This window comes from Falco peregrinus, chromosome 12 (genome assembly GCF_023634155.1).
Source record: "Falco peregrinus isolate bFalPer1 chromosome 12, bFalPer1.pri, whole genome shotgun sequence".
Taxonomy (NCBI): domain Eukaryota; kingdom Metazoa; phylum Chordata; class Aves; order Falconiformes; family Falconidae; genus Falco; species Falco peregrinus.
In genome coordinates this window covers 15,324,160-15,375,108 of record NC_073732.1, presented here as the reverse complement: position 1 = coordinate 15,375,108, position 50,949 = coordinate 15,324,160, and the positions used below count along the sequence as shown (strand labels likewise).

Genomic DNA, 50,949 nt, shown 5'->3' with positions numbered 1-50,949 from the left:
CTGGAAGCAGAGCCACCCTCCAAGACTCTGACACGATAGGAAGGGTTTGTTGTGCTTTGCACAATGGCTGCTCAGATCCTGTCCAACAGCCGTGCAGAGCACAGTGCAGGGCACTTCAAAGGCACTCAGCTTTGCGCTGCCTTGGCACGGGACACAGTGGCCACCCTACCCCTGGGACTCAGGGTGACCCCAGGGACAGCTCGGTCTGAAACACCATCTGCAACAGGAGATGCATTGTTCCCGGTCCCAGGGCAAAAAGGATCATTGCCTGAAAAGCTTATGGCATCTCATCAAGAGCAGCCCATGAGCCCATCTCCACCTGCGGAGCACCTCTGCTAGGAGGGGAGCAGGTCACTCCTGCCATCTCTCCGCTCCCCGCTGCTGCAAGGCCACCCAGGGACCCTCCCCGGCAGGGCTGGGGGGTCTGAAAGGTGCAGATACCCTGCAAGCCATGGCCTCTGGCAGAGCAGGTCCTTGGCTCATCTCTACTCCAAGCCACAGGGCAGGAAAAGACCCAAAAGGCAACTGCAGTGGCCACCAGGACAGCCAGCACCAGCCCGCAATGACACCCTGGATGGCTGCCTGGCCGCCTCAGTGCAGCTGCCGGGGAGGGTGACAGCAGGGGGGCCATGCCAAGTGCATGCAGCCACCCTCCTTGTGCAACTGCCTGTGCAACGCATGGCTGCAGCAGGGCCGGCCTGGCAGCAGTGCTGGGCAAGCTCCAGTGCACTCTGCACTGGGAAGAGCCCCTCATCGCCCCCGGCATGGCCGTGGTTGCTGGTGGGGTGATCTCTGAAAGAGGTGCTAGTGCCAGCGGTAGCTTCCCGAATACCCCAGCAGAAGCAGGCACCGAGGGCTATAGGGAATGGGCAGAGAGGTTACAGCAAGCAGCGCTGCATGGATGTGCAACACCTGCCAAATGCTGTGGTGCTTTGTGCCCTTTTTTGCACTGCCACTGGGTCTTGCTTCCCAAGGGCAGGACAACAGGACAGACTTCCAGGTGCTGCAAGTGTCACAACCGTCTGACTGAAGCTGCTGTCCTGGTTCCTGCCTGTTTCCCTATGCCTACAGCTCAGCCCTTCATTTGCCAGAGCTGAGCCATCAGCGTAAAACCAAAGCAGAAACCCCCCCAAGTGGACCAAATACAAGACCTGAAAGGGCTGAGATTGCTGATCTACCCTAGCTGTGCCCCAGGGCAGAAGCGCAGCCGCTGGGGAGCTGCAAGCCATAGTAATGTGTGATTTGCCCCAGCCCCAGCCCCCTCCCGCGCAGCTCCTCCTTTCACCTGGGTCCTTGCAGCCTGTAGCATCCCTTCCCACAGCCCAGAGAAATGCCATCATGCGCCTTCACAGATCCCACCCCAGGACCCCCCAAGAGAAAGGAGCAGGCGCTGCCCTGCCAGGCACAGCACCCAACCCGCTGGTTCTGACGCTGAACTGTTCACGACGGAGCACCAAGGCAGCCCTTCGAGCGCACCAGAGGCTCACCTCTGGGGCCAGAGCAGAGCAGGGCAGCGCAGGGTGACCTCCTGCAGCCCACCCTGCCACTCCCAGTGGCCGCAGCCCCGGGGGCTTCCTGAGCCAGAGGGGCAGCCCCAGCCTGCCTCCCTGAACTCCTCTCATCATTCATCCCAGTCTCACTGCCCAAAATAGCCCACAATGATTTCCGCAGTTAATTTGGGCCTGCTCTGAGCCTGCAGGCTGTAATCTGAACTTGTCTCTGGCCAGCTTCATTTCAGACCTCCCTGTCCCTGTGCTCCAAGACACAGCAGAGGCACTCATCCTTTCCTTTCCTCTGCTTCCCCAATGGAACCCAGCCTATCACATGCCCTCTTTTTGGAGGCAACACCTCTTCAGAGGCTCACCTCCATCCTTACGCAAATGCCATCCATGCCCTTTGCTCCTCCTCTCATGGCCTGCGTAGCTCCAGGTGCTCTGGGGGATGCCCAGCACTGTACACGCTGCCACGGCACAGGTTCACTGCAGCCCTTGCTTCAGCAGCTCCCACGCAGCACTGCACTCCCAGGACCTGCCTCCCCTACGGCAGCAGCTAATCCTGCTCCCAACCCTGTCCTTGTGGACACACTGTCTGTCCCTGTCCCCACCACTCTGACATGTAATATAACCTGTCGCTCTGTCCCCCAGCCGCTCAGCAGTGCTAGACCCTTTCACGACATTCTGCCACCTGTTTTGCAATGTTCATACACCCAGTAATTATGAATCACTAACAAATGCGTCCTCACTTTTCTCAGCTCTTCCACAGCATTTAAAGTAAGATTTCTCTTGTCAGCACATAAATGAAGGACATGGATGTTCCCGTAGGATGGAGCAGGAGCAGGCCAGGTTACCTGTTGCTTCAGGAGTCATTGCAAAGCACTGCAAACAGCGCCGGCCGCTGTGCGCCAGTGTAACAGCCATGCACACCAGCTGCACCGTGCTGGCTCAGGAGATCCTGGCCCATGCAGATATACATCCTCCTGCACTTTAGAAAGCAGCTGAGGTGCCCACCCCACCGTCTGCAGCGGAGACTTTTGTTTCACTTTGGGTTATCTTATCGCCATAGGAAAGGCAATACAGCAGAAGAATTTCCTTTCCTTTATATTTCCAGCCTTTCCATTGTCTGGCGTCTGGATTTCTGAGCCTCGCCACTCAGCAATTCGCCTTTGGAAACATGAATGCAGGCACTTCTTATCAGCAGGAGCTCTGCAAAGGCTCCTTTTGCTGGGGCAGGCAAACCAGGCGGGGTCTGGCCACCCCAGGGCCCCATCCCCATGCTGCTAATAAGCCATTTATGAGCCATAATGAGTGCGTTTTCCACTGCCTGACGCAGGTGCCAGCTCAGCCATTCACCTGGAGGGATGGCAGTACCAGGCAGCATGGCTTGAGATTTGACCATGAGTTTGAAAACCCATAGTCTTGCATTTCATTCTTCCTTCCGCTTTACTGAGTGGAGCAAAGCCCAGAGGCCAGGGCAGAATGTGTGCCATTGGGAAGAAGGGACAGCCAAAAGTCACCATCACCTTAGAAAATACCATGGGAGACACGGTCAGCCCAGTGGTATAGCAAAGGCTCTTTCCCTGATGTGCTCCCTGTAGGAGCCACCACCCATCCCGGGGCAAAAAGCTAAGCTCCAGCCACAGGGAGCAAACTGCTCTCCCATGCGGGAAGCTCTTCTCTTCCCATGCCCTGTAACAGAGAGGAGAATGAGAGCAGCCAGGCAGTCCCCAAGTCCCCACCCTGGGTCCTCTTGCTCTAGATGAGTGTCCAGGACACCCTAGGCTCCCCCTCACCAGCACCCTGGTGCTGAGGCAGCAGGGCACGGCCCACAGACTTGGAAGACACAGGCAAGGTTTGAGACAAAGCAACACTTCATGTACAACGAGTCCATCAGTGTGAGCTGCGGGGTGCTGGGGATCCCCACGCTGCAGCTGCAGCCTCACCAGCGCACACATGGCCCCAGGCACGTGAACGCACCCAGCGCTGTGGACGCCAGCTGGCTGATCCCTCCTGACCTTCGCGGGGGCTTCTGCATTGCTACAGCTTCCTCTGGTCTGCACCACACACATTTGAGGCACAAAATCATCCCAGGGCAAAAAATTCACCTCGCAGCACAGGAGCTGGCAGCGTTCTCCTTTACGTCAGCTGACACCTATCAGTCAGGCCACGAGCAATAGGTCAGTCCCCCACATACAGCACTTAAGACACGTATATAACTTTCCAGGTGGGTTTTTGTCTTGCTGGTCCGTGGCTCATGGTGTTAGTGTTCAGCAGTCCGGGGTGACTGGGAAGCAGGAAGCAGCAGTGGGGACCGTCCCTATCCCTTGCTTTGCTGGGGGATCAGCAGGCTTCAATTCCAGGACCTGCAGAGCATGACTTGGCCAGAATTGTCTCCCCTACTGCTGGGGAAAACACCAGCCCAACCAGGAGAGGAGACTGCTGGGTTTAAACCCAGCCAGGAGGCTGCACCTCTCCTGCAGCCCCAGTCAAGGGAGCGCAGCTAACTGGCCAGGAAGGGGGACCCCCACACCTCTTTGCAGCAGGACAAGGGTCAAAGGAGATGCTGGAAGCTGTCACTGCTCCACCCAGACAGTGCTCCGGGCACAGCATGGCATGGCAGTCTGTGATAGCACCCCAGAGTTTATCACTTCTCCCAGGGGAGCCCCGAGGAAGCACCTTCTACTGTTTACTGCTTGCTCAGCCAGCGAGATGGGTGCTCAGGGCATCTCAAAGGGCCTGCAGGTTGTTCAAATGTGTCTGGGCACAGCATGGAGCCAGGCTGAGGAACAGGGCTGGGCCAGCTCCACCACACCATCATGTCTTTAAAGTCCCACTGTGAAGAGAAAGGAGCAGGTGGTGCCACAGCTGGGTGCAAGGGAGCACCAGGCAGCACTGGTTCCTCACCACCTCTTTCCAGAAAGGGGAATTGGCTATGATTGAAACTAGAAAGTATTTGGTTCTTCTTTCTCCATGACAACAGAAGCAAAACACAAAGCAGAAGAATGCTAGTTTCCATTTTTCTCACGCGCTTCCCTCCCTGCCCAGGGAACAGCAGAAGCAGACAGGGTGGTGGCAGAGTGAGATGTGGAGTGTGTCAGGAGAGGGAGAATCCCTTTTCCCTGGGACCCCCACAGCAAAGGTTCTTGAGTGTGCTCCTGCACTGTCACAAGCATAGCCAGTTCTGAGAGCCAAGCAAAGATAACTCTTGCCGAGAAGCCTATGAAGCCCCAGATGAAGCTTGGGGTGGTTCACCAACACAAAAGGGCTCTGCAGAGGCTTCCACCTTCCCTCTGCTCTACACAGGCAGCAGCAGGCTGGCTGGACTGCAAGAACTCCCTGCCAGGGACACGACGATGGTTCTGTTTCTTTGCCTCAACTGCTATGACTCCCAGGTGACAAGGGGCTGGGAATCAGAATGGGACATTTCCAGGAGGGTAAACCCAAGTCTGCTCCACCCAGTGAGTGCAGCCCTCCCACCCCGACACCACCCATGGGACAGGCCCCTTTCCCATAGCCGCAGCAAGAAAAAAAGCCACTGGGGCAGAGTTCCTCTGACTCAGGAGCAGTTTCTTTTCCTCTTGTCCTCACCATGACCTCTCTTTATGTCCCAAGATGTCTTGGGCACCCCAGGCATTTAGCCCTGAGAGCTGCTCCCTGCCTCTCTCCGAGCAGCCCAGTTATATTTTTTCCCTAATAACTTTGCTGCAAAAAGGAAAAAAAAAAAAAAAGAAAAAAAGAAAAAAATCAAACCTCGGGAACTAGAGCCACCGTGCAGGGGGAGTGACAGAGCACAATGCTGCTCCTTGCAGACATGTGGGGTCCCCATGACTACGGCCAGGCAAAGGCATAAAGTTTATGGGAGCAGGGAAGGAGCTGCGACCAGAGGAGGGGAAAAAAAGAAGAAAAAAAAAAAAAAAAAGGCTGCTTCTTACTTTAAAGCAACACTGTTTCAGGACAACCAGGAAAGAGCTGCTGAGCTTTTGTAGAAACAGGCCAAGAGGCCCTGCACCCGGCTCTTCCCTTGCTAGGGCAAGCGCTGCTTTTCCCACCACCCTTGACCACCTTCTTGCGCAGATGGCTGGGAACAGCTGGTTCGTGTGCCACTCCGCAGGGGTGCGTGGGGGGGAGGCGCTGGGGACCCGAGCCTCTGCCGGGATCCCTGACTGGCACAGGACCCAGCACCGCTGGGCTGGGGATGCCGCCTGCACAGCCAGCGCTGCTCTCCCTCTGCCTGGGAAAGGCTGGCCCCTAATGGCAGGGAAGCGGGATTTCAGCATCCTCCAGAGAAGTCACCAAGTATTTCTGGACCAGGCAGTGACTGCAGAAAGCTGGCGAGATGCACACGTGGCAGCCCCTTGCTACAGGACTCCCTGCGGCAAAAGTCATCATCCCACCCATCCTTGAGCTGCGACATCAGGAAGACAGAGACGCCTGGCCCTGACAGCCACACACCATGCGTGGTCTGCAGCAGGGTGACAGGCAAAGAGCTATTTTGTGTAGTGCTGGCTCTGCCAGGCTGAGGGGAGCGAGGCTTGCACATCAGCTGCCGTGGACTGCAGCGTTAGCAGAGCCACAGCATCCCACAGCCGAGCTGCTCAGGAATTTGCAGTCAGTGAACACATCCTGGCATCCCCCCCGCCCCACTTGCTCACCTACAGTGCTTCTATTTTCAGGGACAGAATAAAAAAAAATATTGCACTCCCTCAAAACAGTCTGCAAAGCAGTTTTGTAGTAGATGGATGGCCCTGGCAGAAGCTCTGATGTGTATCAGCAAGTCCTGTGGGTGAAGGACAGCCCCAGCTTTCTGGAGCTCCAGGACAGAACCGGGGCACCAGGGTGACCTGCACTGAAACCCTCTTAGAGCCAAGAGCAGCAGCCTGAGGAGAAAAAGCCCTTAGGAGAAACTAAGCAAGACTAGTAGAAGGTAGCAGGGAAGCTCTGAAAAGGTACAAGTCTTGCCTCACTCCTGATAATAAAATCACTAACTAGTAGACAGACAAAAAAAGAGAAGGGCCAATGTAACCCCAGCAAGAGGAGCCCTATGAAATTCCCTCATTTCACAGCAGCTTCTCTGCAGGACCATGTCAGCTACAGATCAGAGTAAAAAGGCCTTTGAGTGAGCCTGGGACAGCCTGGAGCTCACCCTGGCTCCAGCCTTTCCAGGAGCAGCCACCGACAGGTACTCCCCAGGCAGGCAGGCGAGGCTGCAAGCGGGGCTGACACGCTTGCGCACAGGGATGCAGGGATGCTGTGGTGGTTCACCCACACCTTGACAGAACAAACCAGTCTCCACACTCCTTTTCTGAGCTCTGCTCTGCAGAGCATCCTGGGCACCTCAGCAGCATCCTGGGCACCGCTCTGGGAAGCACTTGTCTGAACAGGGCTGTAGTCCTGCCCCCAGCACCAGCGCTTTCACCATATGGGCGTCACTGCCTTAACGTACATGCTGCAGCAGGGCAGAGCCCCAGGGGAGAATAAACAGCATCTGAAGAGCCAGGAGCAGGCACTGACCTCAAGTTCAAGGTTGATGGAGGCAATGTTGGAGGAGCTGGATAAGGAGAGCCCAGCACACAGGGCCAGGAGCGGGAGACAGGCAGGGGGTGCTGAAAGCGCTGCAGATCCCAAAGAACAGACTGGACGTGGCTGCAGCCTGCATGCTCCCTCTTACATGCACAAAGCACTTCAGGAAAACAGAACTCAAAAATGGAAACTTGGCATCTGCAGAAAGCCACAGGAGCAGCAGAGAGGCTCGCTCAGCAGGTGGCCAGAGCTAAGAACAACGTCTCCTTTGTGCAGGCTCCTGACAACACAGCAGTCCCCACATTGCCTCACGCCTGCCAGCTGCTTGTATGCGCTGTATTGAGCTGTCAACACGGCCCTGCCGGCACTACCCAGCAAGGGTAGGGTAGGGCAGATGCACTTCAGCAACAGACCAAACCACCACAGGAAAGCATTAATTTAACTGCGGTCCTCGCCTACTACCTAGTTTGCCCACTGCTCAATAGCAACATAAAATATTAACAAGCCTTTAGGTCCAAAACTGCTGTTTATGGTCTTTCTTCTATCGGCAAGAGTCCTTCAGCACAGCAAGGAGCAGTCTGCATTTAACAAACCTGAGCATAATGTTTGCTCAGTTGTATTTACATTATCCTCCATTCACTCATGGAAACACTGCAAGTGATCTGGCAGGTCTTGTGGCCAAAGGTTTCTGTGAGTAACAGGCAAGTCACTCCAGGTCTCAGGCCCTGGGGATTTCTGTTACTCACTGGATTTGGAAGTGTACCCCAGGACACAGCCTGTCCAGCACACAGCTGGCAGGAAAGGAGAGAGAACGCAAAAGAAGAAAAACCAGGTATGTTCAACGTGAGCTAAGAATTCAAAATGCTTTGAAAGGAGAAAAACAGAATAGAAAAGTATTTTAAAACTTCAATAAACGATACCCCAACTTGAGTTTGACAGGTAATGTGACAGATTCCCACAAAACACCACAAAAATAAATAGGCGTTTCTGAGCAATCAGGTCCCTAAAGTATTATAAGGGACAAAAGCAGAAACCATCCCTTCAAGGAAGGTGGGGAAGCCTGATCAGAGACCGATTTGGCTAGGGCATGACGTCTTCAGGCAACAAAGGCAAAAATTACCTCCAAGGGAAACAGATTAAATAGTCTCTCCTAAGAATCTACTTTCTGCTACGGTACGCTGACTTAAAATACCACTGACTATATTAATTCAGTATAATTATGCTTTAGTTTTACAGGTGGCAGGGAAATGCCCTCCCTCCAGTGATGCAATTAAGAACTTGTGACCAGGGACTCCAGGGGAAGCAGGAGCCGAGGCGAGAGCTCTGCTGTCAGGGGACCCTCCACATACACAGTGCAAACTGGCTGTACAGGACAAGCACACAAAGGGTCACAAAGCCAAAACCAGCTCGGTTGCATGCCTTGCATCTGCTGTGGCTTTGCTCAGCAGTTGCTTTCATCTCTCCATCCACACTTAAGCCCTGGAAAGTACAAATTAGAAGACAGTAATCCCTTTTTTAGTATCGGAGACCAGCGTCATCTGTAACTCTGCTTTGCCACCTAAAGACAAAGCACAACTTGTCTTTGCAAGCCTTTCCAGTCCTATCATTACTCCCTGTGTTGGACTAGGAATGAAGAGCACTGGCCAAGTGCACAAACGTTTTCTCAGCAGGGCAACCAAGGAGTAAATCTCACTTACGTCTGACCCGAAGTAAGGAAACTCTTTTCAGCATCAAATACTAATATACCCAATTAAAATCTGCTATTATGCTACTTCTGTGGCTAGGTCAATGCCTGACAGGTCAACGAGGCAAAACATGACACTACACAGGAAGTAAAAATCTCAAATATATTTAAGGACAAATTATGATCAGTATGACTTTTGGCCAGTCATACAGAGCTAATGTTTTAAAAATCCAATGGGAAGTCACACAGAAAAACAACTGATACCAGCTCAGTGTGAAGGATGTAAAAGCAGCATTTTCCTTGCACAGTTTGCCGTGCTCTGCTCTGCCTTAAGCTGGGAAATAGGGAGGGAGTGGTTTCAGTACCAGATTCTACAGAATAGGGCTGGTATAGCAGAGAAGGAAGAGGGCAATAAAGATCCTTTCACCTCATTTTTCAATACACTGAAGTGTTCTGTCAAATCAACAAACAAGCTTAAGAAAAAAAAACAAAACACAAAAAAACCCCAGATAAGCAATAGTGTCTCAAAATGTAACAAATGTCACTCATTGAAACTCAACTGTTTATAAAGATTTTAAGTCAGTTTTACAGGGCTTGCTTTGATCCTAACAGCAATAAAAAACATCCTTTATGGAAGGAAAAAAAAACCAACCCAAAACATTCCCATACAGCTCCATCTGCTCCCACTGAAAGGATGTTTCAGCAGCAGTCAAACGTCTGGGCTGGCTTCCAGATATAACACAAATGGCCAGGCCTCTTTTGTTCTCAGAAAGGATGAGCTCCAACTATCAGACCCCACTCTTACGCGCTGCCCAGGCCAATCCATAGCATGTTGCTCCCAGGTGAGCTAGCAATGCTCACTTATCCTTTCCCCCCCACACTCAGTTCAGGCCTGCGTGACAGCGCAGTCCCTGCCCTGGAAAGGCCAGATACCAGTGCCACAGCTAAGCTTCCAGGTGCTTAGTGATCCTGCGAATTTTCTCCTTCCTGTTCCTGTTTCCATGTTTTTTCCATGGCTTTCCTACCACATTCCCAGGATTGGGTGTAGTCACAGGCACGAGGCCACTGCCAGGCCGGTATCCCATTGCAGCCCGGACCCCTTTCATCAGCGCACGAACGTTCTCCTGGAAAAACGAGACATAATCACTGATGAGAAGATATTTAACAAGGTACTGCGATACTTCAATAAAACCAGACACAGGCAAGCTCAAACCCATCAAGACCTGCTCAGCCCCCAGCTCCAGAGCTGCAGGAAAGGTCATGCCACACAGGCGAGTCAAAGCCTGCCAGCACGCTCCAGTTCTGTCTACAGCCATGCCTTGCTGTGCCAGGTCCTCAGCGTCTACCACTGCAAGCATAGGCAGAGCGTTGACGAGACACTGAGCTCCGACAGACATGAGCTATGGCACTAGGATTGATTCTCACAGTCTCTGCTTTGCATACAACAAATTGTCTTTGGAAATAAATCTGACATCTGTGAAAGCCAGAGACTAAAATAACTTGCTTAAGTCTGGAGCGTGGGTAGTACTGCTGGGGCTCACAGCCCGTGCCAGCACTTTGGGCAGCCAGAGAGAGAGTCTGGTAATCCCAAAAATTCTTTTCAGGTCATAGTTTTCTGAAACAGCTCACTGTTTTTTTTGAAAAGAGCCTGAGTTTTTGGTTTCAAAATGTGTGACTACCTTTAGCTGTGCTGAAATAAATACTGTTCATACCCAGCTAACCAAAAGAATGGATCATGCTATCTATGACCCATTCTCTTCGCTGCTAAACACCCTGTTCTGATCTTTGTCAGGTATGCAGACTTAATCAGTTATGGATTTGACATTTCATTACAAGTCTATTAAATTTCTTCAGTAGCGTAGGGGCAAAACAGATACCTGTGGGACCTACCAAGAAGCATACAAGTTTAAGAAAGAGTCCCACTTTCCACTTCATTTTGAGATTTCTCCATTAGATTTTAAATCGGTTTGTGTTCTTTTCATCTGACTTCAGGTTCTGAGTTAAAACAACCATGTAACTAAATCAGCTGTCTTAAAAATAAGCTTATCACATCCCCTAGATATGATGTCTCAAGACAGGAAAGTTAGTTTGAAAGACCTGTTAATCCAAAACCATGTTCCTGGACAGCTGCTACGTCACGTCACCCTCCTCCTTGTCTTTCTTCCCAGTCACTCTCCTGTTTACTCAAGATTGATGTTAGGCCCATAATGACAAGAGTCACCCCACTGACCTTTTACAGAGTCAGCTATGTGCAACTTATTAACTATCTTTCAGTCACCTAGCACATTCCCAGTGATTTAGGAGATAATAAAAAGAACAGAGAACTGTTGGGTAGGAATTACATGCGGATCCTGTAGCATCTAACACCATTAACTCAACCCAGTACTCCTCCATCCTCAAAGCTATTTTTTCCAGTAACTATGACACAACAGCATTGCAGTAAAAACTCCTAGAATAAATCTCTTCCAGAACTTACCTGGTGGAAAAATGTTTTGTCCACCACATTTTCAATTTGTTTGGCTTTGGTATGCTTCTCAGGCTTCGCCTGTTCACCAGCCTGCACTGTTCTGCTCTCTGGGCATCTCTGACGCTGGTGCTGAAAATCATCTGGGTTGATGCCAGGGGGTGGATGGCAATATAAAAGCTTCCCCTGTGAAAGTAATGGGATACAGTTATTACCAAAAACCTCAGAGACAGACTCAAGAGAGGAAAGAAAACAACTCCAAACCTAAGAAGGGCCCTGAAAGTCCAGGGGCTTACACTGGCAGACTATCAGTACACTTTATTTCTCCTCCCATGCAACAACTGGCTTGACTTCTAAGCTAAAGTACTGTTCCACCTCTACTTCAAAGCCATTTCCAGCTGCAATGCGCAGCTGCATGCAAGACAGCAAAAAACTCTCCGGAATACTGGAGGATCCTATTAATACTCAACAATAAGTTGCCGAGAGGTGTTGTAGAAGCATGCAGTATTACAACACTCAGAACTATAGTCCTTAGTGCCAAATACTGGTCCAACCATACAACATGAGTTCATTTCCTGAATATCTGCTGCCTGTTTTAGGGATATAATTTATTTAGCTAGCACCATATTTAAGCAATCATCTTTTTAAGATTAAGCAGCTTGAGAAATCCCATTAATTCTTTTAAAACACAAAAAGAGCCCAATATAAAAAGCATTTTGATATACAGTGATTGTATCCAGAGAAAGAATTCACTTTCTTGTGCTACTTCATGCTCCCATGAAACCTTCAATTCACCTCCTAGCAGGAAATAAAACCCAGATGTAGGAAGCACTTACACTGACATAGTCTTTTAACACATATCGAGCTGATCTCGGCTGGTCTGGCTGTCCATGAGCTGTCATAAAGCCTCTCATATCTGAAAGACAAATCCAAAGCACATTCTGTATCAGTACAACAAGAGAGTTCATACATTCTTCTGTGCTGCCCAACTGCACATTTGTATCCTTTCTCAAAACAACTCCCTTAGAAAGAGGCTTCTGTTGGGGAGAGCAGGGGAAAAAGGGAACACTGCTGACTGCAGAGGTACTGCAGAAACATCCTAACCCAAAAATAATGATGAGAGCTGACATCTCCCTGCCACCGGAAAACCTGCTGTTTTGGTTTTTTTTGTTGTTTTAAGGCCAGAGAAGATTAACTGCATCACAGAATCAGACAAGGGAAATCAACTATGTCTTGAATTAAACTTTCACTGCGCTCTTCAAAGTCTATGGGAAGTATCTAAAAGGACAACAGCACAACACTACACAGACTGGCAGGTCATTTCATCAACATCCTCAACACAATCACTACATCTGTCAGACAAAACTGGAAAAGTACCACTGTAACAGACATGCGAGATTAGCTGTTAACAAAGGCCCTTCCTGAGAGGAGGGCAAGTCCTAATGGGGAACTTCAACGCATGACAAACCTAACTAGGGTCCAACTTTACAAAACTTTTCCTAAGGCTGTGTTCAGGACCACGCACACAGCAGAGGCAATAGGTCTTAAAGGAATCATCACTCACATCCATACGCTGTCAGCAGCTCTTCAGCTGTGGGCTTTCGATCTGGATCCTCATCTTCCCTTGGCCTTATGATACTTATTCCATAAGTTGCTTCCAAAATGTTTCGTGGGATATGTTGGCAAACGTAAGCTAGTGAAGGAAACCACCTGGTGATTTTCAGCTACACAAGTAATCTTGCCCTAAAAACTCCAAGAGCACACATTCAGAATGACTTTTGGATTTTGTCGCAAATCAGAAAAATAATCAAAGTCTGACAATACGCCAAGCTGGAAACGAGGTGGGTTAAGACCAACACAGGAGGGCCGTCTTATCCAACATGCGCCCCCACTGCCCTCAGCACATGAGCACGTGTGCCCCTAGCAGGGCTGGAACATGCTACATTGCATATTCCAGATCCAACGTTTGCAATCACTCTCATAAACCCCGTGCAAAGGATATTAGAGAAATAGGTGGGACATGGTCCCTCATCTGGTCTATGGGCAGAATTCCAGAACAAATCATTTCTGCCTTGGTAGAGACGAAAGATGGCATCACCAAACCAGGGCAATCACAAAGGCACAGGCCAGGCTCCACATACAGGGTCTACGCAATAAATTAGTTCACCAAGGCAAGTCAGTGTCCATGGAGGAAAAAGGAACAGGAAAAAAAAAAAAAGTCAAATGCACAGATGAAACATAGATGCAAATGTGAATAAGCAGAAATTCTACTAAGAGACATCTGCCCTGCTGGTCCCAGCCAATGAATTAAGGAAATCTGTTGTGGAAGACAGCAGCACTTCCAAAGCTCATAAATAAGGTATCCAGATGGGGGCAACAAGATCTTCAGCTCTCCAATCTGATGGGAGAGAAGCACACACTCCAGAAACCTGTGTTGGACCTTTTGAAACAGATAGCAGATTGTACAAGTCCCACAATGCTCATGATAGCACTGGAGTTGCTACTTCAAAATTAAAAGCTTGATCAATACGAAAATGGCAGCGTAACTGGACTTATTCACAGCAATGACTGTGGACAAGAAGGACAGTTTGACAGCTTGACATGAATTATGCAGAGGAGCACTCACTTTTCAGAGGCTCTCTCCTCATGACTGGTGTTGAAAAAAGAAGGGCCAAGCTATGTAAATAAAATCAGGAGGTGAAAAATATCTCCCATTGCAAAGCAGCTCTCATGAGTGACTCTCAAACTGGAGCAAGCATTTGGAAGCAAGAACTGAAGTTCTAAAATTATAACTATCAAGCCCACCCCTCTCCATCCTACTCTGCCAGGCAGAGTTCAGGTTGGTAAAAAAGTTCTCAGTAAGTCCACATGGCTGCAACTAGTTCGTAATGAAGGTCTTGTCCACTGGGAAAAAAAAAAAATAGTAAAGAGATCAATACTCTGTTAGTAATACCTGAAAGTGTTTTGTGTGGCCTGGTGTAGCAGACACTGACACCTTCTTATTTCCAAGGATTGTGTTGATGGTTGAACTTTTGCCAACATTAGGGTAACCCACCTAGATGACAAAATGGAATGGTGACAGTGGTATCAGACAGGGCAGCAGAACTCTGACAAAAGTTTAGTTTGTATACTAAAAGTATATAAGCGTATACTAAAAAAAAAATAAGGCAAGCAGCAGGGAACACTGAGCTCCAGGAACTTTAGAATTAATCTTTGCACAAAATCCTCAGTCATTTGTGCTTGCTAGTTTTTTTACCCTTATAGGAAGCCAGTCTACAGGAGAAAATTTTTCCCATGGAAGGCATATGGAATTAAAATTCAGATTAAACAAGTTCCTTTAAGCACAAAGTCCAACTCACCAGCCCAACATTTACTTCCCCATCCTTCACCCTTGGTCCATTGTGCATGGTTTTGAATATCTCCAGCAGCTCATTTCTCTGCACCAGATGGCTGAAGTTCCTGATGTTCCTGTTCTGCTCCTGCGCTACATGCTGCACTGCAGCACCATCAGCCCTGCTTTCCATCCTCTCTGGAGCAATAACATTTACTTTGTCCCCACCTTCATCTTCAGAACAGGTTTGCCAGGCCTCCTCTTCATCATCTTCACAGTCTTCATATTCATCACTACTTTCACCACCACTAACCAGAACTTGGTTTACAGTTCGCAAAGCACTGCCTGTGGATGTGCTTTCTGCACTGTCTTGTGCCGTGTCATCTTCTTGACTGGAGATTTCATCTTCAGAATCACTCAGATCCTCTGCTACTTCTTCAGTGTCTAGGACCTGTGTGAACAGTATTTCAGGGTGAAATGCAAAGACAACACTAAGTCTTGCTGTTGACTGCAGTTGCTGCAGCACAGTCAACTGTTTCCATCAGCCAGATGCCAAGGACTGATAATTCACTGCTTACATCACACAGACTTTTTAAGAGGTCTTAAGTAGGATGTAGAAATAACTAGCCTGCTTTAGGAGAATGAAAAAAGCATTCCAAGCAGGATTATTAACTTCATTGTAAAGTCGTTACAGGTTTCTCCCCAGAAGCACAACCCTGAATGCACACGCACCCCCAGCATCCTTACACAAGCAGTAGCAGAGCTCATTATTTTTAATTATCAAGTATTCCTAGTAATAGGAGTGAAAGTAAATTTTTCAAAGTGTTCAAAACAAAGCCATTTTGCTTCATGTTTAAATATTTCATTAAAATAACGTCAAGATGTCTTGTCTTCCGTCCAAGTCTCTACATTTCTTCCCTGCAAACAGTTCACATTCAAAGAGAAAGATCTTTTCATAACAATAGTATTTTGACCTTTCTTTCCAAAAAAGAAAACAGAACGCTCTCAGCCTCACTTCCAAATTAACCTGTAAAAACACTTTATCCAAGGACTGCAAACCAGCTGGACAGACCAGGTATTCTTGGAAGGAGATACGGGATATTCCATAGCTAAATAGCTGTAACAGGTGAACCCAGTAAAATTTGCAAGCGGCATCTATTGTTAACATGTAACTTGGGGCAGCAGCACAGTTTGTTCCACTGGACAAAGAAAGGCTCTCTGATATTTTAGGTTCTTTAAGAAACACCTCCCCTGCCTGGGAGAGAAAAATACTCAGTATGGATAACCACGTCCCTCACAGCATCCCTGTTGGAAAGGATTGCAGTTCTTTCAGCGAGTTAAGTTTACAACCAGATCTACAAGGGCTGTTTCTACAGCTATTCAGCAGCAGCCTCAAGGAACAAAGTTACATTCTAGCTCAGTATTATTTATCAAGTCATTAGCCTTGAAAGAGAAATTACAAGCACTACAGTGACTGAAGGGTGTACCACTTTGTTCACCATTTTATTCTCCTCACTATTGTCTCTGAATTGGTCATTAAAATGTTTTATAGCCGCACAGGTCCTTAGAATAATCCTTCCCTGAAACAAGGATTGTGCCTTTCCTAGAAATCACAAGCACAACTGCAAAGCAAGCTCTCAAAGGCAGCCAGCACATACCCAGTTTGAACGGTTCATCTACAGTACCTTTCCTTCTCCAGACAGCCGCTTGCACTCTGCCAGAGCTGACCAGAATACCACCTTAATGCCCGCTTTCTCAAAGAACTGTGCCCAGGCAGCCCGCTGCTCCTCACTCAGCAAGTCTGCTTTGTTTATCAGGATCATGTTCTCCTTGTCATTGCTGACTTCCTTAACATAACTTTCCTGAAGAAAAAACAAGAGAAGGATCAGTTCCTACTCCAGCTTGGACGACTCCTCCCTCCAAGGTGATATAAGAGCGGCAAGACAAGTTACGCCATCCAGCTCCACATGAGTGTAAAGCTTACTGTCCCCTGGGCTAGATGGAACTGGTGTTTAGCAGACAGCTACAAGAACAGATTGGAGCATACAACTACTGCAATACAGGTTGTTTCTGGCCACATGCACTAACACCTTGCCTGCTCAGAGCTACGAAGTATTAATCAGCACCTCAAGGAAGGAACTCAAGATCTATTTGAGCAATTTCATCTCTCTTGCACACAATGCTCTATAGTTTACCATTACAAAGCTATCGTCAATAATTTTTGATCCTTTGCTTTCAGTGCTGTAATTCTCACCCATTTTTATCCCACTGTGCTTCTAAATAGAACAATTCCTTTAAGTATGGACACTTCTAGTGAGTAATGAGTATTAATATAGTATCTGCAATACAGCGTCTGCAGAACTGCCTCTAAATCCATGACACTGTGTGAAGTATCAAAAAAAATCGAAGAAAAATAATTTGATGGCAGAATACTTGCATAAATAAATAAGATATTCAGTTAGACACAACAGTAGCACAGCTTCAAGGTGGCTGAATGTGTTAAAAAATAAATCATATAAACTAAGAAATAAAATTAAAACAAGATTCAAAAAAGTGGTTTACTTACCAGATCTGGGCATCTAAACAGAAGGGGGTTTCTAGCATCTACTATCTGGACTACGATATCACTGCAAAAATAAAAGAAAGCCCGTAAAGTACTGTTTCTTACCTTGCCTCAAAGAAAGCACCAAGGCACAGCACATTACTCATCTTTAGGTTTTGCTTGGATTTGTAATGGTTTTAACTGTATTATCCTACTAAGTACCTTTACTGAATAAACAAAGCGTCTCTGTGTCTCACGTGCCCCAACAGAGCCACGCGTATGCTACAAGCCAGTATTGCTGGACAGTTATTTCTGTCCCACTTGGCCAATTCTCCTGTACAGCCAGCACCCCTTTTAGGGGAAAGGAAGCAGGTGAGTTTTACCAATTCATCTACCCTCCAGAAATGCTCAACAGGCAAGAACCAAAGTAGTGGTATTCTATCCTTTACAATGTTACTAAAAAACCTGTGATAACACAACTTTGTCTATTCTCATCCCCAGACTGCAGTGAGGAAGAAGAGGTGGTTTTGCTTCTGGAAACTGTTGTCCTCTTCGCACAGAGCAAGATGTACAAAGCCTCCCACAAATGGAGGAGGCTTCAGATGCTTCAGGTTCAAAGCATTTGCTATCAGGCGTTTTCAGAATTTCCTTTGTGCCCTTCTTGTCACACAAATCATAAATCAGTGAAAGAATAGTCTTACATTCTAGTAAAACACGTTGCTCCACGATGCAAGCAAGGCCTTGCAAGCGTGCTCTTAGAAAACGCTTCCAAATCCAGATACCAGGTCGCCACCACGTATATGAGCAAGTCTCATCAGTTCTACATGCAAATTAAAAGCACTGGCTTCGGATACCAGAGGCATCCATGCTTCTTTTTCAAGAGGGGGCGGGCAGCAGGAAATTTAACTACAGCCTCTTTCACTAGAATTTCTCCAGGGAGGTAATTTAAAATACTGGTTGCCATGTACTGACTGTGTTTGACGAGAATTTCTGTTAACTCAGGACAGCTTCAGAACACCACAGGTTGAATGGAAGAATTTCAAGCCTCGCCAGGCAGTTGGTTACATGTTTTAAAAAAAAAATATAATAAAAATCAATAAACTCCCCAAGGGAGTCATTTAATAAGCCACATGGGTAGAAAGAGGTACTGAACGATTACAGAAACTCAAATATCAGTATGAAAGCTGACACCATGGTACTGGGAGGGGATACAGAGAAGTTACTGAATCACACTGCTGGGAGCTAGTCTGAAGCAAACGCAAGAAAAAGCTGACAACAGATCATATTATCTGGTAAGGTAAGGGACTGGATGACTTTTCCGTTTGATTCTGAGACAGCATCCTCACCCTACATGAAATAAAAAGCTCCAAGAGCAGAAAGGCATTAATAACACATTCCAGCCACATCAAAACACACAATACACTCACGCTACACATCCTGATACCCTATAGTGGATGCTCCTGACCTAGCTCTCTCCCGGCCAAAGGCCCAGCAGCACCCAGTACAAAGCCACTTCTGTGAAAGGACCAGCTCCCCATGACCTCACTGGTGAAGTATTTTTCAATTTTAGGACAATCAGACGAGATGATCTCAAACTTAATTACTAGTGAAATTAAATGCCCCAGTTAGATTAACATAGCAGACAGTACTCCTATTGTATTACAGCTCGGCAGAGCAAACAAAGCTATTTCTGTGATGACATGCTGTTGTCTTTTATGCACTGCTGCAATCTCTCTGCATGGCAAGCGGCCAAGGACCAAGAGGCTCTTTCTTTCCCAAGATTATTTAGTTGATGTCCCTTGCCTCCTGCTCCTGAACGTCAGGCTGTAGGCGGGGTTGAGAAAGAGGGGAAAGGGTTAATTTTGGCAAAAGACTTCAAAGATACATTCTCAAAAGAGGCCAAGAGCAACAGCATCTGAAGAACCATCAGAGACTCAAGTGAACCTGCAGAATCATACTGAGAGCTAGAGTGTACCACTAAGCAGCTGCCCTTCTTCTCATCACATTCTGATCACTTGAAAACAAGATCACTTTGGTGCTGATAACAGAGCATTACTAACTGTTTTTCCCATGCTCAAACACTTGAAGCTTGACTCAAAAGCTTCAATTTGGGAAAACACATTAAACGTTACTTTCTAAAAGTGGATGGTGATAAACTTTACCTTCTTTCAATGACTCTCCAAAGCTGACGCCAAAATTCCAAGTTTCGTTCAAATGGGGTTAGAATTAACTTTTTTTCTTCCTCAAGGCTAAGGCAAAACAGAAAAAAGACGTCATACTTGGCCCACGTCAGGCAATAAGCACACCACCAGTTCTTCCTTACATCCAGGAGGCTTCAGTTTCAGAGAAAACGATCAAGTCCGACTCATACGTAGGTACTATTTCTGCTGCTTTGGCAAACAGATCAAGCACGTGGGTAAACTGGTATTAGTGGTACTGGTTCAGCACTGACTTAATGGCTCCTGATCATGCCAATGAAGAAATGGTAAATGACGGGAAGAGCAAAAACTCATCAAAAGTATGCCCGTTACATTTCAGAGCCACAATAATAGATCACAGAAGTTATCTCAAATGCCAGAAGTTATTACTCAATCAAGTACCACCTGGAAAAAATAACTAATTTGGGGATGGTACTTGAAATGACTATACAACCCTTGACCTGCTGTTACCACTGCTTGAACAACTTTACTCAGGGCAAGCGTGAGTTTGCAGGGTATGAACAAATACCACCTACTCTCCAGGCGAGCAGATGCAGTGCCAGACCTGCACAAGCTGCTGTATGCAGGCCAGCAGCACCACATTCTATTCAGAGCAGCACTGTTGCTCTTAGAGAACACATTCACCACTCCTCCACTTGACAGGCAAAAGCAGAACATCACACTCCATCCTGAAGAATGTTAACTGTAACCACTACAAGAGCACACACGCACAAGACAGCTTTGCTGAGCTCACCACAAGGATATGACTTGGACGTCCAGCCTTCCGGAATGCATACAGGGAGCTACTGATGTTAATCTTATTGGTCCAGCAAGGATAAATACAACCCACTGCTTCCTCTGTCTCCAAATGCTACCATCTACTTACCCCTACACAACTGGCATACTCACTGGGCAAGCTGTCGCCTCCATTCAAGAAAGCTCTCCCTCTCAGCTTGCTTCAAGTCCTCCGCACTGGTTGTCCTATCCCAACGGGGCCTGTAACAAGCACATTTTGGAGTAAGTGGTCAGGTGTAGCAGTTAGACCACCTACGTTACTGCAAAAAACACCCATAAAGCACACAGGCACCACACATTCAGCTACACAGAGATGCTTATAGTTCAGACGTGCATGCACTTACTTTCAGCAGCTTTAAGTACACCTTTTTTACTTGTTCCTTTTGAACTCCACTAGCTGACAGAGCACTATCCTACACACACACTAGATCTCACAAAACTGTTTCCTGGAGCTGAGATTTGTAGGGCATTTAAGATGGGGTACTCATTCCTCTGTCCACTACACAGAGAGCTCTGGAAAGGCTTACTAGGTGGCCTGGGTGCACCAGCTCCAGCAGTGCCAGGCTTTGAGCAGGAAACCCACACAATCAGGACAGATGCGTGCTGGCAGCACCCACATGGCAGGGCAGGCACCTGTGCTGCACCTTACAGCAGGCCCATGCAGGATAGGCATCAGCTTCCCCAAAACAGGGTATTGACGAAGCTGAGGGCTGTCCCCAGGCTTGCAACCACCGAAGGGCTGAGCCCACTCACCAGAGCGGGATCCTGGCCCGGCCCTACAGGACTCACCGCCGTGGGATGCGCAGGAACTGCTGGTTCTCCTCATGCAGCTGCCGGACACGCTGGGTCTCCTGGGCTGTGAGCAGGCCCGTGCGGCTCTGGGCAGACACGATCTGGATGTTCAGACGCTCTGCGGGAAGAGAGAAACAGCCGTCCAAAGCCAGCTGCCCCATGCCTGCCTGCGCCCAGCCCTGCAGGCCCCTGCCGCCCCAGCCCATCCTGCCGGCCCCCAGCCCCAGCTCAGGACCCCAGCCGCCATCCCCTGGACGCCCACCTGGCCAACCCCACCGCCAGCCCCAGACTTACTCCCACGCCCGCGTCCCAGAACCGGTCCTGGCACTCCCCAGCCCCGGGACCCCCTCCCCAGCCCCGGGACCCCCCGCCCCGTGGCCCCACGGCGCCCCCGGGCCCAGCCGCCGCCCAGGACCCGGCCCCTCACCGGCCACGAAGCGGGTCCCGGCCAGCTCGGCCGTAGCCAGGAACTCCTCCAGCGGGCTCTGCTCGGGCGCCGACCGCAGCTCCGGGCCGCGCTCGTCGCCCACCTCGCAGGCGTGCAGCTGCCGGGACAAGACGCCGCCGTCAGCCCGGGCCGTCCCGGCCCCTCACCGCGGCCCGGCCGCCCCGGTCCCCCCGTCCTACCCATGAGGAGGCGCCGCGGCGCTCCAACCCGCGCTGCCGCTGCAGGCTGCGGCCCAGCCCCGCGCCGCGCTTCTTGCCCATGCCGCCGCCGGAGCCGGAAGTGGTTCAGGCTGCCGCCCCGCTTCCGGCGCCCCGCCGGGCTCCTCCGCCGCGCCCCGCCTGCCGCGGAGCAGCGTTCCGGGCCGGCGGGTTCCGCCGCGGCTCCGCGCTCCCCGCGCCCGCCGCCGGGCGGCGCCCTGAGGCTCCGTGCCCCCGCTCCGTCCCTCCGCTCCGTCCCTCCGTCGTGCGCCCGCGGCCCGCCCGGCCGGCATTCACCCACACGCTGCCCGGCCCGGCCTCCCGTCCGCCAGCACCCACGTACATCCCACCTCCGTCCCCACGCTGCCCCGTCTGTCCCTCCATCCCTCCCCACGCTGCCCCGTCTGTCCCTCCATCCCTCCCCGTGGTGCTCAGCACAGACACGGCCCCTCTGACCTCCCCAAGCCCAGCTCTAACCCTCAGTCCCGCAGCCCCGCCAGCCCCGCCACCAGGCCCTAGCCAAGCCCAGGGCACGTCGGCCAGCGCCCCAGGCCCAGGCTGCGCAGGCGGCCTGGCAGAGGGGCAGCGGCCGGGCCCGACGGAGCCCACGGTGGTGCTGGTGGTGGGGCCGGTTTCGCTCGGCTCGGCCTGGCACAGATGCTATCTCCGGGACACAGCCAACCCCGGCAGCGAGGCGTGCGAAACCCTGTCCCGGCAGCTGGTGATGGGGGCAGGGGTTTGTGTGTCCCTCCAGGGAAAGCCACAGGCTCTCAGGGCTGCGGTTGCCCCGTGCCCTGCAACAAACCCCGCCGAGCGCGGGATCCCCGTCCCCAGTCTCCATCATCCCGACAGAGCGAGTGCTGCATGCGAGGAATGACAGCGACAGAGGGATCTTGGATGCGGCGGTGGAAGGTGTGCTATGAGGCAGCTGCCAAAATCTAGCCAGGGTCCAGGCATCCCTGCAGGATGGAGGACGCTGAGCACCCAGCCAGGGAACCATCCAACGGGTTTTGGCAGCAGCCACTGCAGCCGGTCCAGGTCAAGATGGGAGAGAAGGTTAAATTAATAAACAACCCGACCTGTTCTTGCACAGCGAACTGATTTATGAACCATTTATCCTTTATGGGTGTTGAGTCGAGGCCAGACATTTTTGACTATAACTCTGTAATGTGTATCAGTTGTAATCAGAGAATAACCTGGCTAATCCCTGGAAAACACAGGTACTGCCTACACAGGCAGGCAAAGCTTAACTTGAGGTGCTGGTGGCCAGCAGCACTGGCAGCATGCAAAACCCCATGGGCAGGAGTGGTCTTTTCTCATGCTCAGCACTACGTGATGCCTGCCCATGATAAACACTCATTAGGAAGACGCAATTCTGTCTTTCTTCTCCTTTTCAAAGCCGGCAACCGTACGGCATAAATTTCCCAAGTACGTCTGAACCCTTGCCATGCCCATCCCAGGCTCTGCCACCACTGCCAGCCCGGCCCGGCCCTTCCTTTGCTTCCTAAAGGCAAATAAGACAGATGAAAGGGGACTCAGCGTTCACCTTTTCATTTACGCAAGGTGCTTCTGTGGAAGGCTGGTGGGCTGCAGACTGCATGCAGCGATTTAGTAAATTCATTTTTACTCAAGTCATCTTTAATAAAAACATCTCAGGTCTTTATGTGGGCACCGAGGCAGTAATGTAAGTGCTCATTATTACATTTCTTTTGTACTTCAGTTAAAAATTACCTTCCTTCTACACTGCATAATCATCAGCCAGAGCAGCCAGCCAGCCCAGCCTTTCTGCATGCCCTGGGTCTGGCAGCACTTCTAACCCCACAGCTGAGGCACGTGCAATGCTGTTCCCAGGCTGCCCCACCAGAAGCAAAATGTTTTAATAATCCCACTGGCGCAGCCCCAGCAGCCTGGCCTCGGCACCGCCAGGGTCCTTGGCCGGTGACACAGCCACCAGTACAGAGCGTAGAGCTTGATGGACCTCCATGGGACATGGGCAGCTGTGGCCGGCGGTGTGAGCTGGAAACAGAGACACTTGGGGACGGGCAGAAGTGCTGGCACTCAGGCTGGCTGGCTCAGGCTTGCTCCTGCTGCCTGCAACCCTCTGTGCATCCTGGGGGAGGTGAGGTTTGGGGGTAGCCTGAAGAGCAAAGATCTATGCATTTTGACTGGGATGTTTTTCCCATACGTTGCTCTTTTTTCCCCACACTATTTCCCACTTCCAGACAGAAGCACTCCGGGGACAGTCACTGCAGATATCTTCTGCCCCCTCTGTGGGAGCTCCCAAAGAAATGCCCAAGTTGCCCTCATTCTTGCAACTGCTACACTTCTGGGCACTTCATAAACACTAAGGAATTACTTCTGTCTGCTGACGCCAGCAGCACAGCAAGGATCGCCTTGAGCAGAGCAATGCTGAAGGAGATACAGACTGGGTGATCCAAGCAGAGACATCAGAGTCTCAGCTAGTCTTAACTACCTACTCCTGATTGCCGTGTTTCTCAGCCCACTCTTACGGCTCTGCTGCGCCCACCTGACTGAGATGGGCTTCATATGGTTTTACCTGAACACGATAACTGCTTCCCCTAAAAGACATTTACGAGTGGACTAATCACATGCTGTGAAAAGGGCCACAGAGGAAGAGATGTTGTCACAAGAGCTGTACAGGGGTGATTTGGCACCTGTGTCTGCATGCCAAGAGTGCAGAGAGCGTGGAGGAGAGGGGCATGCTGCTGCAAAGTCCAATAAACCTGTTGATTTGCAGCCCACTCCCATATGATGCAGCAGCTACCACGGCATGTAGAATGAGCATGTCTCACAGCTGGGCCTTTTTTTTTCAACTCAGCTCTTTGACAGCAGTGCTCAAGCTGGAGTGCAATGCTGTCACGAGACAGCAAGCACCTCCTGTGCATCCCCAAATCTCCCGCTGCTCCTTTGAAGTGCGTTAACTGAGTGTCCAGCACTGCCAGCTATTTGGAGAGTGGCTGTGTCTTTGCGACTTCTTGCAAAACCATTGCATAAGATGAAGCAAAGTCTGCTGTCCTTCTAGCACACTGTAATCATTGACTTGTGTCAAAAGGGCTGGCTTCCCTCCCAACTTCTTCTGCCTTGGAGCCAAACCACTGTTCCAGTTTTTGATGCAAATCCTGAGAATTATTTAGCAGCAGCAGCTCTTTTTCAAAAGCCAACGACACCCGTGCATTTTTGCCTAAAGGAAACATTGTTCTTTCTGGACAACTTTTCCTCCATTTTCCTCTAAGGCAGCACTGGGAGATCTCAGGACTGTGTCTCTAAAATATTCATGTGACAGCTATTCATTATTCATGTAGGCTCATAATGCTCGATTCAGCGGTACTGCCAGCCTCAGCCTGACAAGCAGACCCATTAAGAAACCCTGCCACAGCACCCCTGCAAGAACACCAAGACAATTTTGCTCTGTGCACAACTGCAGCTGCTCGAACCCCCTTCTTTCCAGCCGTACTCAGAAGCATGCTGACACCGAAGGAAAAGGGGAGCCTGCTCCACAAGCTCCCCCATCTTTTGGTGAAGGTCTCAGTCCCCTCTAAGAAGAGCTGCACCCTGGGGAGGCTCTGAAGCAGGGCTGCCTGGCTAAGGCTGAGCCCTGAGAAGGCACAGACCCTGCCGGGGCCCTCGGGCGAGTTTTTTAGACTCTGCTTCTTCCACCAGCTCTATGAAGATAAAATCGCTTCCCTGCCTGGCCGGGTGGGGGAAGGTTAATTAGAGAGAGCTGCCTGCCTCTTTGAAGGTGCAAAGCGCTGAGCAGGGAGCCGGCAGGGGATTTCTCCAGCTCCCCATGTGCCGGCTCTGCCTGGGCAGGCTCATCCCTGCTGCCCGCTGCTGCCTGCAGCAGCTCCCCCTCCACACAGGCACTGATGGCCCTGTGGTGGCAGCTCCCAGGATAGGGTGTCGAGCAGAGAATGCCACCCCAACACCATCTCCCTGTCCCTTGCCTGGCAGCATGGCAGGCAGAAAGGTGGCTGGCACAGCCCCACTGGCCTGGTGAGCCCCGCCAAGGGTGCCATGACCCCCAGGGGAGGGATATGCACCCCTGGCTGCTGGCTGCCCTTCTAATTATAGCTATGGGTGCAGGAAACACCGGGGCCGCCTGTGCAGGAAGCAGGGTGTGCCGCCCTTGGTGACTGAAAAACAACGGTGGCAGAGGTGTGCCACCACTGCCATAGCCCTGCTGAGCAGCACAGCCCCGGCCCCAGGGCTGCCCCTGGGCTGCAGCACCCCAAGCTGCACTGGCATCACCCTGGGTGCACCCAGGGTCATCACCGCGTGGACCCCCTGCAGTCCTCACACTGTCCCAGCATCACCTGTGCCCCCAGCCTCAACCCCCAAGCCCTGCCAGGGCAGGGTGGCCAGCAGGACTAGGGGCTGCTTCCCTCTGGAGAGGCAGGAGGGCAGCAGGGGCGCATGAGGCATCCATTAAGAGCTGTTAAGGACCCTTGTCCCCAAGCAGGAGACGCTGTCCCCTGCCCCACCAACTTGTCTTGCAAGATGCAGGCAGCCATCTGCAGCCACTGCCAGGGAGACCCAGACAGCTGGCAGGGCTGGGGCCATGGAGCCCCACCTGTCCCCATCAATGGCCCACAGGGCCTGGGTGCCACTCAGCCTTTCCGTTTCATGGAAAATCCTGACAGTTCAGCATTTCCTTTGTCCTGGTTTGGTACAAAGAGTTGAAACTTTGACATTTAGCAAAGTTACAGAGCCTCTGAAGTACTGTGTTTTGGAAAATACTGAAATGCCGGTTTGAAACGTTTCGCTTTGACTGTGTCACTTCGACTGCTGTGGCACAAGCTCTGTTGCTATCTGAAAGCCTGAGATGTCTTCATACACTGACAAAATCAATACAATCCCATTAAGTATTTTGGTCTCGTCATACCAACTTTTCCCAGCACCTTTTCTCGTTACTCTCCCCAACCAGAGACCTGCATCAGCTCCAGCTCCAGCTGCTGGGCACAACAGTCACCCCCACAGCAGGGCTGCTCTCTCTGCAGGGTTTCACCCTCTCCCATGGGGCAGGCCCCTGCATCTCCCCACACTGCAGCAGGGCATCCTGCAGGGGCAGCCGGGCACCCCCCTCCAGCAGGGGTGGTGGGCAGCTGCCCGCCTGCCTGCGCCCCAGCAGGGCAGTGCACACCCCACAGCCTACGGGCTCCCGGTGGGGTGCAACCGCGGGCTCCAGCACAGACCGGAGCAGCTAGGGGAGGAGGAGGATGGAGCAAGGCAGTGAGGAGGGGTCTGCCAAGGGCCAAGTGCAGCGCTCACTGCGCTGCCAGCACTCGGCAGGCTGGGCCGCGGGGAGAGATGGTATCTTACAGACTTTCCCATGCCTCGTACAGGCTTTCCAGGTGCATGCACACAGGCAGGTGATGCTCGGTAGCTGCTGGGGCATTGCATAAATGGAGAGCAGGCTGCTGTGCTTCCCCCAGGCTACAGGACCGTGCAGATAAGCCCCCAGTGTGCCTGTCCTACACAGCACGGGTGCTGCTGGCCTCACGGGCAGGGAGGGAGCCTTGTGTTCACTGGGAACCAGGCAGCATGCCTGGCCCCCACAGGGCAGACCCCCCTCTCATTGTGCCTCAGCTTCTCCTGGCAGTGAAATACAGACATCCAATGCCACAGGAATAGCCTCAAGCAGTTAAGCAGGTGCCCCAAGCTTAACTGGGCTGCTCCCTGCTGACAGACTTCACACAAACACTGCAGCCCAGCATGGGACTAGGAGGGGTCAGCATTTTGCCTGGGAATCGCCATCACAAGCCACCAGGATTTGCAGTGTGCTCTTCTGTTGCTGAAGTGCGTGAACTGAACTTCAGAACTGAAGCAGCCACCACGCTGCAAGAAAGAGATGGTCCTGAAGCCCCTTAATGAAGCAGGGAAGTCTGTGACAGTTTGGCACACCAACTGGGGAGCAAGCGTGGTGAGGAACTGAGCTGAGACAGTTTCCATCCTTCAGCAAGGATGTAACCACAACGCACCTTCCCTGCAGCTTTACTTCCAGGCTGGCCTGGAGGCAGATATGTCAGCGGTGCTGCTGCTCCCTGGTCACCGCCTGGAGACCCCAGCGGGTCTCTGGGTGGCTGATAAGGTAACTTCTGCCCCAAGGAGGCAACGCAGAAATGGAAGCGCTGCTGACCTGGGGGCTGGAGATGGCAAGGGTGTCTGAGCTGCTCCTCACCTTATACACCGCTGGGGTAGCAGACAGCCCAAGGGCTGTTGGAGAGACACAGGGCTCAGCAGCCTGTGGGAGCTGTGCAGTGAAAATTTAAGGTCTTCTTTCCTGAACATGGGTCACTTTCATGGGGCTGGCAGACCCCGGCGTGGCTCTGCAAACAGCAATGTGGGAGTCATGATCAGAAGTGTCTGTGTCCCAGTGCCAGCCCCCTGGCATCAACCTCCCTCTGGAGGCAGCGCTGCAGGGAGGTGTGTGTGGGTCCTTGCCTGCTCCATCCCCCCTGGAGCAAACACCTGCCTGCAGAGCCACCAGCCCCAGCCCCAGGACAGCCTCCTCTGCCCACTGCTGGAGGCAGGCAGGGCTTTGGCAAGGCAACTCCCTCTCCCACGGAGAGGCTGCCGTGCCCACGCGTCTCGGAGGAGCAGCCGCGGTTGCTCTCAGCCTTGCAGCTCCCAGGCACTGTTCAGGGAGGTAGCAGCCACCACGCACGGGGCAGGTGTGGGTCTGGGGACACCAGCTGGGAGCTGCGGGCTCTCAGCACAGTGGTTCAGCAGGACACCTGGAGGGGAGAGGTAGCTCCGTGGGCACCGTGGGAGGGCCACACCATGTGCGGGTGTCACATGTTACCCTAAGCTGTTGGATTTATTTCATGTGCGCAGCAGCGGCATGTTTTCACCTTGCAAGACAAGAGGAGACAAAGGAAAAGCACACTGGGTGCTTTTGGAGGTGAAATGAATTACTGTACAATCCAAAGTCTGTCTCTCCCTGGATGGTCCCACAGGCTGGCAGGAGCTATCTGCAACGGGCTGCAGCATGGCACATAGTCCCCCTGCCCTCTGCAGTGACAGCACCACGGGGGTCTCAATGGGTGCCCAGCACTCAGCCTGCATCAGGCCAGGCAGGGCCGAAAGCAGCCCCTCCCCAGCTGCAGCGGGCTGCTGCCGGGCACTGCCGGCCGGGGCAGACCTCAGCCCCTCGCCTGCCCCCCTGCGCACTCCCAGCAGGACTGGGCCCAAGAGGCAGGGGGCTCGGCTCACTGAGCCCAAAGGGGCATCTCAGTGGGTGCTGGGCTTTACAGCAAGGGGCCTGGCCAGCTCGCCCCAGCCACGCAACAGCTCGTGTGCGCTGACCCATGCACGCCCGCCCCATGCAGCTCTCTGGCTGCATTTTTCCCATAGGAAAATGGGAGCATTAATGCATTCCCTTCTCAGGGCCAGTGACGGCCTTCCTAGTGCTGCGAAAGCGCTGCGCTGGAGCCGACGAAGACAGGAAATGCAGCGCGTTACAGCTCCACACCCACCAGCAGCCCCTGGAAGCCACAGGTGCGGGCAGGCGTCCCCTGGTACCCGCGGTGGCTGAGCGGCCTCAGGGGACGGCGCTGCCGCCGCTGCCCTCCAGTGAGGGGGGATTTTGACATGTAAGCAAACGGCCAAGTGTTTTTAGTAATTAGACGCATTGTGGTTACTTGCAGTTCCTGAGCAATCTGCTAGATGGCATAATGTAATAATAGTAACGGTAATAACGACACCCGGGTTTAATCGATCCAAACACTAGAAATGATTTGTCAAATAATTTAAGCAGGCGTTTACAGATTTTACCGCACGAGTACGTACGGCTCCCCTTTTGTCGAGGGTTTATTCAACCTCTGATGAAGCGCCATCCCCTGCGACCCCGGAATTTCAGTTCTTTCCGGCAGAGGCTATGATACATGGCACGGGAAGCTACAGCAGCGACACCGAGACCAACTTTCTCATTACGTCCGTGACTGTACTCGAGCAACCCCAGCAAGAAATTACAAGACAGCTTCTTGTTACCCGGTTGCTGCATATAAATAAAGGGTGAAGCATTACTCATACATAATAGCTTCTATGCGCCGCAGGCCCTTCGGCTCTCAGAGCCGGCCGAACCGAATCAAAGGGAGGATGATGTTGCAAGAGTGGGACGCCTCCACGGCACGCCCTGGCCGGGCAGGCTGCGGGGGCTTGGGCTCTCCCGGGGGGGGCTCCCGCATCGGCCCCGAAATTTTTATCAGTTTGGGAGGGTTCGAGCTGCCAGTGTGTCCCCCCCCCGCCCCCGGCTGCCCCCTCCGCTCTCCCCGCCCCTGCTGCATGCGAGCGCTGTGGCACCCCGGCGCCGCGCCTGGCGGTGGGGACGGCTCCCGCGTGAGCCCCCGGGGGCCGCGCCGTGGGGAGCCGGCGGGGCGGGGGGCGCACCGCGGCCCGGGCCCCGCTCCCCCGCGCCCCCGGCCGGGGCGGCAGCGGCCGGTGCCCCCGCTGGGGGCCGGAGCCAGCGAGGAGGGGGGCGGGCTGGCACCGCCCCCTGCCCGCCCCCTGCCCGCCCCACGGCGCGGCGGGGCCGGGGCCGGGGCGCCGCGGCGGGCGGCGCAGAGCGGCGGCGGCGGGCGGGCGGCGAGCAGCGCGCCGCCGGCTCGGCGGGCCGCGGGCAGCGGGCGCTCCGCCCTCGGTGCGCGGAGCCTCCCCTCTCCGCACCCGCGGAGCGCCGGCGCCCGCCTATATCTACGGCCGCGGCGGCCCGCCGCCCGCAAGGATGTGAGGCGGGCGGGCAGCCCAGCCGCCGCCGCCGTGGCATGCCCCCCCGCGCCCGGAGCCGTCGGCGCGGCGCCTAGCCGCGGCTCCGCGGGGCGATGCTGCCCTGGAAGCGGAGCAAGGTGGAGCTGGTGGCGGGCGAGGCGCGGCGGCAGAGCAAGCCCAAGGGGTACGCGGTGAGCGTGCACTACTCGGCGCTCACCTCGCTGGCCCGCGCCTGCCCCGAGAGCGCCCTGCACCGCGTGGGCAGCATGTTCCGCTCCAAGCGGCGGAAATTCCGCGTCACCAGCGAGGACCCCACGTACACCGTGCTCTACCTGGGCAACGCCACCACCATCCAGTCCAAGGGCGAGGGTTGCACCGACCTGGCCGTCTGCAAGATTTGGAGCAAGAGCGAGGCGGGCCGGCAGGGCACCAAGATGAAGCTGACCATCAGCGCGCAGGGCATCCGCATGGCCCACGCCGAGGACAAGGGGCTGCGCCGGCCTGGCCACCTCTACCTGCTGCACCGGGTCACCTACTGCGTGGCCGACCCGCGCCTGCCGCGCGTCTTCGCCTGGATCTACCGCCACGAGCTGAAGCACAAGGCGGTGATGCTGCGCTGCCACGCCGTGCTGGTCTCCAAGCCCGAGAAAGCGAAGGCCATGGCCCTGCTGCTCTACCAGACCTCGGCCACGGCGCTGGCCGAGTTCCGCCGGCTGAAGAAGCGGGACGACGCGCGGCACCAGCAGCAGCAGCTGGTGGGCGAGCAGAGCATCCCGCTGGTGCCGCTGCGCAAGCTGCTCAACGGGCAGTGCTGCTACAAGCCGCCGGTGGAGCGGAGCCGCAGCGCGCCCAAGCTGGGCTCCATCACGGAGGACCTGCTGGGCGAGGAGCAGGAGGAGCGGGCCATGCACTGCGACTGCGAGGACATCCTGGAGGCGCTGGGCGAGCCCGAGGGCGAGCTGCTGCGCGCCGGCGCCGGCCGCGGCGAGGGCCCGGAGCTGGGCCAGCTCCTCCGCGATCTGGGCGAGCTCAGCCTGGGCAACGACCTGCGCTCGCTGCGCGCCGACCTCCGCGTCCGCCGGCTGCTCTCCGGCGAGAGCACGGGCAGCGAGTCCTCCCTGGAGAGCAACGGCCCGGACGGCGCCGCCCCGCCCTGCAACGGCGCCGAGCAGCCGCCCCCCGGCGACCCCGAGACCGGCTGAGCGCTCGGCCGCGCCGGGGGGGCGCGGGGCCCGAACGGAGCCGCCGGGGCCCCGCCGGGATCGCACGGTCCCCTCCGGGAGCGCGCCGGGGCCCCGCCGGGATCGCACGGCCCCCCCGGGCGCCCTGGTTCCCTGCGCACCCACGCGTCCCGCAGCATCCCGGGGAGCGACCGCCCCTCCCGGTGCCGGTGGCGGCCGGAGCCGGGCCCCAGCCCACCGTGGTCCGAGGAGGGGAGGCGGCCGCCGGCTGTTTACCTCCGGCTCAGCCCTTGAAGATCTGCCAAATTCCTGGAATAGCTTTCCCCGGGGAGGGCAGCGGGAGGGAGGTGTGCGCCTTGTTTACAGTCAGAAATCTCACATCCGAGAGGGCCCCCCCCCCCAGCGCCGTATTCTCCATTAAAGTCACTCCATCGTGCTGTCGTGTCCGAGAGGTTTGCACTGTTGTGAAATTCTTTTTTTTTATTATTATTATTTTTAAGTTAGACCCTTTTTTTGGGCCCCGGTCCTGTTCCCAGTCTCAATGCTCTAGGTCTTTTGCTGTGCAAAAGAAGACTTTACTTGTGGCTGTTCACCTGTACATAGGGAAATGTATGCAAATACATTTTGTTATTTTTAAGAACACCACCATTGCGATCTCCTCTGTTTGCACATACGTGAAGAAAATAAAGATGACAGTAATTTAAAAGAAATGGGTCACTGTGGCGATTTGGCCTCTCTGTGTGTGCATTCCTGTAAGGAGATGGGGGGGGGGGGGGGAATTGGAGAGAGATCCCTTGGGATGCGGTGTAGCTGCAGGAGGGCACCGCACAGAAAGGCCCTTCCAAGCACTGAGCGTGATTCCTGAGCCAGCTGGAAATCTTATGCTGTAGGGAAATGCACCGGGCAATTAAGGTCTCCTGAGACGCAGGGGTGAGGTTTTCTTTCTGCAGTCTACCGATGGGCAGGAACGTGTGCGAAGCCTCGTGTCGAGGCTCTCCTGGCTGGGTCCTAGGCTCCAGGAACCTGGCTGCGCAGCTCGGAGGCTGCTGTGGGGCTCGCTGCCCCTTGCCTGGCAGCAAGCTTGTGGGTGCTGGCAGCACCGCGCAGCCCTCGCAGCGTTTGTATTTGGGTGCTGCCGCTGGTCCCGCTGCAGCTTACAGTGCCAGCCTGAGACACTTTCATAACCTCACCCAGGGTAAGCAGCGCAGTTGATTAGCCATGGGACTGCCGTGGTATTTTTAGCTGTAAATCTGTAAGTGGCAGGCTCCCAGGGCAGTAGAGATGTTCCGGTTTCATTTGTCCCCAAGTGGAGGTATCAATTAAGAGATAATTAATCTGGCATTTCTGATGTCTAAATGTTTTCCACTGTGCCTGTGCTGCAATTGGGTGAGTTGCAAGAATGTCAATGAAAAGCCCAACCAGCTGCTGGGGCAGGCCACGCTCCTTGTGCAAGGAGGCAGCCTCCAAACTTGTAAATACCTCATTAAAACAGATTGCAAAATCTTCCACCACACCGACAAGAAGCTTTTACCATTGCCTCAGTGAGTCAGTCTGAGGAGGGAGGATGGTTTGCACGGGAAAGAAAATGGTGAGAGGGGGGAGTCCCTTCAGGACGGGCACCCTCTTGTCCAGGTCACGCTCAGCCTGTGATGGGTAGCGAGATGCAGCAGGTGACAGTGGCTGCAGCTGGATTTCAGCACGCTTAGGCTGGCACTGCTCAGACACACCTCTCAAAAGAAAAAAGCCGGCCCTGCTGCTCTTTTTCTGGCCAGGCTCCCTTTGCCTTTCCCAGGGAGGGAAGGGGTAGGTGATGAGCGGGGGGAAGGGAGACACCAGGGAAAGCTTATCCCGCAGTGCTTTCCCCAGGGTGGGAGTTGCAAGGCTGCCTTGCCTGCAGCCGGGGGCCTTCAGTGCCCTGGAGATCACAAGTGCTCCAGGTCTGCGCCCAGGGCTCTGCCACTGCTTGCTCTCTCCTGGGGTGGAGGGAGCAGGTAGCGCCTGGAGCAGGGCAGTGATGCAGTACCCCGAGAGCGGGGCGCACTGGGGAGTTCACAGCCCGGTTTGAGCTAACCCCAGCTCCTGAATGACGAAGCGGTGCTTGCTTTGCATCCTCTGTGTGTGCCTAAGGGTGGTTAAAGGCATTAGCTCAGTCAGTGCCTTTCCTCTCTCCAGAAGGGCCATCGTGCCTGCAACAGTAAAGAAAGGTTTTTATCGCATGCCAGAACTGAAAGCCCAATTCCCTGAGCTGCACTAGCAGCAGCCAGGGCCTGAAGCATTTTCCCTTGAAGCCATTAGCAGGGCTACTGTGTAGTTTTCTTAGAGGCTTGTACAGATCATCAGCTGTAAATGTAGGGTCCACATCCCTTTGTACCTGGGATATTTTGGTACCAGGACCACGGGGGGTGGGGGGTGGGGGTGGGGTAGAAATCAGCTGCTGTGCCCTCCCTGTAGCAGCATGCATGGGCCTGCAAATGAGAACAAGTGCAGGTGAGGAGAAAAAAGCCATTATATTTTCTACACAGCAAGTCTGAAGGAGCATCTCCCTAGGAAAAGGAGAGGACAGTGAGACCTTCTCTGCAATAGGTTTGAGTAAAGGGCTGAGCTGCTAATGATTTTCCTTTGGAACAAGTAGCTTCTTGGCAAGCTGAAAAACCTGCTGCCGGCTGATGGGGAGGCAGCCCAGGAGAAACTCAGGGTTTTCGGGAAGGCCTCTGTGGGAGATGCAGGTTCTGCCGATCACTGTGAAACCATTCCTGTCCCAGGCACTGCTCCCATCAGTAGAGGACAAACTGTTCCATGGTCTCTGCTCAGCACTGGGGCTGATGCCAGCCCCTGTGCCAGGGCTGCTCGCCACAGATGAGGTGCAGTGTCCCACCGAGCAAGGCACAGCCCCTGCTCAGAGATGCACGTTGCCCCATTGATCAGGCTCCATCCATCAGCACTAAATCAGCTGTACGGCTGGGAATGGTGAATCAGCCCCGGGCGCAGCTGAGGTATGTGGGATGCACGAAGAGCAGCGCAGCCTCTGAAACTCTGCTCCCCACCAGCCAGCAGCCCCATCCCACCCCCGCTTTCCCAGGGATGGACCTGCAAAGGGAGAGCAAAGGCAATCTGATTGCTGGCCAGCTAGGCTTGGACTGTGTGGGTAGAAGTCAAATGTGGGAACAGATGTTTGCAGAATTAGAAGTTAAGCATTGCTATCTGCCCCCGGTACAGATCACTGCCCTGCTCACTGACATATCAGCAGGGGCTCGGTGGGCCATGCTCCCGCCTGGGCTCAGGCAGCCCTTGGAGGTTTCCAGCATGGCAAGGTTCAACACTGAGCTCCACACAGCTTTGACCTAGCAGACAGCATGTGATGAAACGGCCAGAAAGTACCCACAGCAAATGATACAACAGCAGGAAAGGCAATGATCCTGCTCTGCAGGCTTTGGCTGCTGCTCTGAATTCGGCACATGAGGCTGATGCTTTGGCAAGTCAACTTAGGTACTGCACCAGGTGCCTGAGATTTCCAGAACGTGTTACATCTAAACAGAGCATGTGGCTATTTCAGGCAACAACAATGATTCCCAGAACATGAAGAGATTAAGGGAAAAAGAGCACTTGTTGCTAACACTCTTTGTTAACTTTGTGTATTTGCTGGTGTACTACAGACTTGCTCCTGCACATAAGTGATAAGGCTAAGGGGGGCCACACAAATGTGGAAGTGTCTGCAGGATCCCATATGCAGCTTGTTTTTCTCTGCCCTTAGCATGCCCTTCTCCCATCCTCACATCCTCCTCATCCACAACAGGAAAAAATAATCGTCTTCAATGAGAAAAAATTATCCAGTGGTCAAGTGGAGTGAGCCAGGTCATGACATTACTTTTGTCCCAGACTGCAGTACTGATTTAGATCCTGAATTATTTGCAGTTCAGTTTGGTGACATGCCCTGCATGAGGCACATCCAGTTTCCCTGGCTAGGGGTGATGCTGCAAGAACTGCTGGCCGAGGGGCTGCTCTGGACTCCCAGGTGCGAGGTCTGGTTGCATGTCACCAGGTCAGTGGTGAAAACCTCTTGCTTTTTGGGGTCTACAGGCAATACCCAGTATCAAGTACAGCTCCAGCCCCTGGGGCCACTCTGAGTCACCTTCAGCACAAATGCTGCGACTGTCACGGGGAAGCAGGAAGGCATCAGGATTTCCTCCTTGGCCGTGTGTTGGAGAAGAGCAGCTGACCTGTCCCACTGCTTAGTCATCCCTAAGACACCACAACTGTCCCATTACCCAGTCACTTTGCCATCACACTAAACCCTCCATTACTTAGAGGGGAAAATCCCCAACTTTCAGCCTGCAAAGGAAGCACAGGGCAGGTCTCCTTCCTTCAAACTACTCAAGGGCGTGTGGGTGACAGCGCTGCACAGCCCCTGGTTTTCTTGGGCAAGGGTGGCTAGGGTCCCATTGGTGATGGAAAAAACCTACAGTGCTGCAAGCAGTGCCTCACCTCCTGCTTCTCCTGGAGCCAAGAGGAAAAACCCCTGCACTTCCAAAGCCAGCAACAGCCCCAGCTCCTGCAGAGCTCACGTGCCATGAAGGCAGCTCCCCCTCCTCATCCCAGCTGCTGGTAGCAGCGGGGGCTATTTTCCCCAGCAGTTGGAGGGAGATGATGTGCAGGGACAGGAATGCGAGGGCAGGCAGCCAGGGCAGGGCACAGACAGCGTGGGGTCCCAGAGGCCAGGCCAGGTCAGTTCATCTGTGGGGCTCTTTGAGGTCTGCAGATGAACTGGCCTGGCCTGGCCTCTGGGGTTCTGCTTCTCCCCACAGCTCCATCACCGACGCCAGGCAAGGTGACACCTCCAGCTCGTGGGCTGGTGGGTCATGGGGGGCTGCATCTTGGTTAATGCCCTGCAAGGTGCATGAGCTGGGGGCGGTGGAATTGGCCACTGCTAAGACCCGGCATGAAATCAAAGCTGTGCATTCAAGAAAACATGACATTCCCCTTGCCGGTGGGGGCTCTGCCCAGTGGGAGGGCTGAGTGCTATGAAAACACTCAGAGAAACAGTTATATAATGAAGGGCATAGGCCCAATTCTGCCCTCGGCACGACATGGTGGCTCTGCAAGGAGCTGAGCTCCAGGCTGCAGCTGCCCAGCACCCTCCAGGATCCGGCCTTGGTCACTGCGCTCCATGCTGCTGCTGAGGGGTGGAGGCAGGCGAAAGGCTGCAAAATGCTTTTTCTCAAGCTGGGAGATGCTCTGCGTGCTCAGCCTCAGTAAGCCAGAGCCCAGCTCCCATCTGTGGGCTTAAACCAAGCCCCGTTGTTGGCAGGAGCTGGGCAAGGTCTGGGACAGGATAGCCCAGGACTGCTGAAGGGCAGGGGCTGCTTGCTGCAGGCACCTGGGCTTTCATGCTATTAGCCTTCAGCTCTGCCCCATCGTCCATCCCCATGCCCCAAACATGTCCTCAGTTCCGTGGGAAGGACATGAGCTCTCCCCTGCATAACTGGCCCCAGCAAAGGGCTGTGCCTATGGAGTCCTCCCATGCTCCACTGCTCCAAAATGGGGGGCAGCTGGGCAGCCTGCGTCTTGCAGCTGGTCCTGCTGCCACCCCACATAGAGGGGTGACACACTGGGCGTCACATCCAGGTCTGGAAATCCCTGCTGCTCTAGCGCAGGCGCTCTGCAGACCCCAAGGGACGCAAGGAAAAGGCTCTGGGATTGGATTCATCACTCTTCCCACGGCACTGTGAAGTTGCACAGTCTGCTCAGATGCATGAGCAAGCTAAACTGTGACATTAATTAGAGCTGACAGCGTTCCTGGAGGGAGCTGGCTGAGTGACAGCACCGAAGCCGCTGCTGCTTGGTCTGTGCGCAGAGCCGGGCTCTGCAGCAGGCTGGCCTGGGCATGCCTTAGCCCTTGAGTCCTGCTGCACTGAGCTCTGTGCTCACTCCAGCTCCAAAATCATGGTGGCAGGTACATGCTCAGCCCCAAGGGACAGGAGGCGAGATGCAGTGCCTGAATCCAGCCCTTGCAGCCACCTCCTGCTAAGCATCTGCCCAGCATTGCTCTGCCCTTTCCAGCCAGCTCTGCAGGGAGCTGGGTGCTGCCTTTCCCAGCTCTGCATGCTCCCTTCTAGCTCCCTGCTCTTGCTGTGGTTCCTGGCCCCTGGAGCGCTCCAGCCCTCAGGGCCTCTGTCTCTCACAGGCTCTTTTCCCACCCCAGTTTCATGCTGAGTAAGAGCTGCCACTCACTGCTGTTTCAGCAAGTGCCGGCGAGGATTGCCTGTGCTGGCACACAGTGTGGGCAGCCTGGAGTAGCGAGGGCTCCTCCTCCTCTGGGCAGGGAACAGTTAAGGGAATTAGGATGAAAAGTTGATATAAATAATTTGGTAGCTCCTGTAGGAAGATTGCGATTTAGCTTAATTATCATAATTACATTTTCAGTCTCTCCACTAATAATTATGAAACAATAGAGCCAAACGTGAATGCAGCTGCCTGCTTTCCCTACCAGCAACTTCTCATTCTGCTGTTTGAAACAGTTCCACGGAGATGGCGAGGCAGCCAGTAGGTAAGGATGTGGTATTTCCCCAGAGCCTTGTTCTGGGCATTGGGAAGCCTCATTCCCCTCTGCCTGGCACAGGGATTTTAACTTCAGCTCCAGTATCAGCAATGGGATTGTCTGAGAGCAGCCTGCTTTGGCACAAAAACATCTTCTCTTCTCCTGAAAGTGGAGGAGAGTAGTCTAGAAATACTTGCTTCTGAGCGGGGAGACCTGCGCTCTCTCTGCCTGTGTACACTGTGGTTGCTGACACCCAGGGTGGCTCCATCCATGTCTGCAGTGGCCCAGGAGATGAAACCAGTGCAAGCGGAGAGCCAGCCCCAGGCAGCTACTGCCAGGAACATTCGTTGGCAATAGCAAAGTAAAGCTGAGCGTTAGCAATGATGACTTCTGAATACGGACGGGACGGTGTTTGCTCTGCAGCCTGCTTCTGCCTTTGCCCACCTGGAAGGAAATGGAGGCTTCCCAGCAGCAGGGGCAGGTCTTAGGGTCAGTGCCCTGCCCACCACCTTCTCTGGGGTCCCAGGAGAGCCTGCATGGAAGGCAGCTTGCCAGGGCCCCAGCAGCAACAGGCACTGTGGCCAGGAGGCAAATGAGCAAGGGGAGCATGCAGCCAGCGAGCAGGGTATGTGCTGCATCTCCATCATGCACAGACGCATGAAGAGTGGCCAGGGTGTTGGGAAGCCCTTCTCTGTCCTACCATCTGTTTTCATGTGGGATGTAGCCTGACCCACCTGGAGGGATCCGCAGTACAGGAATGACACACAGGTCCCTGCCCTGCTCTGCCCTGGCTCAGCAGCAGCAACATCCTGTGTCCATGTCCTGCATGCCCCCAGCATCCCCAATACCTCCGCACATCCAGCCCTGATCAGTGCAAGGCTGGGGCAGGTCTATGAGCTCAGGCTCACCTGGGGCAGTCTGCCACTGTCCCTGCAAGTGACACTGTGTCCCATCCTGCCTCCCACCTGCCACACTGCTCTGGCAAGTTGCAGGATGAGAACTGAGCTGCTTATCTTTAGCGCTGCTCTGATCTAATTTTACTTTCTTAAGCAATGTCCAGGCTTTAGAGTGCCTTGTAATGCAAAGGCTCTGCATGGCAAGGAGGAGAGTCCCTGCACCAGTACAGCAGTTATACCCCTGACACCAGTACAGTGGTTACTCCATACACACCAGTACAGCAGTTATCCCACACACGTGACTTCGCTGTAAAATAACTCTGGCTCTAGCGCTGGCTGGAGCGAGGTCTCAGCAGATTTCTAGCAGAGCATGCAGCACTGGTAAGGCTGTGCAGGAGACCCTAAGGTCCACCAGGATCTGCTGGACCTGGCAGGACCTTCCTGAAAGGCCACAGGAAGATCTGCCTTCTCCCTTTGTGGACTCCCAGCCCAACCCCACAGAGACCTTTCAGTTACTGCTGCTTTGAAGGGAGCTGAACCCACTGCTTGTGCCCGGCTTTCACTGCTGTTAGTGAAGGGAGAAACGCCAAGGAAACAAGACCCTCCAGGCTACTCCTGGCAAGCGAGGCAGAAAAGCAAGGACTGCTGTGGACAAGGGTTTTGCAAGGACCTCTGCACAGTGCTAGAAAGACCGAGAGTCCTTACTGCACCCCTAGGTTAACCCAGACCAGGGTTCCTCAGCCAGGCCATAGGCGGTCGGTAGTTCTGCTCCACAGTTTGGGCTGCCAGGAGTGGAGACATGACCTGAGCTCAGGTACACTCCGTGACCTCGCAGCATTCCAGCGCCTGTGGAAGCAGCTCTGTGGGCACTTACACCCACGTTTCCCCACGGCACCTTGTGAGTAACGCTGTGCAGAAAGCTATTTCAGGAGCCAGCATGGCTCTCCCTGGTGTCAGGTCCAATTAGTTATATCCTGCAGGGGGAAAATGTCCCTTAAAGCCAGCTGTGGTGGGACAATGACATTAAGACGTCCCAGGTGCTCATATGGGTTCCCTGAGCAAGCCAGAAGCTAAACATAGCCTTGGGAAAGTGGCGGGGGATGGGGTGGGGGTGTTGTCCTCTGCAGCAAGGTCCCCTGGGCAGGTCTGCCCCTGCGCTGGCCACTGATGCTCTGCCCTAACCTGCCGTTCCTCTGCTCTGCCCCTGCACAGCCAGCGGGCAGGATTCACCCACCTGCAGTGGGACTAAAGCAGGGATCCTTTTGGGCTCATCTCGGTGGGCTGGACTCACACTTTACCCCTCTCCCCCGGGGCCCATCACATCTCACTGTAGTTTTCCAAGGAAATACCCGTTTGTAAAAAAAGAAGAAAAAAAAAAAAAAAAAGAAGAAATTAGTCAAAACAGTGAGAGACAGAATTTTAGGCATGTAATATTCTCATTGTCCTCCCCCACAACGGCATTATCCCTCTCTAAATAGAGGCTGAGCTGAAGACATAACACCACCCTATGTCCCCCAAATAGCTCAAGTGAAACAAACGCAGGAAGTTTGGAGGCATCGGAGCAAAGCACCCCTGGGGGCTCCTGGGGGCTGCGGGGGCTTCAAGGGGCTGGCAGTGAGCTGCAGCCAGCCCAGAGCCAGGGTCCTGCCCTCCGCAGAATGGGGGTGCTGCCCTTGCACTGCAGAGGAGCTGATATGGGGGGTCCTGGCCCTCAGTCCCCATGCCTGGCCCCGATGCTGGCCCCATCCCTGGGGAAGCACCAGCGGGGCAGTCCTGAAGCGTGGGAAAGGCGGCAGCGGAGACACAGATCCCGCAGCTCGGCATGGCTCGGTCCTAAAAGCTGGTGGTGGTGGGCTGGCCCACCTGCTCCTGGGACAGCCGCGGCCCTCCTGGGAGCACCTGCCAGCCTCAACAGCCCCAGTGCCAGCTCCTGCTGTGGGGCGATGGGGAGGACACCAGCGTCCCCTGGTTTGGCACGGCTGAGCTTCTCCACCGGCATCGGTGCCTGCTGCAGTGTGGGGAGCCGTGCACGGGGTGGTGGGGATGCCCCAGGACGTGAGTAGCCGCTGCAGAGAGTTGCTTCATACGGAGGCTTGTGGTTCCCCCCGGTAACGGCTGTGTGCCACAGGGACAGCCCCCCCGCCCTGAAGAGGAGTGACATTCCCCCTCCCGGGCTGGTGCCAAGCCCCTGGGGCTGTGCTGGGACCCCTGGCAGCAGCCATTTCATCAGCACCAGGACTTTCGCATGCAAGAGCAGAGACCCCAACAAGAGCCACACTGAGACAGGCAGATGGGGTTGAACCCTGTGGAAAGGCAAATAAAAGCTGGAGGGCTGGGGGTGAGGCTGTGTGGCCCCCCCGGCCAGTGTCTACCTGCAGTCCCAGCAGGGGCCCGGGCTCGGCTCTAGTGAGTGCAAGGCACGGAGAAGCTGCTGCTGGCAGTTACGGCACTTAAGCAACTTTTCACAATCTCTGGAACAGCAGAACCAGCACTCGGAGGTGCAGTTAGACTTTCCCTCCCCGAGGAATACTGTTAACTGAAACTGAAGCGCAGAAGCAGGGAAATTGCTTGATGAAGTGGTTTGGTAATTGTGAAAAAGAAGAACTTGTCTTCTTTGTCTTGCAACAGCAAATTGCACAACGTGACCTGCAGCGGCTTCAGCTTGGCAGGTTTTCAGGAGGAGGCTGTGGGGTGATTTGAAATTCAGACTGTAAGGAGGGAAATGATTCCAAGGCTGTTATGAACCGTATGGCATCCATAAGGAACGTAGTAGTGGGTATTGAGATGAGGGTGATCGCACCTGCTTTGCTCTCCAGGTGCCCTCGGCAGGCATGGGTGAACCCTCTTCTCCCATTGTGTGTGTGGGGGGCAGCTAAGAGAGGAGCTGGCTCAGCTCCAGGGCTTTTCCGTGTTCCCAGGGGTAAGGTAAGTGTAACGGCCCCCATACAAGAGATGCATTAAGCAAGAGGAAATTTTAAGAGCTCAGTGTGCTGGGTTGCTATAAGAACCGTTACGGTGATGATGACTTTTAGCTGTTTAACATAAAAATACTCTTTGGCAAGGTAAAAAGATGCTCTACAGGTCAGCCCTGGGTGAAAGGAAAACAAAAGCCACCAGGCCAACTCTGTTAATATTAACTGCTTGTCTTGGTGTCACTCCTATGTACTCCAGGCCCAGATGTGAGCTGGATGAGCTAGGCGCAGAACAAAAAAAGAAGAAAAAAATAATAGTGCTGAGAGGATGTGGCAGCAGAGACGAGAATGAGCCCTGGCAGGACAGCAAGCTTGCGCTGAGGTCCCTCTCCTCCCCTTCTGCTTCCTTCCTTCCCCAGGTGCTGCTGCCCTGTCCTGGCTTTGCCATTCAGATGTGAATGGGAATGCTCCATCACGAGGCAAAGGCCACGGACACTGTATTCAACTCAAAAAAGGCTATTGGGTGTTAAAAGGAAAATGGAAAAAAATAACCCCACAAAAACTTTCCAGCTCTGTTTTGTCCCAGTTTTAAATGGTAAAATCTGTACTTTGTTCTCAGCTATTGTTGCAAAATTGAACCACTTTCAGCCTCTCACCTTACTTAACTGCAGGCTACCTTCACGCAGAGCTGCTGAGTGCAGCATGGAATGAAAGCTCTCGCTTGCCCTAGAAACCTGAATTGTGTGAACGTCGCTAAAACGCACAGAAGGAGCCCGGGGTTGGATGTGGAGTGAAGTCAAAAGCCAGCGAGCCCCCAAAGGACAGCTGGCGTGTGCTGCTCCCAAGCTGATGAGTACACCTCCAGCTGAGAGACATGCTGTACATCACAGCCCTGCAATACCTTCCCAATAACCACCGTGGCCTAGAAATACCTCGGTGCTAGATGATGCTCTTAGGAGGCTGATGGATGCTGCTGACTTTCTGCAGCAGCCCTGCAGCTGTCTCCCACCTGGCCACACCAACCCTCGGCTCACCGGCACCGAGGGTCTGGCTTGAGGACCTGCAGCACCCGTGTCTGATGAGTGTTGGGCTTTGCTCAGCTGGCCAGGCGAGCAGCTCTGCTCCTGGCATGGAAGGAAAACACCTCTGGTCCTGCAAACATTGCAGGCACTTTGGCCTCCCCGGGAGCTCTGCCCCCACGAGCAAGTCCAGCATGCAGGGCTGCCAGGGTAGCGTTTCCATTTCTCTTTGGAGATGTGGCCCTGGGAGGGGACAGAGCTCCAGCAGCAACTCCAGATGGGAAAATGCCAGTACTCAGCAGGAGCATCTCAGCAGTACCAGGTGCCCTCTCAGTGTCACCGAGTCCTGCTCAGCCTTGCGCTGCACAGCCATCTGGACTCTGTGGGGCCAGGGATGCTCCAGCAATGAGATCCGAGGCCACTCCAGCCCCCTCCCCAGCCTTCCACACAGCCCTTTTACTGCTGCCACTTCCCTGAGCTGGCTGTGGGGTGGCTGTCCCCCGAGCCCCCCTCCCCAGCTCCTCCTGCACCCGGTGCTCAGTGGCTGCTGGAGAAGCCCTGACCCTGGCCAGGAGTGGGCTGCCTGCTTGGCCCTGGATGGAGGACAGTGAAGGCCATTACAATCTGCTGAGGGAGTTCCTGCCACCCCAGCCAGACCCACGCCCGCAGCTGCTGCAGAGGGTTGCTGTGCAAAGCCAGGTGGCTGCAGCACCTCATTCCCCAAGCAGCTGCTATTTATCCATGAACGAAGTGAGTCCTCACCCATGTGAGCACCATTTGCAAGTGTTTCTGCATGGAGCAAACGACCTGCAGTGCTGGAGGGGCCAAGTCAAGAAAGCCATGTTCCCATCCGTCCATCCTCTCTCTGCAGAGAAGGCAGGGATGCTCCTGCTGTCAGCAGGTAATGCAGGGAGGATAATTCACTTATCAAGTCATTTAGTGCAATTCTTAGTTATTAATACTGTGCTTTCTATTTTTTTAGGTCTTGTGTAATCTCTCCCCTGCTCTGATTCATGCTGTCCCAGAGTCAGAGCTGTGCACTGCTTTAGCACCACTTGTGAGACGCGTGAGCTCCTTAGCCACTGCCTGGCTTTGCCGAGGGGACCCTCTCCCCTTCTTCCTTCAGCACCAGACCCAGACCTGTCCCCTGCAGTGTCACAGGAACAGCCTCCGTAACCTGCCCCGGCTCAGGGCGCCGGGCTCCTGCAGCAGCACTGATTTATCTGCAGTCACTCTACAGGGGAAGCAAAAAGCTCCCTGGCGTCTGTTTTATCTGTGTCCATCTTAAGCACTTGAGAAAGGTGTTATTCAAGCTCAGCAGAAGGGTAATTTATTTTTTTTAATGTGATTAAAACTAGAGTTATATGTGTCTGACGCCTGTCTGCTCTCGTTCACACACAGTATCTTTCAAATATAGGGTCCCAGATCAGCACCATGGGGTCGCAATTTGCACCCACAGATCCTGGGAGACCACAGAACAGGCTCTGGGTGATTCCCCCCTCCCTGTGGTGTCCATGAGGCCTACTGCATTGCTCCCGGAGGCCGGGGAGGCAAAGGGAGCAGCCTGGCTTCTGGGCCAAGCCCCAGCCCCGCAGCAGGGCTCCCTGCCTCAGCCTCCCTGGGGAGTCAGCTGAGCCGCCGCTCCGATCCCCCCCTCCCAGACAGCGTGTCTTGCTCCGTTGCAGCTCTCATAGCTTCATTACAAATGATGTATCTCACATCGGGAGGGGATGTTACTAACACAACAGCTCTCGTTGTCTGACATCTGCAGTGAGATGACCGTTTCTGTAGAACCCAGCATACCGTGTTTGGCTCATGGCTGGTGCTGTCTCAGTTTCCCTTCTTGGTAGCTGATCCAAGAGCCAGCACCCCCATCCCTCTGTTCTCCCTCCACGGGAGCACAGCAAAGACCCTTCCACTCATGCGCTTTCCCTTTGGCTTCTGGGTCCCGTCACCCAGTCTGCGGGCAGGGAGCCATGACCCACACCAGCCACCACGGGGAGAGCCAGCGGGACTTGCGTGGAGGCATCTGACAGCAAGGCCATTGCCACCCTGCACTGCCAGCCTCTGCCAGCCCTCTCCTTGGCAGGGCCTTGAGGCAGGGGATGCTCTGCCTGGGGTGAGGAGCCTGGAGCTGGCACGCAGTGGCAGCCAGCGCTGCTTTAGGTAGCTGGTCATAGGCTGTGCTGGGCAACCAGGCTTCGTGAGTTATTTATAACCTACAGGAGGGAAGCAGTGATAAATAATACATTGGCACTCTCACATTCTGCACGCGTGTGCCTATAGATAAATATTTCATTCTCCAGGAATAAGCATAGACGCTTGTTGATAAATAAAAATTGGAAAATGTTCTATTGGATGGTTTTAAATGTGACTCTCAACTTGCATCCAAAGAACAGAGTGTACCTTGCATACAGCACAAAGATGCTAATTTCTCTCAGCAGAGGCTGCCTTAAATGTATCACTGCAGCATACTGGGCACAGTGCCTAGTGTAGCATGCACACCTCAGAAACATACGGCCCCAGCTTTTCCTTCCACACCATTATTTTAACATCACTTTTACAACAACACTATTCAAGCAGCTTTTCTAATTATACCTTGTACTGACTGGGCTCAGGGCACAGCTGTCAGCCTTCTAAATATTAGCAAAGAGACCCAGAAGGCAGCACATTTCCTCTTCTGAGTGCCACTGAAGTTTGCAGCATGCTTAGGCATGGCTGGTGATGCCAAGCTCGTTACTGCTGTTTAATTAGGCAGGTGGCTTCTCCCCTTGGAGAAGCATGAGATACTGAGCAGGGTGTGAGCAAATCCACGGGTCCCACCAGCTCTGCCACTGGCATAGAGCCACCATGTGCTGCTCCCTATGACAGCCTTGGGGACCCCTCTCCCTGGGAAGCACAGGGACCACCTGCCCCCCGTGCTTGCTGCTCAGGAGCTCCAGAGCCTGCAAGCCAGGGCCAGCACCCGCACTACAGCATCGGCCTCTGCCAGCCCAGCACCAGCCATGAAGGCGGGTGAAGGGGTTGCTTTTCCTAAAAATATGGAAGGATTGAGTTTCTAGAGCAGCTCACTCTGCTCTAGAACGTAGTGCTGGGAGTGGAACAGTTTTGCAGGGTCGTTGTTTAACTTGGCCTTCATGGAGAAGGCTGTGAACTGCACAGCGCCGATGCCCCTGCAACCGCCCGCAGCACGGCCAGGTTTGCACAGAGGCAGCCAGCCTCGGCAAGCGGCCCGTGCCCGCAAACAACCGAGTGCCAAGCGCGCTGTTCCTGGCCAGTTCGCCTGGTAGACACCAGTAACATATTGACATATTTGGAGTTTGTCCAGTGGCTGGGTTTGGCTGCAGTGGCTTCTGATTTTTCTGAGCAACGCTTTTTCTGTTCTGCACCCAGTTTGCAGCAGCTGGGTGTTGTGCCATGCTGGCTTTGGTCCCAGTAGCACACAGGCAGCTCCCACTGGTCACCACGCCATGCTTTGTACCACCACCCTGAGCAATACCTAGGGATTTCCCACCTGGAAATCCCAGGGACTGAGCCAGGCTGCAGCGGCAGATTTTGGCGGGGAGACTTTGATCATCAGCCAGGGCTTGTCCCCATCAGCGGTCCCAAGCGATGGAGTGCAGTGCATCAAAGGGCAAAGAGGAATAACTCCTGCTGAGCGCAGCAAGGCTCCATGCCACCAGAGACTGCAACAGGCTCCTGGGAAGGGCAAGGCGCAGGGAGCTGCTGCCCCAGGGAGGGGAGGCTCTGAGCAGGCTCTGAGGAGCTGCAGGGCAGATCCAGGCTGAAGGAGAAATAAAAAGCGAATAGAGTCCAGGGAGGGGAGAGGAGGCAGCGGTGGGAAAGCCAGGCAGGAGGCTGGCAGTGTGCCTCCGAGAGCATGCCTTGTGCTTCTGGAGCCACAAAAGCACCAAGCCACTGGGGTTCGTCTTTAACAGCCCTTCTCCTCATCCTTATCTTGGCTCCCTCACCAACAAGGTGTCCATCCAGTTGGTGATGAAATCGTAGCCACATTTCTCCCTCAGCACACCCTGCTATGCATCTTACCCCAGGCTCCCCCCATGAAACTGCCTGCCCGATACCTTCAGCCATGAGACTCCACAGGGAGCGGGGAAGCCCTGAGGGGAGCAGGACTATTCCAAGGGGTGCTGCAAGCCCCAGGTCTTGGAAGTTGCACTGCCAAGGGGACATGCCTGGCAGCATGTCAAGGGATGCATGAAGCACCTCAGAATCCACCAGAACATGTGAATGTGGTGATGCAGGATCATGCCGTGCAAAACATGACTTGGCAGGCAGCGGGGAGAAGCACTTTGATGTCGTGTCAGCCAGCTGGAATTACAGCCTTGTCTGCTGTCCTTTGGGGGGAGATCTGTGGCACTGGGAGGGGGCTTTGCGACAGGAGGGCACCGCATTGATGCTGCCAGGGGCTGCACTGCACTGCATGCACTGCCATCCCTGCTCATGCTGCACCTTCATCCCCCAGCACCTTCTCCCACTTACTGCACAGCATCACTGCTGTCTGTCAGGAGACGTTCATTTTCCCCATCCTCCTCCTTAACAAAACTTTGCGTGGCAGCACCTTTTGCTTTTCCCTCACCTGTTACTTGCATGAAGCACATAGAAAGAGATAATTTTGTTAAGCCTAAGAAGTCTGAAACCACAGTACATGTATCTCTAGCATAGGAAGCGCAGGAATTTTATTTCTAGTTTGATCTAATCCCTATGCTGCAGGTCCCCCCCTTCTTTCAGCCCCATTAGGAAATGTCCAGGCTGTGTTATATGGCAAGGAATAGGTTCAGAAGGAAGATACATCACTCCCATGCCTCATCTCCTCCTTCTTTAATACTGGTTTATCACCCTGAATAAACTGGAGTAATTGTGCAGAAAATCACTCCATCCACTTCATGCCCATGAGGAATTTCTGCTCCGAGTAACTGGCTGTCACCAGCGGCCAGACCCCCCACCGACAGCAGCTTCCTGGGAACATCAGGCAGTGTAAGGGTGCTGCGGGGGCCTTACCCCCGGGGCAGCAGGGCAGGACCTCCCAGTGGGCCTGTCCCACCACCCAGAGCAGGGCACTTGGGGGCAGCCCCAGCCCACCTCACGGCTGAGGTCAAGGTGGCAGCCCACATGCAGGTCTGGATCAGCGGGGCCCGTGGCCAGGCAGCCACAGCACCTGGGTGTTCAACTGCTCCCTGCCTCTCTGAGGGACTGGTGGGGAAACCTCATCTCGGGGACCAATGCCATTGCAGAGGTGGGGTAGGGGCAAAAGCGCTGTCTCCCCAGAAATGCATGCCTCCTTCAGCTGGTGACGGCAGGCTGAGCAGTGCCCAAGCCTGGGGCTTTGCTCTCTGAAGGACACCGACCCCATGTCCTGTCCCTGCTGGTCCCAGTGTGCTGGGCTGGCAGGGACAGGCACAAGCAGGGCACCAGGACAAGTGGCTGAAATGTCCTACATAACACTGCGGGGGAGGGAAGCCTCCACCCCAAGGACTTTTGTGCTGCCTGTGACAACCATAAAGGGAATAAAAATAGTGCCTATTGTAGCGTGCAGGCAGCAGGCTGCAGCAGGGTTGTGTAATGGTACCAGCCAGCATGGGCTGGCTCTCCTGGGGGTGGTGGGGCTGCTGCAGGGATGTGGGTCACCTGGGCAGAGCCCAACACGGGGCCAGGCGGCAGCGGTCCCCAGAGGAGAGAAGGTGTGTCCCAGCCACTGTCCTAACACCCAGTAGGACACACACACCCCAAGGCCCACTCTAGGGCTGCTGCCCCTTTTCTGCCCAACTCCTGGGAGCATCCGGCTCCATCCTCTGCTGCCTGCCTGCAGTGAGAACCCATGCCTGTGCCTGTGGCCAGCCAGCCTGCCCTTCCCTGGAGCAGCCCTGCTCTCACAGCCTCTCCTCCCCACACCAGCTGCGACCAGTATACCAGCTCTCCTCTGGATGCTCTCCAGTTCCCCTGAGCCAGAGAGGCCAAAGCTGGCCAGAAGCAGCCTCACCACTGTCCAGGAGAGGAGACACTCGCTCCCCACTGTGCCTTGCTCTGCACAGGGACATTTTATCCTAATGCTTGTCTATGAAACCGTGAGATTAAGAAGGGAAAGAGCATTGACCACTCTCCAGCAGCCAGCATGGCATTGGCAGGAGCCAGGCGGGCTGGATGAAGGGCCGTGCCAGGGCAGCCATGCTTATGTCCTCACCCAGAGGGCTGTCAATGTGCCTGATTTTGCAGCTGGTGTGCTGCCATGCATTGCTGCTTGGCTTGCAGGTTACGTTCCGATACCATGATCCTGCCAAGTGTTTTAGCAAAACCTGGTGTTTACTTTTTGTGGATTAAACACGGGTCTGTTGGCACTAGCAGGAGCTGGTCTCTGGTGAGATGTGCAGTTGCAGAGTAAGCAGGTCAGGGAAACAGCTTTTGCAGAGACCGGCCAGAGCTTGGAGCTACGTGCCTGCAAGAGATCAAGCCCAGCACTCTGCTTTCCTTCAGAGAAACTCAGAAACCACTCGCAGACATGGCTCAGCACAGGCAAGTGCCAGCCACTCAGGTATTTATGTTTTCTGATGTGCCACCATGACTTAACCCAACCACAAACCCATTGGTGTCAGTGGGCCTCAGTGGGAGTCAAGCAAGGGTCCTGAAAGGGGTGCAAAGCAGGCTGGCATGACTGTCCCATCCATTGAACACCAACCTGACCTGCACTAGGAGACACAGGAGGGGTAAATGCACACATCTGCAAGGCAAGGGGTGGGGTTGCCCCCCGCTCTGTGCCAGGCAACAACAGCTTGACCTGACCCCCCATCTGACTCCTCTGCTCTCCTTAGTGCTGGTGGAAAGCAGAGAGCTCAGGTAATAAAAGCAGAAACATGGGTACCTGCCTGCCCAGAGCATCCAAACCATATCACGACCTGTGGCAAAGGGCACCGGCACGATCAGTGCTTTGCTCATGTTCCCTCTCTAAACCTAGCTGGGTTGTCAGTGGGAAACTTGGAGACTGTGCCAAGAGTATATACACTCATATATATACACACAGTATATGCCATGTTTTTCACTGCCTTATCCCACCCTTGGGTTCAGACAGGAACAGAACCAGCCAGAGGAGCACTACTACTAAAAGGGTTGGCTCAGGCCAGTTTTTAAGACATTTACCCCAGCAGCAACCCAAATCTTGCTGCTCCGTGACAGCCCTGGGCACAACTTCTCTTATTAAGTGCCAGGAGAGCATCTTGCTGCAAGTCTTCACTGTCCTCACCAGCACTTCAAGTTTGTCCCTACTTAATCCCTGTGTGGCTCTTTCACTCCTCCTGGGGAGCGTGCAAATACCTTTAGAGCCGATAAGTCCTTTCTATGTCGACTTTCAGGTTTATTTATACAGCAAAATAAGACCTCATTATAATGCAAATGGAGGAATCCCTGGGAAGCAGTCAAACAGGCAGGGAGGTTTGTTCACAGGATTTCATGTCAGACAAGCTGGGATGAAAGGACCGGCTGGCAGGAACGGCTGCCTACAAATGCCACCACGTTTTTGCTGTTCCTGTGCTGATCGTGCTCATGCAGACACAGGGTTGGAGTGAGTCGGGGCTCCTCTCGTGCTGGCCCTGGAAGATAACCTGCCTTCCCCTTCACCTGCCCAGCTGCCTGATCTGTCAGTGCCACCAGAGCAGATTCCCATTAGCGGCAGCACTTCCTGCAGCAGATGCCAGCATGCTGCATGGCCGGCTCGGCGGCTGCGGGCATCGCCCAAGCGCTGTGCAACCCTGTGCCCAGCAGCCACCCAACCCATTGCCCAACACCTAATCCCGCCCCACAGCCTCATGCTCAGTCCTGCCTCCTCATACTGCTCCTGCATCTCTATTGCCGCTAAAAGCAAAGCCAGCTGAGTAGTTCATTGCATCCCACACCAGATGAATGAGCACAAGTAGCTGGAAAACGTGTCAGGTCATGGGAGAGGGGCCAGGGGCTGTTGGTCCCCTGCCTATGCGGGCAGCAGGGCAGCACAGAGGGCAACGGGAAGGAGAGAGACAGCAGGAGCAGTACTACCTGCGAAAGAGCTGGCATGGGAGGGCACAGAGCATGCCAAGCAGCAGTCACAAACACCAGGCCACTCACTGCCTGTCCCCAGGGGAAGGGATGGGGACCATGGCCACCACTCCCCAGTGTGGGAGTGCCCAGCACCCCTCTGGGTACCCCCAAGAGAGTGCTGAGGCACGTT

General features: G+C 53.9%; 2 protein-coding genes across 2 annotated transcripts; one reads left to right on the top strand and one right to left on the bottom strand.

Moving 5' to 3' along the window:
- Nucleotides 1-9,248: 9,248 nt before the first annotated feature.
- LSG1 (large 60S subunit nuclear export GTPase 1) lies at nt 9,249-21,591 on the bottom strand. The gene is made up of 14 exons (XM_055817318.1): nt 21,450-21,591; nt 21,250-21,367; nt 20,820-20,940; nt 20,145-20,231; nt 19,200-19,286; nt 17,062-17,122; nt 16,181-16,357; nt 14,524-14,946; nt 14,118-14,219; nt 13,167-13,310; nt 12,729-12,852; nt 12,001-12,080; nt 11,177-11,350; nt 9,249-9,824 (listed from the first exon to the last, which is right to left on the bottom strand). The coding sequence occupies exons 1-14, from the start codon at nt 21,528-21,530 to the stop codon at nt 9,645-9,647; spliced, it is 1,959 nt and encodes a 652-aa protein (XP_055673293.1). The 5' UTR covers nt 21,531-21,591; the 3' UTR covers nt 9,249-9,644.
- Nucleotides 21,592-30,061: 8,470 nt separating this feature from the next.
- On the top strand, nt 30,062-32,085 carry FAM43A (family with sequence similarity 43 member A). The gene has a single exon (XM_055817544.1). It carries the CDS (start codon nt 30,308-30,310, stop codon nt 31,394-31,396), a length of 1,089 nt encoding a protein of 362 aa, XP_055673519.1. The 5' UTR covers nt 30,062-30,307; the 3' UTR covers nt 31,397-32,085.
- Nucleotides 32,086-50,949: the final 18,864 nt, after the last annotated feature.

Excerpts from the sequence above, each read along its gene's own strand:
- LSG1 (XM_055817318.1), bottom strand. The coding sequence starts at position 21,530 with ATGGGCAAGAAGCGCGGCGCGGGGCTGGGCCGCAGCCTGCAGCGGCAG. Across the intron at positions 13,311-14,117 it reads GCCACACAAAACACTTTCAG|ACCCTGTATGTGGAGCCTGG; the intron begins GTATTACTAACA and ends TTTATTGCGTAG. Across the intron at positions 12,081-12,728 it reads GCTGCTGACAGCGTATGGAT|ATATGAGAGGCTTTATGACA; the intron begins GTGAGTGATGAT and ends TTTGTCTTTCAG.
- FAM43A (XM_055817544.1), top strand. The coding sequence starts at position 30,308 with ATGCTGCCCTGGAAGCGGAGCAAGGTGGAGCTGGTGGCGGGCGAGGCG.